The sequence below is a fragment of the Bos taurus genome, chromosome 26 (assembly GCF_002263795.3).
Source record: "Bos taurus isolate L1 Dominette 01449 registration number 42190680 breed Hereford chromosome 26, ARS-UCD2.0, whole genome shotgun sequence".
Classification (NCBI taxonomy): Eukaryota; Metazoa; Chordata; class Mammalia; order Artiodactyla; family Bovidae; genus Bos; species Bos taurus.
Genome location: NC_037353.1, coordinates 38,579,522 through 38,651,610, shown reverse-complemented (window position 1 = coordinate 38,651,610; position 72,089 = coordinate 38,579,522). Strand labels below are relative to the sequence as shown.

Below are 72,089 nucleotides of genomic sequence, written 5' to 3'. Positions count from 1 at the left end.
CAAATAGATTCAAGGGATTAGATCTGATAGACAGAATGCCTGAACTATGGATGGAGGTTTGTGACATTGTAAAGGAGGCAGTGATCAAGACCATCCCAAAGAAAAAGAAATGCAAAAAGGCAAAATGGTTGTCTGAGGAGGCCTTACAAATAGCTGTGAAAAGAAAAGAAGTGAAAGGCAAAGGAGAAAAGGAAAGATATACCCATTTGAATGCAAAGTTCCAAAGAATAACAAGGAGAGATAAAGAAAGGCTTCCTCAGTGGTCAGTGCAAAGAAATAGAGGAAAACAACAGAATGGGAAAGACTAGAGATCTCTTCAAGAAAATTAGAGATACCAAAGGAACATTTCATACAAAGATGGGCTCGATAAAGGACAGAAATGGTATGGACCTAACAGAAGCAGAAGATATTAAGAAGAGGTGGCAAGAATACACAGAAGAACTGTACAAAAAGATCTTCATGACCCAGATAACCTTGATGGTGTGATCACTCACCTAGAGCCAGACATCCTTGAATGTGAAGTCAAGTGGGCCTTAGGAAGCATCACTATGAACAAAGCTAGTGGAGGTGATGGGATTCCAGTTGAGCTATTTCAAATCCTAAAAGATGATGCTGTTAAAGTGCTGCACTCAATACGCCAGCAAATTTGGAAAACTCAGCAGTGGCCACAGGACTGGAAAAGGTCAGTTTTCATTCCAATCCCAAAGAAAGGCAATGCCAAAGAATGCTCAAACTACCGCACAATTGCACTCATCTCACATGCTGATAAAGTAATGCTTAAAATTCTCCAAGCCAGACTTTAACAGTATGTGAACCGTGAACTTCCAGATGTTCAAGCTGTATTTAGAAAAGACAGAGGAACCAGAGATCAAATTGCCAACATCCATTGGATCATGGAAAAAGCAAGAGAGTTCCAGAAAAACATCTGCTTACGCTTTATTGACTATGCCAAAGCCTTTGACTCTGTGGGTCACAATAAACTGTGGAAAATTCTTCAAGAGATGGGAATACCAGACCATCTGTATGCAGGTCAGGAAGCAGAAGTTAGAACTGGACGTGGAAAAACAGACTGGTTCCAAATAGGGAAAGGAGTACGTCAAGGCTGTATATTGTCACTCTGCTTGTTTAACTTATATGCAGAGTACATCATGAGAAACGCTGGGCTGGAGGAAGCCCAAGCTGGAATCAAGATTTCCAGGAGAAATATCAATAACCTTAGATACGCAGATGACACCACACTTATGGTAGAAAGCGAAAAAGAACTTAAGAGCCTCTTGATGAAAGAGGAGAGTGAAAAAGTTGGCTTAAAACGCAACATTCAGAAAACTAAGATCATGGCATCTGGTCCCACCACTTCATGGCAAATAGATGGGGAAACAGTGGAAATAGTGACATACTTTATTTTTTGGGGCTCCAAAATCACTGCAGATGGTGATTGCAGCCATGAAATTAAAAGACGCTTGCTCCTTGGAAGAAAAGTTATGACCAACCTAGACAGCATATTAAAAAACAGAGACATTACTTTGCCAACAAAGATCTATCTAGTCAAAGTTATGGTTTTACCAATAGTCATGTATGGATGTGAGAGCTGGACTATAAAGAAAGCTGAGCACTGAGGAACTGATGCTTTTGAACTGTGGTATTGGAGAAGACTCTTGAGAGTCCATTGGACTGCAAGGAGATCAAATCAGTCCATCCTAATGGAAATCAGTCCTGAATATTCATTGGAAGGACTTAATGCTGAAGCTGAGATTCCAATACTTTGGCCACCTGATGCGAAGAACTTACTCATTGGAAAAGACCCTGATGCTGGGAAGGATTTGAAGGCAGGAGGAGAAGGGGATGACAGAGATGAGATGGTTGGATGGCATCACCGACTCAATGGACATGAGTTTGAGTAAACTCCAGGAATTGGTGATGGAAGAGAGGCCTGCCGTGCTGCAGTCCATGGGGGTCACAAAGAGTCGGACACGACTGAGTGACTGAACTGAAATTGCTTCAGTCATGTCTGACTCTTTGCTACCCCATGGACTGTAGCCTGCCAGTCTCCTCTATCCATGGGATTCTCCAGGCAAGAATACTAGAATGGGTTGCCATTTCCTCCTCCTGGGGATCTTCCCAACCCAGCGGTTGAACCCCTGTCTTTTATGTCTCCTATATTGCAAGTGGGTGGTTTTACCACTACTGCCACCTGGGAAGACCTCTGAATCTTCTAGTAAGTTGTTTATTCAAGAGAAAACTAAGCTAATGGTAGAAATCAACAAGAAAGCTTTGTTTCTTTTTTTTAGATATATTGCTGGAACACACTTATTTTATGATGAACTCATGGTTGTTATTGAAATATTTTACAATACTCTTCAAAAAAAACTAGAAAGGATGTATGCCTTGAATATTAAGAATGGCCAGATTCCTATGATTCTATTGGAAAATTAAAAGACTTCAAGTATATGAATTTAATGTGACCACAATCCACGTTTACAACTGAACACTTAGAAATGAGACCAAATTTTCACCTCCTGTGTTTCCTCTGGCTATAATCTTCCCAACTATACCAAGAAGCTCCTGGGAAGTATGCCTATCATGAAAATTGCTCAATTTTCAAAAATGATCTATGAATCATAATGGGAGTCTTGGTAGTTAAGTGTCTACAATAACATAAAAATGCCTCCTAGCCCCTCAACAGGTGGTAGAAAGAAGTCAGATGACTCTAACAATGGTCTTTTTTTACTTCATTTAAATCCTAGCATATCAGACAATATTAGAAGAAAAACAAAACAAAACAAAAACCTAGAGCATGGGTATAACAATATATATAAGCTTATAGGAAAATAACATGATACAAGAGATAGGCCTAGTGCAGTGGTTCCAAACTGCCTGGGTTAGAGTCCTGGATCCGTCACTTAGCCTCTGTGCAATCTTGGGCAAGTTATTTAACCTCTCTCTGTGTTAGTGCCTGCTATAAAAACTCATGCACCAATGTCGTCTACTACCCAGGATTATTATAAATGTTCTGAGTATCTTTACCTCCCCAAAGTCTCCTCCAAGCTGTCTCCATTCTGCTTCTGGACCCTGGAGGCTGGCCCAGAAAAGTGGCAACAATGAGCTCTTCACCCTGCAGCTCTCTATCCTGTTTGGCTGATGGGAGGGACAGTCAAGAGAGCTCGAGGCAGGGGGAATTCCCTGGTGGTCCAGTGGTTAAGACTCTGAGCTTCCAGTGCAAGGGGGTGCGGATTCGATCCCGGTTCAGGGAACTGAGATCCCACATGCAATGCAGTGTAGCCAAAAAAATAAAAATCTTAAAAAAAAAAAATGATGGGAGAGAGCTGGAGGCAGGAGGAAGAGTGAGGGCCGGATGTTTATTCTCCTTGTTCCTCTCTGGCAGGTTGCCATGGTTGTCTGCAACCCACTCTTTCTGGGTACATATAACTACTCTCTTTCCTCACCCCTTCAGGCAGGCCAAGGGGAGGTAAAGGCTCCCTACTGCTGTCAGCCACAGGGCTGTGCAATCTTTTATTGCATTTTCTTAAATCCCACTCACACCTTTGTAAATATTCTTTTTATTCTCTTCACTTCAATTTATCCAATTTGAGTGTGCCATCTGTTTCCTGCCAGCATCCTGACTAATAGAATGAGTTCCGCTTTGTAAAGCACTTAGAATAATAGCTGGGCCAGGATAAGCACTGTATAAGTATTTGATAGATACAAGAAATAAATGAGATTTAGAAACTTTTTTGTCGTTGATTTAAACATATCTTTCTGCATCCTGTCATACAATGCAAAATCGTCAGAAACATTTTCCCAAATAAAAGTGTTTTCTTCAGCAGAATTTCTGTATATAAAACAGCCATCATTCTATCCTAATGTTTTTAGTGCTTTGGTTAAAAAAATTTTTATGTAATTCAATAGGATCCTATGGGGAATTTACATAACTCTATTCATTGTAATCATATAATAAACATATAATTATTTCCTCCTTTTTTCTACTTTGTTGATCTTCTCCATATACCTTTCATCACATTTATAATACTGTCTTTTTTTTGATACTTTAAAACAATCTGCAATATAAACATATATATCTTTTAATCAATTGGTCAAATATAACAGTATTTATAGTTTCTAAAACTATAAATGTATGATAAAAATCAACAGGCTTGTTACTTCTTTGCATGAAAGACAAGAGATTTTGCATATTGGATTCTACCTTTCCCATCAATTCTTTTTTGTTTGGTTGGTTGTTTTAGATTGATTTATTTATTTTTGACTGTATGTGGGTCTTTGTTGCTGCATGCAAGCTTTCTCTAGCTGCAGCAAATGGGGGCTACTCTTTGTTGTGATGCACAGGCTTCTTATCGTCGTGGTTTCTCTTGCGGAGCATAGGCTCCAGGTGCATGGGCTTCAGTGGTTGTGGTTCACGGGCTTAGATGCCCCACAGCATATGAAATCTTCCCAGACCAGGGATTGAACCGGTGTTCCTTGCATTGCAAGGCAGATTCTTAACCACTGGACCAACAGGGAAGCCTCCGATCATTCATTCTTAAATCTGAGGTTCTAAAACCCCTGTCCTTCCCTATTTTATATCATAAAGTTTACCTACTTTGTTTGTTACTTTTTTTTTTTTATATATATATCTCTTAAACCAGACAACTGGAGAAGGAAATGGCAACCCACTCCAGGGTTCTTGCTTGGGAAATCCCATGGACAGAGAAGCCTGGCAGGCTACAGTCCATGGGGTGGCAAGAGAGTTAGACATGACTTCTTGACTAAACCACCACCACCACCAAAACAGACAGTGGCAGCAGCTTTCTAGTTTGAGCCCTTCTTTACTTATTTCTGTAATGACTGGTGGTTCATCTTAGCCTAGCATCTCCACTCAGTATTTTTTTGTTCTAGTTCATATCTTAACACCCTAGAGTGTGGGCTCCCAGCAAGTGGCCAAAAAAGAAAGTCTGAAACATTGTAGATCTTAGAGTATCCTTTCTTTTGCTTTTCTATATCAGTGACAATTTTGACTAAGAGATATACTCTCAGGTCTTAAGGGGCATATAGATGTTATTCCAGTTTCTTGCAATAACTGCTAGAGTAGAGATATATGAAGACAGTCTGGTTTTTACCAGTCTGAAATTAAGCAAAGTTGCTTGCTAAAAGACCATCATATAAAAATCAATTGTGTTTTCCTACTCCAGCAGCCAACATTTAGAAAAACATAATTTAAAAAATATATGTGCTATTCACAAAACAACTAAATGTATAAAATATCTAGGAATAAATTTGCCAAAAATGATGAAACTTCGTGGGCATATGTTAAAGAAGAACTAAATAAATGGAGAGGTATACTGTAACCCATGAACGGGAAGACTCAGTCTTATAAAGACATCAATTTCCTTATCAAAAGTTATACATTCAATGCAACTGGGACAATTGTCTGTCTATATGTGAAAAAACGGATTTCTACTTTGCATCATACAAAATACCGTCAGTATGGGTTCAAAACCTAAATATGAAAGCAAAATATTAAGTTTTTTTAGAAGAAAAAAAGAGAAAGTCTTTATTATTTCATGGTAGGGAAGCATTTCTTAGATACAAAACCCACAAGCCACATGGAATCAATCTGACAACATTGAAATGAAAAACTTCTACTTATCAAAAACTACCATTTAGGAGTGCAAAGAAAATCCACAGACTGGGAAAGACATTTGCAAAACATTTTAACAAGGATGAGTATACAACTCAATGAGAAAAAAGGCAATCTAATAGAAAAATGGGCATAAGACAGGCACAGAAGAAAATATGAATGTCTAATAAATGAATAAAAAGCATCAACCTAATTAGATTCAAAGAAGACTTACGATCACAGGATATACCATTTTGTACCAACTGTATTGGCTAAAAAGTTAAAAATTTTGAGACTATAAAGTGTCGTTAATGATGTTAAACAGTAGAAACTTATTTATTAATGAGTAGGAGTGTAAGGATACAGTCACTTTAGACACGTTTGATGTTATTCAATCAAGGTGCATGTACGCTCCTAAGACCAGTTTTTGGGCAGTGGGTCTCAAAATTGTGCTTCAGAATCTCCTGGAGAGCTCATTAAAACACAGATTGCTGTCCCTGTGCCCAGAGTTTCTGACCCAGTAACTCGTGATGGGATCCAAATATTTGTCTTGCTAACAAGATGGCAGGTGACACTGAGGCTTCTGGTACAGGATCACACTGTGAGAACCACTGTTGTGGAGAAACTCTTAAACATGTAAATATGGCCTTGTGTACAAGAGTGTTCATAGAAACATGTTTTTGGTAACAACAAAAAACTAACAACCCAAATATTCGTGGAAGAAAGAATGAAAAAGTAAGCTACAATATGTTCATAAAATATTGTAGAGTAATACAGTGACTAGTGAATAACCAGCAGCCAAATTCATCAACCTGAAGGAATATCAGAAAACAACACTGAGTAAAAATATATGTTGCAAAAGAAAGAATATGGGATAATGCAATTTAATTAGCTTTCAAAAGCTTGCAAAATTAAACTATAATTGCTTAACAATAAGTGCACTTATATTAAAAAGCCAAGGTAATGATAAAACTCAACGTAGTGGTTACTCTTGGGAGTGTGTATAGACAAATACAGTCAAAGAAGGACAAGTGGTGGAGCTTAACAGTACTTGGTAAGGCTTTATTTCTTAAACTAGAGAGCACACAAATGTTTGCCATGTTATACTTAAATTTTTCTTGATATGTACAATATTTCAAAATAATGTAAAAATAGCAACTATGTTTTAAAAGGTATTTAAACTTTCTCTTTCAAAGTTCAGAACTCTCATATCCTAATTTTAAGTAGATATAAGGTGGGTATTTGTTTCTTTATGGCATTAGTTTTCTGTTCTGAAGAGTTTTACCCATGTACGACTTTACCTTTTGAGCCTTTACTGTTGTTTGATCTCCAGAATGTCTATTTTATCACAATTTGGATCTCTCTGTATCAGTCATCTTTTCTTGAATTTTTCATTTCTATCACATCCTAGGGCTTCCCACATAGCTCAGTTGGTAAAGAATCCGCCTGCAATGCAGGAGACCCCAGGAGATTCCTGAATTGGGAAGATCCACTGGAGAAGGGATAGGCTACCCACTCCAGCATTCTTGGGCTTCCCTTGTGGCTCAGCTGGTAAAGAGTCCGCCTGCAATGTGGGAGACCTGGGTTTGATCCCTGGGTTGGGAAGATGCCCTGGAGAGGGGAAAGGCTACCCACTCCAGTATTCTGGCCTGGAGAATTCCATGGACTGTATAGTCCATGGGGTCACAAAGAGCTGGACACGACTGAGTGACTTTCACTTCACTTTAGTTCACCTGGTTTATTTCTAAAGCTTATCTTCTATTTTCTTATTGTACTTTCCAGCCTCATCCATGGGCTTCCCAGGTGGCGCTAGCGGTAAAGAGCCCCCTTACCAAGGCAGGAGACCCAGGTTTGATCCCCAGATTGGGCAGATCCCCTGGTGGAGGAAATGGCAACCACTCCAGTATTTTTGCCTGGAGAACCCCATGGACAGAGGAGCCTGTGGCTGGCTACAGTCTATACAGTTGCAAAAAGTTGGACACAACTGTAACAACTTAGCATGCAGGATCATCCATAAGAATTTTGAACTGATTTACAACTAGATTCCTGCCATTTAAATTTTGCTTTTCCATGAAAAAAAAAAAAAAAAAAAAAAACTATGGAAGACACTAGGTTTACTTCCAAGTGAGGGATTCTTAACTGAAATTGGTGAAATACCTGAAACCATGTGTAAAATTTATGTTTGTGATTTTTATCTGGGGAGGAAATTTATAATTTTATCAGATTTCATTAGGTGGTCTATTACTGGAAAATGTTTACTTCTAAGAACTATTCTGTTCTTCTTATGTTGGAGAAAAATTTGCTCCAAATCATATTTCTGTTAATTTATAAGTTTTCCTTACTGATAAGAATCTTGTTTTACTTTATAGTTATGCTAACAAAATATCACAGATCAATTTCTTAGTTTAGATTTTGGTTAATATCCAACCTAGACAGCATATTAAAAAATAGAGGCATTACTTTGCCAACAAAGGACCATCTAGTCAAGGCTATGGTTTTTCCAGTAGTAATGTATGGATGTGAGAGTTGGACAATAAAGAAAGCTGAGCACTGAAGAATTGATGCTTTTGAACTGTGGTGTTGGAGAAGACACTTGAGATCCCTTGGACTGCAAGGAGATCCAACCAGTCCATCCTAAAGGAGATCAGTCCTGAATGTTCATTGGAAGGACTGATGTTGAAGCTGAAACTCCAATATTTTGGCCACCTTATGCAAAGAGCTGACTCAATTGAAAAGACCCTGATGCTGGAAAAGATGGAGGGCAGGTAGAGAAGGGGATGACAGAGGATGAGATGGCTGGATGGCATCACTGACTCAATGGGCGTGAGATTGAGTAAACTCCGGGAGTTGGTGATGGACAGGGAGGCCTGGCATGCTGTGGTCCATGGGGTCACAAAGAGTCAGACATGACTGAGCGACTGAACTGAATATCCAAATATTTTTGTTCAGCTGAGCAAAAATATTAAAGGCTAAATTTTTAATTTCTGACCACGGTACCACTTATTCTATCAAACTGGGCTTTCAGGTTCATGATAAGATATCAAATGTTCTCCTTTTTTATCATACAAAAAGCCATGAAAGTGAATACTAAAATATTTGTTTGAAAGGAAAAGATTATTTCCAGTTGGCAAAATTTTGGAAAATGTACTGGAGAAATTGACATTTGCCCTGAGATGGGTGGGGACAGGAGGGGAAAGTGCTGTTGGGTTAAAACAAAACCAACCAACCAGCCAAACAAACAAAAATAGGCAGCATAGAAAAGACAAGGTAATGGGAAAGTTCATGAGTATTGATCTTTTCAAGGAATCGACTTTTGGCTTTGTTAACGGTCTGTATTTTTTGTATGGTTTTTTACTTAACTATTTTCTGCTCTTTAGTTTTTCCTTTCTACTAATTCCTTTGGGCTTACTGTCTCTTATTTTATAGGTCAAGCATAGTGTTAGTCGCTCAGTCATGGCTCAGTCCTTGCAACCCCATGGACTGCAGCCTACCAGGCTCCCCTGTCTATGAGATTTTCCAGACAAAGATACTGGAGTGGGTTGCCATTTTAATTTTATTTCATTTTTTCTCTAATAAAAACATTTTAGGCTAGAATTCTCCTTGTAAGCACTGCTTTAGCAGCATCCTTAACTATCATTCAGTTTAGAGTATTTTCAGTTCAAAATCTATGAGTTGCTATTGTTCCATTTCTCAGTTGTGTCCAGCTTTTTTTGACCTCATGGATTGCAGCACGCCAGGCTCCCCTGTCCTTTACTATCTCCCACAATGTGGTCAAATTCATGTCCATTGGGTTGGTGATACTATCTAACCGTCTCATCCTTTGCTGTACTTTTCTCCTTTTGTCTTCAACCTTTCTCAGCATCAGGGTCTTTTCTAATGAGTCAGTTCTTCGCATCAGGTGGCCAAAGTATTGGAGCTTCAGCTTCAGCATCAGCCCTTCCAGTGAATATTCAGGGCTGATTTCCTTTAGGATGGACTGACTGATTTGATCTCCTTGAAGTCCAACTCGAGTCTTCTCTGGCACCACAATTCGAAGGCATCAATTTTTCAGCTCACAGCCTTCTTTATGGTCCAGCTTCCATACCCACACATGACTACTGGAAAAAACATAGCTTTGACTAGACAGATCTTGGGTAGCAAAATGATGCCTCTGCTTTTTAATATGCTGTCTAAGTTTGTCATAGTTTTCCTTCCAAGGAGCAAGTGTCTTTTGATTTCAAGGCTGCAGTTACCATCCACAATGATTTTGGAGCCCAAGAAAATACAATCTGTCACTGCTTCCACTTATTCCCCTTCTATTTGTCATGAAGTAATGGGAATGGCAACCCACTCTGGTACTCTTGCCTGGAAAATCCCATGGATGGAGGAGCCTGGTAGGCTGCAGTCCATGGGGTCGCTAAGAGTCAGACATGACTGAGTGAATTCACTTTCACTTTTCACTTTCATGCATTGGAGAAGGAAATGGCAACCCACTCCAGTGTTCTTGCCTGGAGAATCCCAGGGGCAGCGGAGTCTGGTGGGCTGCCGTCTAAGGGGTCCCACAGAGTCGGACATGACTGTAGTGACTTAGCAGCAGCAGCAGCAATGGGAATAGATACCATGATCTTAGCTTTTTGCATGTTGAGTTTTAAGCTAGCTTTTTCACTCTCCTCTTTCATCAAGAGGCTCTTTAGTTCCTCTTTACTTTCTGCCATTATGTGGTATTATCTGCATATCTGAGGTTGATATTTCTCCTGGGACTCTTGATTCCAGCTTGTGACTCATCCAGCCCAGCATTTCTCCTAATGTACTTTGCATATAAGTTAAATAAGCAGGGTAACAATATACAGCCTTAACATACTCCTTTCCCAATCTGGAATCAGCCCATTCCGTGTCCTGTTCTAGCTATTGCTTCTTGACCCACATACAGGTTTCTCAGGAGACAGGTAAGGTGGTCTGGTATTCACATCTCTTTAAGAATTTTCTACAGTTTGTTGTGATCCACACAGTCAAAGGTTTTCATGTAGTCAATGAAGTAGGAGTAGAAGTTTTTCCAGAATTTCTTTGCTTTCTGTATGATCCAATGGATGTTGGCAATTTGATCTCTGGTTCCTCTGCCTTTTCTAAACCCAGCTTGTACATCTGGAAGTTATTGGGTGTCAGTTCTAGTATGTCCATTTGGTTCTTTCTTATAGGTTCTAATTCTCCATTAAGATTTCAGATTTGTTGATTCTTTATATATTTTCTTTAACATTCATGAGTGTGGTTTATAATGGCTGATTTAAAATTCTTACCTGCTAATTCCAGTCACTAAATTCTTTCAAGGTAAGTCTCCATTGACTGCTTTTTGGCTCACATTTTTTTTCTTCATGTACTTAGTATTTTGCGTAGTATCCATTCATGAATGATATATATTGTAGAGCCCCCGGATTTTGTTGTGTTCCTCTGAAGAAACTGATTTTTTTTTAAAAAAAGTGGGCAGTTAACTAACGTCAGGCTCCAAACCGTGTCCCTTGTAGTGAACAGCCACGGAAACCTTTGTCTAGTCCGTTTAGCCTTAGGTGGACTACTTGCACAGAAGATTGGGGGTCAGCAACGATTTGTGCAGACTTTATGCACAGAATGCATTGCCCGTCCCCCCTCGTTTTGACTCTCTTCTTTCCAAGATTTCCCCCTCACTTTCCAGTTCAATCACCTTGAACTCTTTCTCCTGGCTCTTCATGTCAATAAGACTTCAGGTTTTCTATCCAAGTTTTGAGTGACTCCTGTTTGGCAAGGACTGGGTCCTGCTTTCTGGCAAAAAGCAGTAATCATGGGAAACTGGCCCGTTGTCATTCCCTTCTTCCAAAGGCAGACTCCTCTCCAGCATTTGCCAGCTTGGTTACTCTTTACTGCCTTTGGACAGCTGCTTTTTATATTTTGTTCAAAATTTATAGCTGTTATGTGCACAAGGATTACCAGAAGCCCATTCCATTTCTTTTTTGAGCTTGTTTGTATCTCATATTTTTTCTTTTCTTCTTCAGTATTTATCACCTTTTTTCCCTCCCGGGCCCCCTGAGGGCAGTTCTTTTGGTTCCCAGAGTTTCACAGCCTCTTCTGAAAGTAACCCCCATCCTCATCGTTCTAATCAAGTCCAAGGAGACAGAGAGAGGATGAGAATAAATTATTAATGACCTTGTCTTAATGACCACAATGGAGCATTTTCTTCAAAGCAGCAATGTCTCTAGACCTCCAGCCATTCATTCAACTCAGAAAATATTTACTGAGTGTCCACAAGGTATCAGGCTCTGTCAAAGGCCTTTCAGATACAGTGACAAGCAAAACAGTTAAATATCCCTGCCCTTAGGGAAGTAACATCAATAAACAATAGACATAATAAATAAGCGTTACAGTCTGTTAGAAGATGGTAGCTGGCCCCCTTCATTCTTATTTCTAGAGCAGTCCTGGCTCTTTGGAATCATTCCAACATCCTCATTTCCCTTAACTTTACCAACTCTTGAGTTGTTGTCTCAGAACAAATAAAAAGGCAGTGAGCCCTGAAGGAAAAGCATTTGGTTTCAGCTGCTGCAGTGACTCAATTTCGCCACTGGGTGGGCAAAAATAAAAGGAGCTAAAGAGTAATTGCAAAGGGTTAGATGGCAAAGGAAAAGCCATGACTCAGCTATTGCAAAATTCCACCTAATCTCAGCTCTTGATGTGCCCTCTCTTCTACCTTTAGTGCAAAAACCACACAATCAGATACAGTAATTTCATCACAGAGTAGTTTTTCTGCACCTGAAAATGGGAAAGTGCTTTTTTCTAGCACAGGATTTTGTGTGTGTGTATGTGTGTGTGGTGTCTGTGTCTGTGTTACCCAGGTATGTGTGTGTGTGTGTGTGTGTGTGTGTGTGTGTGTGTTGTGTCTGTGTTACCCAGGTATATGTGTGTGTGTGTGTCTATGTGTGTGTGTGTGTCTGTGTTACCCAGGTATGTGCCTGTTTGGGGCTTCCCAGGTGGTGCTAGTGGTAAAGAATCTGCCTGCAATGCAGGAGACCTGGGTTTGGTCCCTGTGTTGGGATGATCCCCTGTAGAAGGGAATGGCAACCCACTCCAGTATTCTTGCCTGGGAAATTCCATGGACAGAGGAACCTAGAGAGCAACAGTCCATGGGGTCACAAAGAGTTGGACACAACCAAAGTGGCTTAGCATAGCACAGCACAGTCTCTGTGTTAGTTGCTCAGCCATCTGTGTTAGTCATGTATGTGTAGTCTATCATTATTAACACTTATTTTTTCTCTTTTCAATACATATGTGCACTATAAGTATTTGTGTATGTATATATGTGTATATGTGTGTATTCTACTAGCACTAATACACACATATATATATATACATATATCTTTGTTATATATTTTACATGAATGTATAAGTAGGTAGGATTTCCCATGTGGCACAGTGGTAAAGAACCCACCTGCCAGTGTAAGAGGCACAAGAGACACAGGGTTCGGAGGATCCCCTGCAGAAGGAAATGGCAACCGACTCTAGTATTCTTGCCTGGGAGATTCTATGGACAGAGGACCCTGGCAGCCTACAGTCCATGGGTCACAAAAAGTTGATTGAGCACACACACACACGTGCGTGCATGCGCTCAGTGAATATTAGTAAACATTAGGCACAATGCCAGGCTCTTGACAAGGCTTGTTTCATTCACAATACCCCTCTGTGGGTAGCAGCTGCCTTTGAGAATGGAGGAGGAAAATTGATAAAATATCAATATTCAGAGTGTGGCAGGCAAAGGCCTCTTAAACTAATACCTCATCTGGGAACGTGGCAGGTCTAGCAACAAAATATCGTTAGTATGTTCACTGATGACAAACTCAACTGCGAAGTAAATAGGTCATATATATATATATTCATACTCTGGCCAGAGTATCAATTTATTCATTTATCAGGGAGTATTCACACTTCTTATAAAAATAATATCCATCTATTTATTTAGTTACCTCAGGTCTTAGTTGTCACACGTGGGATTTTCATCGCATCATTTGGGCTCTCTAGTTGTGATGGCAGGGATCAGTAGTTGCAACATACAGACTTAGTTGCCGCACAGTATGTGGGATCTTAATTCCCTGCTCAGGAATTGAGCCCGTGTCCCCTACACCGCAGATTCTTAACCACTGGACCATCAGGGAAGTCCTGGAGTGATCACACTTATGGAGCAGGATTTTTAGTTCAATAAGCATTCCTGAAATACCCAACATGTACTAAGGACTCGAGAACAAAGACAGGGAAGAAGACGTGGCATTTGCATGAGGGAACTTTCAGACTAGCCTCTGCGGGCCTGAGGGATAGGAGGTGTGTTGGGTAGAAATGGTCCAGGGACCACCTGATAGTGGGCTGCACCCTAATACAGGGCGATCTATTGGCGAGCACTCTGCTGGAGCCCACATATGGGTTAGGAAGAAGGACACCAAACTGGCTTCCCAGGAGACCATTAGGCCTTGCTCTGCCAGTCTTCTGCTGAGACCCTGGACAGTTACGTTAATGCCTCACACATACTGAGCACTCACAGTGCATCCAGGTCTGTGTGCTAAGTGCCTTAACATGCATGGCCTCTCAAACCGAATCTGAATTACCAAGTGTGACAGTGTAGGTTTACCATGATTCAGCTCCAACATAGCCCATTCTAATTTCTCCTCTTCTACAGGCACCCTAATCTGTAGCCATATTGCACTGCTTTCCATTACATTTATTTCCAGCTTTAGGTGACACACTCTCTACTCCCTGGGTCCTCTTTTCTGACTCAGTCCATCATAATGCTGACCATTCTTCCAGGTCCAACTCACATGCTAACCCTCTCAAAATTTTTTCGTCACAGGATCTTTGAATATCATACAGTTTTTCCACTCATTCATTAGCACTCAGTTCAGTTCAGTTCAGTCACTCAGTCGTGTCCGACTCTTTGCAACCCCAGGAATCCATCAGCAACTCCCAGAGTTCACTCAAATTCATGTCCATTGAGTTGGTGATGCCATCCAGCCATCTCATCCTCTGTCGTCCCCTTCTCCTCCTGCCCCCAATCCCTCCCAGCATCAGGGTCTTTTCCAATGAGTCAGCTGTTAGTATGAGGTGGCCATGGTATTGGAGTTTCAGCTTCAGCATCAGTCCTTCCAATGAACACCCAGGACAGATGCCCTTTAGGATGGACTGGTTGGATTTCCTTGCAGTCCAAGGGACTCTCAAGAGTATTCTCCACACCACAGTTCAAAAGCATCAATTCTTCAGCACTCAGCTTTCTTCACAGTCCAACTCTCACATCCATACGTGACCACTGGAAAAACCATAGCCTTGACTAGATGGACCTTTGTTGGCAAAGTAATGTCTCTGCTTTTGAATATGCTCTCTAGGTTGGTCATAACTTTCCTTCCAAGGAGTAGGCGTCTTTTAATTTCATGGCTGTAATCACCATCTGCAGTGATTTTGGAGCCCCAAAAAATAAAGTCTGACACTGTTCCCCTGTTTCCCTGTCTATTTGCCATGAAGTGATGGGACCAGATGCCATGATCTTAGCTCTCTGAATGTTGAGCTTTAAGCCAACTTTTTCACTCTCCTCTTTCACTTTCATCAAGAGGCTTTTTAGTTCCTCTTCACTTTCTGCCATAAGGGTGGTGTCATCTGCATATCTGAGGTTATTGATATTTCTCTCGGCAGTCTTGATTCCAGCTTGTGCTTCTTCCAGCCCAGCGTTTCTCATGATGTACTCTGCACAGAAGTTAAATAAGCAGGGTGACAGTATACAGCCTTGACCTACTCCTTTTCCTATTTGGAACCAGTCTGTTGTTTCAGGTCCAGTTCTAGCTGTTGCTTCTTGACCTGCATACAGGTTTCTCAAGAGGCAGAGCAGGTGGTCTAGTATTCCCATCTCTTTCAGAATTTTCCACAGTTTATTGTGATCCACACAGTCAAAGGCTTTGACATAGTCAATAAAGCAGAAGCAGATGTTTTTCTGGAACTCTCTTGCTTTTTCAATGATCCAGCAGATGTTGGCAATTTGATCTCTGGTTCCTGTGCCTTTTCTAAAACCAGCTTGAACATCTAGAAGTTCACGGTTCACATATTGCTGGTGATGGAATTCCAGTTGAGCTATTTCAAGTCCTGAAAGATGATGCTGTGAAAGTGCTGCACTCAATATGCCGGCAAATTTGGAAAACTCAGCACTGGCCACAGGACTGGAAAAGGTCAGTTTTCACTCCAATCCCAAAGAAAGGCAATGCCAAAGAATGCTCAAACTACCACACAATTGCACTCTTCTTGAAGAGATCTCTAGTCTTTCCCATTCTGTTGTTTTCCTCTATTTCTTTGCATTGATCACTGAGGAAGGCTTTCTTATCTCTCCTTGCTATTCTTTGGAACTCTGCATTCAGATGCTAAGTGCCTTTTAAAAAGTCATTTTAATGTTCTCAGTTCTGATTACAAAAATAAATAAAATATTGTTTATTGTAAATAAGTCAAATAATAATGGCAACATTTTGGCAAATATGTCACACTCCTCTCATGGTCTTAAGTTCGATAGGGACAAAGACTGTGTTGCATTCATCTTTCTATCTCCTCCAGAATCTATCCACTATAGCTCCAATATGTCTACTCCAAGCTTGGTTTATAGTGAGAACTAAATAGATCTTTATCTGAATGAAGGAATTATGCTTAGAACTTTTATAGCTAAACCTAGAGCTGATTTTGTTTATTGTTTAAATTATTTTTATTGGATATAGTTGATTTACAATCTTGTATTAGTTTCTGCTGTACAACAAAGTGAATCAATTATACATATAGGCATACATATATCTAGGGGTTCTTGATGAAAGTGAAAGAGGGGAGTGAAAAATCTGGCTTAAAATTCAACATTCAAAAAACTAAGATCATGCCATCTGGTCCCATCACTTCATGGCAAATAGATAGGGAAACAATGGAAACAGTGACAGACTTTATTTTCTTGGGCTCCAAAATCACTGCAGATGGTGATGGCAGTCATGAAATTAAAACATGCTTGCTCCTTGGAAGAAAAGCTATGACAAACCTAGACAGCATATTAAAAAGCAGAGACATTACTTTGCCAACAAAGGTCCATTTAGTCAGGGCTATGAGGAGATCCAACCAGTCCATTCTGAAGGAGATCAGCCCCGGGATTTCTTTGGAAGGAATGATGCTAAAGCTGAAACTCTAGTACTTTGGCCACCTAATGCGAAGAGTTGACTCATTGGAAAAGACTCTGATGCTGGGAGGGATTGGGGGCAAAGAGGAGAAGGGGACGACAGAGGATGAGATGGCTGGATGGCATCACTGACTCGATGGACGTGAGTCTGAGTGAACTCTGGGAGTTGGTGATGGACAGGGAGGCCTGGCGTGCTGCGATTCATGGGGTCGCAAAGAGTCGGGCACGACTGAGCGACTGATCTGATCTGATCTGATGGTTTTTCCGGCAGTCAAGTATGAATGTGAGAGTTGGACCATAAAGAAAGCTGAGCACTGAAGTATTGATGCTTCTGAACTTTTGAAGACTCTTGAGAGTCCCTTGGACTGCAAGGAGATCAGTCAGTCAGTCCTAAAGGAAATCAGTTCTGAATGTTCATTGGAAGGACTGATGCTGAGCTGAAGCTCCAATACTTTGGCCATCTGATGTGAAGACCTGACTCATTGGAAAAGACCCTGGTGATGGGAAAGATTGAAGGCAGGGGAGAAGGGGACGGCAGAGGATGAGATGGTTGGATGGTATCACTAACTTGATTGACATGAGTTTGAACAAGCTCTGGGAGTTGGTGATAGACAGGGAAGCCTGGCAGGCTGCAGTCCATGGGGTCGCAAAGAGTCAGACACAACTGAGCAACTGAACTGAACTAAACTGAATACATATACATATCTATATAATACATATATCTTTTTTAGATTCTTTTCCCATATAGTTCAGCAACTGAACTGAACTAAACTGAATACATATACTTATCTATATAATACATATATCTTTTTTAGATTCTTTTCCCATATAGATCACTACAGAGTATTGAGTAGAGTTCTCTGTGCTATGCAACAGATTCTTATTAACTATTTATTTTATATATAGCAGTGTGTACATGTCCATCCCAAACTCCCTAACTATCCCTTCCTCCTGTTTCTCACCCCCAGCAACCAGAAATTCATCTTCCAAGTCTGTGAGTTTCTTTCTGTTTTGTAAGTTCATTTGCATCATTCTTTTTTAGATTTCACCTAAAAGGCATGTCATATGATATTTCTCCTCTGACTCCTCCAGAACACTCCTCCTCAGTATTACAATCTCTTCAATCTCAGTGTTGCTGTAAATAGCACTATTTCATTCTTTTTTATGGCTGAGAAATATTCCATCGTCTATTTGTATCACATCTTCTTTATCCATTCCTCTGTTGATGGACATTTAGGTTGCTTTCATGTCTTGTCTGTTGCAAATAGTGCTTCAGTGAACACTGGAACGTATCTCAGTGAACGCATCTTTTCAAATTATGGTTTTCTCTGGATATACGCCAAGAACTGGGATTGCTGGATCATACCATGGCTCTAGTTTTAGCTTTTTAAGGTACCTCTGTACTGTTTAGAGCTGATTTTTTTTAAAAAATTTTATGTGGGATTTATGGTCAATGATGTTATTAACATGTCTTTATTTCTAATATTATATACTTCTCTAAAAAACTACTAAGAAAATCATTTTGTTACTAGATTAAAGGAAATGCCTGTGCTTTCTTGGAGTGTGGGCCAAATCCATTCCTGATCATCTGTTATTGCTAGAAATCCTATTGCCTTTATCTCCAGACCACTTTGGAGATGAATTATTTAATTCATGCTGAGAACATTTCAGTACTTGAGGTTGTTCACCTTTCCGAGTTCCTCAGGTATCTGCAAGAATTTGTGAGTTAAAATATTCCTGGGTTATAGGTCTTTACTTCATTGGAAATTGACTGCACATTTTTATCATTAAATCATGAGCATCACAGATGACTTTATCCTTTCTGCTGAAGGCATGTTTCTTATTAGACTCAAGCTTTTCAACCTACAATTAATGGTTCATAGCACACTAGGGAACATTTATTAATTTTCATTTTACTTGTTCTTTGAAGGTTATGGGGGTTAAGGGTTCTGAGTTGGAGTTATTGAAATTTTAAAAGGTGTAAATAGGTAAATATTATAGCTCTTGGAAAAGTGAGACATTTTTCCCTTTAAGCAAGTGATTAATATTACTAATAAAAATGTCGTCAGTCTTCCCTGCCAAGGTTATGCAGTGAGAAAGATATTTTGTATGTGTGTGGTTTGCTTTCCCTATCAAATACGGCATTTTTGAGAGAATACTTTATATAAGAAAATTACTTTTAAAAATAGATTCTTGATGCTTTGTTGACCAAACAAAGTAATTCTAAATGAAAAATAGTACCTTCCTATGTATTTACTAAAGATTTTTCTTGACTATTCTTGATGGCTTGTATCAGTGTTTGAGATGCAGGGAATTTTTTTTCCTCTTATCAGATCACCTAACATGAATACTATTCTTGCTGAAGGCTGGATTTCTGAAGGGTAGGCCTATTTCCTATCCTTTTATGGATAGATTACTTACTTTATATTTCATTCAAGTTTCATTTGCAGGCAAGTTTCATAAATAGTTATTTCCTTAAGCTACTATTTATAGTACATGATGTTGGGTATATATATAATAAAATATGTAATTTTGGCATCTGTCAAGTAGTATGTTGTTGAGATATAACTCACATACCACACAGTTTACACATTTAAATGGTTTTTAGTCTATTCACAGAATTGTGTATCCATCACAACAATCTAATTTTAAAACGTATTTGTCACCCCCAAAAGAAATACTGTGCCTACGAACAGTCGTACTTGCCATTTTCTGCACTTCACCAGCCCTAGACAACTACGAACCTAATTTGTGTCCATAGATTAAGCAGTATTAAAAAAAATACATTATCTTATTCAAAAAAGATAATTTTAATTATCTAAAAAGTTTGGTGATTTTATGACATTATTAAAACCAATACAGTCAATAAGGGCATTTTTCTTTATCTTCTCACTGATTTTATCCTCAAAATAAAGCATCTTATTTGCAATAATTTCAAATCCATTGTTAAGTTACAGTAGCATTATGTCCGCCTGTGCTGCCCTTCTGTTTGGTTAGTACCAGAAAGTTCTGTATCTATACCTACTCCAGTGCAGAAGTGTTAGAAAAATGGTGAATATGTCAATGGTTAGCATGAAGCATACTCAGAGCAGAATGTCTCAAGCAACTCCCCTGTCCCTCTGTTTCATTCTCCAGTTCCTTCTACTTCACCAACACGTACACATACGTATGTGCACACACACGCTCACACACACATATTCACACCCACACACATGTATGCACACAGAGTAGCCATGGTCACATACAGTGGAAGATGCTAGAGAGCAAACTTTATGCAATGACAACCAGAAGTGTCAATACAGGTCCAGTATAGAACTGACACATTTTTGCTGCTTCTGCTAAGTCGCTTCAGTCGTGTCTGACTCTGTGCGACCCCATAGATGGCAGCCCACCAGGCTCCCCCGTCCCTGGGATTCTCCAGGCAAGAACACTGGAGTGGGTTGCCATTTCCTTCTCCAACGCATGAAAGTGAAAAGTGAAAGTGAAGTCACTCTTAGGCACCCTATAAAAATAACATGTGTTGTATATTTTTATTGCATGTATATATGGTTGATTTCTGAATCCTAGCGGGGTCACAGAACATTCTCGAGAGGTCAGAAATGCGAATGCTTATTTCTACTGATTTTGCTCATGGCATCATCAGAAAGGCTGGAGGTCATTCATTTTTTCCTTCATTCATACAACATGTACTGGCTAAAGATAATGTGAAGGGCACAGTGCAAGGTCCCAGGGAAAAATGAACACCTAAAAGCCAGCTTCCTTGGGAACTGTTACTCAACTTCAGCACACAGAAGGAAAGAGTTCAATGAATCATGCATCTCTTCCTTTTTCTTGAAAAATTGCAGCCGATATTTTTCAGGAAAATTCAACATAATTGGTATATACCCATCTTTTTAGGTGAATTAGGTCTTAACTGACAGCTAGCCCATTTTGTTCTAAAATTCAACAAACTCTTGGAAAATCTTATTCCATACAATCTTTTGAATATGTCATTTGCTATTTATATTTGATGGCCTTAAGCAAAAAAAAGTTATAAAAGGTATTAATGCAAGTAGATAATAAAGCTGCATTCTGTAAATCTATAGCGGCTTACAGTAATCATTAAAGCATGCAAAAGTCTTTCATCTATTCAAAAATATGCAGTGCACAGAATGTCTGCTAAGGTGCATGACAAGTCAGAGTTAAATATATATTAATAAATGAATTAGCTTCATAAATAATAGCCATAATGACATTTTAGGAGACAATAAGTCTGAGGATTGTCAGAAAACGGTTGATGTATGAGCTTCACGTCTCAGTGATTCTTCAAAATGAATAGGCTTTGCGAGATAGTTCAGACCCGCGACCAGCCTATTTCCTTGAATAATTTACTTGTTGTCAATTTGTACAGCCACATTACACATGCAAATTGTGCTGCCTGTGCAAACACCACTTGGAGATGATAAAAACAAATTTACGAAGGCTATAGAAGAAGGATTTATTTCACTTTCTCACCCAGGTCAAGCAATACATGTATCTGACGATTGTGTGTACCCAATTTTGTTGTAATTATATCAGCAAATTATTCCTTATAATCTTATTATTTTTAGCAGTCTCCTTGTGCTTGGGATAATTAGCTTTCTTCACTCAGTGTAAAAACAATTCAACTTGCCAGCCAGGCAGGGCATAGCTCCATTATCTGTTTTGGGTTTAAATTTATTCCCTATATTCTTGGACACTTTGTGTAAATTAAAAATTTCATAGTCCCTAATACTGTACACGCTGTTCATTCAGTGATGAATTAAGGCCCCTAAACCTCTCCGTTTGCTATTAGATATCTCACCCACTTTATATGTTAATCTGTGCTAATGAATTCCACAACCCCTAGCCACAGCGAGATGACTAAAATTATTACCACTTACAGAGATAGGCCTTTTTCATTTAAAGTTCAATTCAAATTGCTCCCATAAACAGTCTGCCACACAAAGATACCTCCTATAAAGGAGAGTTACTTACCTATAAGTAGAGTTCTCTGAAGGTAGTATTATCTTGGGATGCACATTCCTAGGTCACGTGCCCTCAGGTGTCTGGTGTGGGGGGAGAGAACTCATAGCTGACGGGTAAGACTTTCTTTCCTTGGGGCACTTCATTAGCTCTGTGGCCTGTATTCCTAAGGGTTATTGGTGCCACACCCCTTCATGCGACCAATCCCTTCTTGGCAGACCAGTCCCCAAGTGCAGTAGGAGGCCAATGTAGCCTTCCAAATGAGAAGTGAAGGACTGGTTACCATAAACAATGGCTGATGATCAAGAAACACATTTTCCATTTTAAAAGAAGTTACCTATAAAGTAATATGCCTAATAATTTTTTTAAAAATGAGTCTTTGCCTATAGTATGAAATGTTAAATGTTTGTCTACTTTTTACAGAAATAGCATTTTTATTGCAGAAGAAATGAAAGTGACGGTGTTAGTCACTCAGTTGTGTCCAGCTCTTCGTGACGCCGACTGTAGCCCACCAGGCTCCTCTGTCCATGCGATTCTCCGGGCAAGAATACTGGAGCGGGTTGCCATTTCCTTCTCAGGGGATCTTCCTGACCCAGGGATCAAACCCTGGGTCTCCTGCACTGCACGCAGATTCTTTACCATCTGAGCCACCAAGGAAGCAGAAGGAATACATTGTCACTATGGAAGAGCTAGAGAATATAGATCAACAAAAAGAGTAAAAATCACACATATTCTCACAAAAAATCCTGTCACCTAGCGATAGTCACTGATAACGTCTGGTATCTATTTTTACAAACTAGCTTTCTACACACTTTTACATAAGCTCTTAAGATGGCAGCAAAATCACTAGTCTTACTAGGTCCCTCTTCACCCCATTTCTAGGACAAGGAGCATCTGCCCTGTTTGCTCCTAAGTCTCCAAATGAACCCATTTTAAGATGCGATTTGCTGTCTTCCTCTAAAGTGGAGAGATTCCCAGAGTTTCAAGGGCTGAGCCCTTGGTTCCTTCCATCCCTGTTTCCTCAACAGAATATTCAAGCCGGTTCTCCTCCTGCTTCAGCTCGAAAATACTCTCAGCGTGTACCATCTTCCTGAATAATCTTTCACAAACAGTACAGCAAGTCACAGGCATGTCAGGCACGGTCTGAAGGCTGGGTCCCTGCGCCAGACTTCACCAGACCTTACATACACTGTGTTCTATTGGTATGGGTGCTGCTTCATGCTAACTGCTGTCTCTGCCCTTGATTTCCACAACCCCCTGTGAGAACAGGCGGGGCAGGTGCAGTCACTCCTGCTTCACATATGAAAGCATCTCAGGTACCAGAGTTTAAGCGGCCTTCCCGGGAGAAAAGAATTAGTTTCCGAGTCTTTGTGACTTCTAGACCCAAGAAGAGGTCTTGGGTCTAGAAGAGGTCTTCATTTCAATCCTTGTCCTGTATGGCTTTGGAACTTAGGGCATTTGGGATCTTTTCAGTATTTCTCCTTAAGGGCAGATCCCTCCAAAGGTAAAGCTTTGGAAACCTTTTTGGTTAGAAACTCAGAGCTTTGTACATTATTTTATATTGAGTTTTCCTTAATTATTTATAGCTGTAAGAAGGCTATTTACCTAAAGCACATATTTTGCTTCAGGAGAGTTTATAATAGTCTATCTTTTATAGTATCCTCTGCTGAAAAGTCAAAACAACTTCTTGGAAAAGGAGATTTTTTTTTTTCAGTCCACAGGTCAGAAAATGCGCACAGGTGAACTTAATTCATTATGACGCCTGGATGTAGTATGAGTGAGATGCTGCTGAGCCCTTCCCGACTGTTTGTGCTTCTCTTTTGGCCTCAGGGTCACTCACAGTGGTAAACACATGGGGAGTGAGGATGGCACGTCACATGTGACTTACACAATGAGAGGAACATCAACCTAGAGAAACCATTTAATCTATCACTTGAAAGTTTGAAACATCATGCCCATGATAGATTGGGCAGCCTGCAATTAACCCGAGTTAATATTTGGCAGAACCATACGTACAGCTCTTAACATCTCATCTCACAGAAGGTGCTATATGTTCTGTTAATAAAAACAAGATGTAGTTTGAGCGTCTTCTCTGGATCACAGTATGTTCACCTCATTGTCTCATCTCCATTCATGAATCTCAAGTGCAGGCGTGGTTCTATAGTGACCAAGCTCTGAGAAGCATGAAGTGGGCAGGGTTGGGATTCTACGCCTCAACCATCCCCAGAAGTGTCTTCCCCCTTCCTCCTTCCAGTCGACCCTGCCTGTATGCCCTGTGACCTCCTCATCTCCCCTCCCCTTGTTAAATTCCTCCTGTCTGGAGATCAGCTGGTAGTTTAGTCAAAATGCAGGGCAGTGGCTAATAGCACTTCCTAGGTTTTCTCTCCCAGGATCATCTTCATTTTGATTGGAATGGATCCTAGTAAGAAAATATTTAGGCACCAGGCAAACATTTCCAGTGACCGTATAACGATGTGACTTGGATCCAGGTTCTTGGGGATTAGGGATATTTTACTTGTAGAACTGTTGAATGCCACGAGGATGTTGAATGCCAGTTCAATTGTTGAATGTCAGTTCTTTTTTTGGTCTGTGTGACAACTTAGAATTCTCTTTTTTTTTTGTGGGGCGGAGGGTGGTGGTGGTAATTTACTCTTATACAGAATGAGGATAAAAATGAACTCCCTCATGACTGTGGTGATGATATGATTGGTTAATATGTGTAAAAGCAATTGGAATGGTACTGGCCTTTAGGAAGTACTCAGGGCGGTTTGTAGATCTTCCTCTTCTTCCTGGGGTAGGCAAGGTGGCATAGGAAAAACCCGTGGGTTTGGGAAGCAGGTGATCTTGGCAGATGGCAGATCTAGATTCTGCCACTCGCTAGCTATGTGATCCAGGACACAAAGTCTTTCTGAACTTTTATTTCCTTTAGTATAAAATAAGGATGATAAAAATATCTTATCTTACTGTCATGAAAATTGAGATTGTGCGTATGCTATGGTTAGCAAAGCATTTTGTGCCTGGCAAGTGCACGTTAATGAACTGTTATTTTTGGTGCCAATAAAGGCAAAAGGGCTTCCCAGGTTGTGCTAGTGGTAAAGAATCCTCCTGCCAATGCAAGAGACACAAGAGACTCGGGTTTGATTTTTAGGTCCTTTATGTACTTTGTGTCCCTTCAGACACAGCTGAGCGACTGCACTCACTCACTCAAAGGCAAAAGACATACATGTATTTGAGGTCGCAGCACAGTTTTCTAAATATTAAATTGCCTCTTACAGTCACTTAGCTAAATATGAATGTCAGCTTGTTTGCATTTAAATACTGAGAGTTTCCAGGTTTATGAATCATAAATCCCGTTTTCTTTACGTAAATATTTTTCCACTATCCAAGACAAATAAACAATAACAGCAAACCACAACAGTATTATTTGGCAAACATTTTAATGAAATGCTATGGAGGTGCTAGTAAGAGGGTTGTTACTAAAAAGAAAAATTTAGTATATCTGAAAGTATGAAGTATATGCTAATAAGACTTCAATGAACCAGAGAGTAGAGAAAAGAACAAGTAGAAATTCTATTATTAAGCAAAATTATGAAGAAAGTTCCTTAAGTTTCTTTTTAATTAAAAAACTGGAAAACTTTGAAAATTATTCTTTCAATCTCTTTAAAGTCCCATTTAAAAATAGTTTACATATTATATTAATATATCCATCAGATAATTGCCTCTATATTTCAAAAAGGAGCCCTACGTATATATCATACTAACAAAATTACTGTAAACTACAGTCTGGTTTCCATTAAATTCCCTGAGTTTCCACTAAATTCCCTGAGTTTTCACTTTTTCTTTCCTTCATAGTCTATTGCCAAGTTGTTTATATTTATATCCTCCAAAGTCTATGGCTGAAATAGAAAATAGTCTTTTTTTTTTCAGGTTTGGTCTTGCAAGCATCTTTTACCTAGATTATTGTTATAGTTTCCTAAAAGACTTCCCCAACTTCAGTCTACATGCTTCTATCAACCTCTTTTAAGCCTCTCCATAATTTGATCTCTACTTGATACCCCCCTCCTTTTTTTTTTTTCTGGTGGTGAAACTGAGGCGCAGGGAAATTTAAGGAGTTGAGCAGAGTCATGCTATATTTAGGCTTTCCACGTGGTGCTACTGTAAAGAGCCTCCCTGCAGTACAGATGTAAGAGACACAGGTTCGATCCCTGGGTCAAGAAGATCTCCTGAAGGAGGAAATGGCAATCCACTCCTGTATCCTTGCCTGGAGAATCCCATGGACAGCGGAGCCTGGTCGGCTACAGTTTATAGGGTTTCAAAGAGTCGGACACTAATGAGCAACTTAGTATATGTGACTTTGTGACTTCAAAGTCCAAGATCTTATCACTAAACCATGCTACTTTTCCCCAAACAAGACCTATAATTTCCCAGACTTTCCTAGAATGAAATTTCCCTACCAGATATGCCTATTAAATTCTTTTTATCCTTCTACTTCCCTTTTTTTTTCAAGGCCAGTGTATATACTATCTCTACCAAGAAACTGTCCTGAAATTTCAATCTGATTTCACTGCTTCCTACTTACTGCAATCATAACACTTTATTCTGTTTTTGAAATAGCACTCATTGTTGTCTGCTTTATATGTTAGGGTTATTTATATCTGTCTGTCTCTCCAACAAGATTTTAGATTTTTGAGTGGCAGGGACCATGTTCTTATCTTTCTCATTTAATCGTCCTTCCCTTTCATCCTAAAATAGTCAATGTCTCCCATGGTGCCTTGTATCTAGTAGAAATTAAATCAATATTGAATAAATTGCATTAAATCTTCATTTTAAAAATGTAAGAAAGTAGGTTCCTGTATTTTTGAAAGAATTGTAAGGTTTTTTTTTTTTTTCTAATAGCATTTTTAATGAAAAATGCCTGTGATTAACTAAGTATTCTTGTATAGAAAAAATTTTCTCAACAAGAAGTTATTCTATATAGGTAAGGAAAAGTTTATGCTACATTAACTCATTTTTCATCATGTAATTATTGACTGAATGTCCAGTATATAGGACAAGAGAGCAGGCAGACATTCAGTTCAGTTCAGTTCAGTTGCTCAGTCTTGTCCGACTCTTTGTGACCCCATGAATCACAGCACGCTAGGCCTCCCTGTCCATCACCAACTTCCGGAGTTTACCCAAACTCATGTCATCGAGTCTGTGATGCCATCCAGCCATCTCATCCTCTGTCATCCCCTTCTCCTCCTGCCCCCAATCCCTCCCAGCATCAGGGTCTTTTCCAGTGAGTCAACTCTTTGCATGAGGTGGCCAAAGTATTGGAGTTTCAGCTTCAGCATCAGTCCTTCCAATAAACACCCAGGACTGATCTCCTTTAGGATGGACTGGTTGGATCTCCTTGAAGTCCAAGGGACTCTCAAGAGTCTTCTCCAACTCCACAGTTCAAAAGCATCAGTTCTTCAGTGCTCAGCTTTCTTCACAGTCCAACTCTCACATCCATACATGACCACAGGAAAAACCATAGCCTTGACTAGACGGACCTTTGTTGGCAAAGTAATGTCTCTGCTTTTGAATATGCTCTCTAGGTTGGTCATAACTTTCCTTCCAAGGAGTAGGCGTCTTTTAATTTCATGGCTGCAGTCACCAACTGCAGTGATTTTGGAGTGGTGCTTAATATAAAAAGTAGTAAAGTGAAAGTGCTAGTCGCTCAGTCGTGTCCAACTCTTTGTGACCCAGTGAACTGTGGCCCACCAGGCTCCTCTATCCATGGAATTCTCCAGGCAAGAATACTGGAGTGGGTAGCCATTCCCTTCTCCAGGGAATCTTTCCGATTCAGGTTATCAAACTTGAGTCTCCTGCATTGCAGGTGGATTCTTTACCGTCTGAGTCACCAGGGAAGCCCCCAAATCTTTATCTTAAAAACTGTAACCCAAAATGAATAAACTCTAACAACAACCAACAGCAATAAGATTCCATGAAAAACATAAGAGTGTTTAAGAAGATATACACCCATCTGAATTAGAAATGCTTGCATTTCCAGTCATGGCCAAGTAAGCTCCTCTGTGGCCCACCATTCTACTGATGGCAACTCCAGACTCTGGAAGAAGCAAAATTATTTCTTGAAGACATTGGAGAGTGAAAGAAAGCAGTCAGACACTGGAGAGTTCAGATACCCAGAAGAAGTGGACTCAAAAGGATGAGTTTATCATTGTTTTCCAGTTAGCCTGAGAGAAGGTCATAGCTAGCTTTATGCCTAAAGGCTAGAAATAGATTGGAAATACAATCTTACTAGGAAAAGAGTTTGGATCAATCACAGCTGCTAAAAAGTAAAAAGGTGTCTCAAAAAGAAGAGAGAGAGGGTAAGCCCTCTTTATTCTATTTATAAACTATGCCTTAATCTTTGGACAGGGCTTCACTGGTGGCTCAGTGGCAAAGAACTTGCCTGCCAATGCAGGAGACACGGGATGGATCCCTGGATTGGGAAGATCCCTCAGAAAAGAAAATGGCAACCCACGCCAGTATTCTTGCCTGGGAAATCCCATGGACAGAGGAGCCTGGTGGCTGCAGTCCATGGGTTGCAAAAAAGAGTCAGACGTGACTTAGCAACTAAGCAGCAACAACAACAAGACTCTTTGGATGATCCTTGAACTATGCAAGTTAAGGACAGAGTCCTAGCAGCCCAGCTAACACTAAAATAACTGAATTTAGATTTTAACTGCCACCTGTCACAGGGAGACAGAGCTTGTGCTTTGAGCTTAGCCAGTTAACTGCCTGCTTGGAAACAAAGCAAAAGCAGCAACAACAAGAACAAAACAATGTTCTTTAGAGAAACATAAGAGAATCTAGTGTTTCTACAATGTGTCCTTCACAGTTTCCAGGATGAAATCCAAAATTTTTCATTGTCTATAGATACGGGAAAATATGAAACATTAAAAAAAAAAAGAAAGTCAATGGAGACTAACCTGGAATGCCCCCAATGTTGGAATTGAAAAATAAAAAATTTTAAATAGTTATGCTAAGACCTGAAAGGAGAATACTATACTATAATGAGTGAGGAGACTAGGAAATCTCAGTCAAGATATATAAATTACATAAAAAGAACTGAATAGAAATGATGGAACTGAGAAATAAAATACATATAATGAAAAATTTACTACGTAGCTTAATAGCAGTATAAGTATGACAAAAAAAAAAGAGATTCAGAGAACTTGAAGATACATCATTATAAGTCATACAATCTGAAGAACAGAGGAAAACATTTGTAATAAATGATCAGAGCCTCAGGGTGTTGTAGATCAATATCAGAACGTCAAATATTTGAGAAATGGAATGACAGAGGGGAATAAAAAGTGTTTGAAGAAATAATGGCTGAAAATTATCCAAATTTGTTTAAAGACATAAATTTTCTAGTTCAAGAAGTTCAGTGAGCACTTAGCAAAACATATAAAATCTAAAATGTGCATCTAGAAACATTATAATCCAACTGCTGAAAACCAAAGGTAAAGAGGCAATCTTAGAAGCATGTGAGGAAATTTCTGTGCTTCGAAAGACACTTAAGAAAATAAAGACACAACCACAGACCTCATTAGTCATTAGGGAAATTAAAATTAATACCACAAAGAGATAACACTAGACATTTATTTGAGTGGCTAAAATTCTTTTTTGTGTCTCTGGCAAGAATTTGGAGCAACTGAAGCTTTCACCCATGGCTGATGAGAATAAACAGTGGTACAACCACTTTGGAAAACAGTTGGTGCTATTTATATAGTTAAACACAAATTCCATATAACCCAGCAATCCCACTCCTAAGCATTGACTCAAGGGGAATGGAAACTTTATTCACACAAAACCTACATCAGTGCTTTCAGTATTCTTTGCTCATAATTCAGAATTGGTAAAGATGAAAACCATTTTAAATATCCTTCATCTGGTGAATGGATAAATAAACTGTGTTTTAGCTACGTAACTGAATACTACCCAGCAATAAAAACGAACAAACTGCTGATGGATTCAACATGAATGATCCTCAAATGCATTACATTACATGAGAAAGGCCAGACTCAAAAGACTACACACAACTAGATTTTACTTGTATAACTTAATTCTGGAAAGGGCAAAACCATGAGGACAGAAAGCATCTCAGTGGTGTCCAGGAGCTGTGGGTGGAGGAAATAACTTACTTCAGAGAGGCATGAGGGAACTTGAGTCGATGGCAAAATTTCATGTATCGATTGCAGTGGTGGTTACATGAGTATATGCATTTGTCAGATTTCATAGAATGTACACTATCAGGGGTAATAGAAATATAAATCTTTTTTCCTTTCTTTTTTTATTTTTTTAAATTATGACAGTATGATAACACATTTACAGGAGACTTGGAAAATACAGAACAAAATTACATATACTGGTAGCTCCACTGTATATTGCAATTATTTTTAAGTAGATAAAGTATGGTTTTTAGTTGCAGTTTCAATATCAAACTCTCAAAAATTAATAGAATGAATAGACAAAAAGAGGAAGGATATACTAGGCCTGAAAAGTACTATGATCCAATTCTACGTAATTAAGATTTATACAATTTTCACACAACAGTCGGACACAAATTCAAGTTCCCATAGACATAAACCAGGAGACAGTGGAACACATCCAGGAACATAAACAAGATGCAAAAACATCACAGTCTAAAGATATTGAAACCATACAGCATCTGTTCTCTCCTCACTATAGAGTTATGTTTAAAATCAATATCAAAAGATATTTGAAAATAACCCACATATTTTCAAGTGCAATGGGGCATTTACCAAGAGAGATCTTTGACAAAGCCATTGAAAGCCTCAGTAAAGTTAAAAGACTGAAAAAACTCAGAGGGTGATTGCAGAGAAGAAAGCATTCAGATGAATAATAAAAGAAATTAATATCAAAATGAGAAATTAATATCAAAGATACTTTAAAAACCTACAGTAAGGAGTAAATTTGATTGTACTTAAACTCTACCTCAATGAACTTGACTTAGAAAAAGAATGATATTTTCAGGTAAAAGAAAATTAAAATCCATTGCTAGCAAACGTACGCTAACAAAACATGGTAAGGGAAATTCTTCAGAATGAAAGTAAATAAAAGCAGATATAAATTCACATCCATAAGATGGAGTGAAGAGCATCAGAAATACTAAATGTGTAGGTAGATGTAAAAAACAAATTCCACCTCTTTATTCCTTTAAAATACATTTATGGTTTAAAGCAAACACTGGATTGTGGGATTCACAATGTGTGTAGCTCTAGCATCTGTGACAATATCGAGGTTGTGTCCAGAACAGCAGATGTACCTGTACAGCTCCAAGGTTTCTACATTTTTCATGAACTGTTAAAATACGAAATTTAAGTCATCTGTGAATAGTTAAGGATGAATACTGTAACCCCTAGAGTGACCACCAAAATATAAGATGAAGAGGTAAAAATAAAAAGCCAATATATAAGTTTAAATGAAATTCTAGAAAGGACCTAGGAAATGCACTTGGAAAGAGGGAAGACACTGCTCTGGGGATGGTCAGGCTCAGAGCTGGGAAGCAGGATGGCAGAGTCTGTGTGACTCAGTTACTGATTTGGTTGGATGGGCTGAGAACATAACCATGGAGTAAAATGTGCTTTCCTTTCTTTTCGATTCAAGTATAGTCGATTTATAGTGTTCTGTCAGTTTCAGGTATACAGCACAGTGATTCAGAGATTACATCTATCTCCATCTGTTTCGGGACCCGGGTTTGATCCCTGGATTGGGAAGATCCCCTGGAGAAGGAAATGGCAACCCACTCCGGTATTCTTGCCTGGAGAATCCCATGGACAGAGGAGCCTGGTGGGCTACAGTCCACGGGGTCGCAAAGAGTCGGACACGACTGAGCGACTTCTCTCTCTCTCTCTTTCTCTATCTCTTTCAATGTATTCTTTTTTCTGATTCTCTTCCCTTACAGGTTATTACAAAATATTTTTTTAATGTGTTTATTTTTGGCTGTGCTGGGTCTTCATTGCTCTGCACCTGCTTTCTCTAGCTGCAGGGAACAGGGGTTACTCTTCACTGCAGTGCTCGGGCTTCTCATTGTGGTGGCTTCTTTTGTTGCAGAGCACGGGCTCTAGGCACACAAGCTTCAGGAACTGCAGCACTTGGGCTCAGTAGTTGCGGTGTGCAGGCTCTAGAGTGCTGGCTCAGTGGTTGTGGCACATGGGCTTTAGTTGCTCTGTGGCATGTGGAGTCTTCTCGGTCCAGGGATTGAACCCGTGTCCCCTGCATTGGCAGGCGGATTTCTATCCACCGTGCCACCAGAGAAGTCCACCAAATATTTTGAGTAGAGTTCTCTGTGCTATACAGTAGGTCCTTGTTGAAAATGAGCTTTTCTTAACTGGAATTAAATAAGTAAATTTACCCACAGTTTAATGGTAGAAAGCAATTCAAAAAAATGTCCAGGTTAAAACCTAACAAGGGTAAAGTTGTATGAGACAGATCACTCAGGATGGCCTCAATTTAGCAAATACATGGTTTCAAGTGTCTGTTTCCAAATAGTTACAAGAAATTCAGAAAAGCCATTTTACTAGAGACAGACAATATCCTAAATGCCAATGCAGTTCCCAGGCCATAGAAAATAATGCCACATGGCAATAAAAACCAAACAAAATAAATTATAATACTGAATAAGAAATGACTCTTGCTTACTCTGCATGATGGAAGCTCTGGAAAGCTTTCTGAAAGGCTCTTTTCGACACATTCAAGGTGAGATGCTAGTTCTGTAATTAGTTACTTCACTTTAAACTTTCAGCTTTCTTTTTTCTCACCAGCACATCATCACTTTGTGCTTGGCAGTCAGGATGAGTGTGGTGGGTCGTGCTGTTTTATGCATCACAAAAAAGATGATGGAGAATAAGACACCAATATGGCTGGGTTAAAACTGGAAAAGAAGTTTCCAAATGAGGTACCTGTGTCTATGAGTAAGAGATTAACTGGAATTTCCATCTTGTGAACAGAGCATCCTTTTCCATTATCTGCACCAGAGGATATGTGTTGGCCAGCCTCCAAGCAGGCCACCTACATGACCACTGCTTACCTGGAACAGTTTTGCTATTTCTTGGAATAAATTGAGGATGTGGTACTGAAGATGGAAGGGAGGTGAGAGGTGGCATACAACAAGTATGTTTGCTTGAGCAGGTTATTTCAAAGTCAGATTTGACTAAGGGAGTTCCTTAATGAAAGGGATCCTCAAAGACTGTTGAATTCATAAAACTGAATGCAGAATATGAATGGGTAGAAAGGAGGGAGCAGTTAAAGAGCAAAAGCATAAAAGCAAAAATGAAAGGGAATAAATGAATGAGGAAAATATTACCCTTGACGATCAGATTTCTTTATCCTCATTACCATTACTTTTATCCAGATGCTTATCATTTATCCCACGATGGTCTTCTAGCTAGACATCTTTCATGTTGGCTCACCTACTTCCAAATCCATCTTTCTTATTCACAAGACTATAATATTAATCTCATTGGAGTACCTGCTTCTTCTAATTATTCCCTTGATCAGAATCCATTGTATCGAGGTAGAAATTGTGTGTTTGCCTTAGGGAAGTGCCCTAAGACGCTGACCCAAGTTGGTTTCTTATGTCTGACCTAAACCACAGCATTCTTGCCACTCTACATTGGTTCCTAAACACCTTCCCTGTTTCTCTTCATCTCATGCCTTGACATCTCCACTTCCATCATTCATCTGTCTTCTCCACAAACACTTACTGGATATCAGGTGCCAGGACAAGTGCTTTGCTTTCAAAGGAGCGCACAGTCCACCAAGGTTGGACTCAGCTATGACCACTGGTTGCATTTCAGTGTGATGAAGCCCTAGCTGTGCTGTGCATCAGCTATTATAAAGGCACAGAGAAGAAAGCCATGAACTGTGTGTCAGAAAAGATTTAACTGAGGAGATAATATTTTGATCTAGATTCTGAGCTCAACAACTATAAAGAGACAAGCATTCCAGGAAAAAGAGATAGCACATGCCAAATTCCATTCTGGGGGTCTTCCCTATGGTCCTATGGTTCAAACTCTGTGCTTCCACTCCAGGGGTCCCGGGTTTGATCCCTGGCCAAGGAACTAGGATCCCACACATTGTACAGAGCAGTCAAAAAAATTCTTCTCTGGGACTTGTGTGATTTCTACTCGTATCATGGACCTCATAATTTTAGTAATTATGGTACAAAATGTGTCATTTAAAACTACATTACATTTCTTGCACTAAAGACTTCTTGACAGGACAGTTTACATACTTCATTTGTATTCTCTTCAAGTCTTAGCAAAATGCTAAGCATTAGGTCCAAAGTAAGGACCACAAAGATGCTGACAGATTAATCTGGCAAATATGTCAACATTTATATAGTTGGTTTTCTCGTGTATGTGTTCCCGTAGAACTTTATGGACACTAAAATTTGGATTTCATGTAGTTTTCACAAGTAATATTATTCTCCGATGATTTTTAAACAGTATTTTCAGAGCAGTTTTAAGTTCACAGCAAAACTGAAGCAAGGTACAGAGATTCTTCTATATGTGAATCGCCCTCCCCCAACGTCATGACAGATACTCCCCACCAGCGTGTTGCATCTGTTACCACTGATGAGCCCACAGTGATACATCATAATCACCGAAGTCCATGCTTTACATTACCGTTTGCTGTTGGTGTGGTACACTCTACGAGTTTGGACAAATGCTTATGGTATCATTATGGCATCATATAGAGTGTTTTCTCTGCCCTAAAAATCCTCTGTGCTCTGCCTATTCACTTCCCCTCCCCTCAAACATGCACACTCACACTACCTAGTTTTTACATGTAAAGGGAGGAAACTGGTGTTTACTGACTATTAAGTACATTCCAAGATGAATGTTAAAAGCTTTACATGTGTTTCTTCCTTTAGAGAGATTAAGCAGACAATGGGCTGTTTTGGAAGATGAAAGTATTAGGAAAAGGGAGAGTAACACATATTTCAATGCAGCAATCAATGAATTGTTGAATAGGATGGGATTTGATAATAGGATGGGATTTGATCACTCACTACATACTGAGAAAGATGTAGAGAGAAGACACATTTTGCTCCTGAAGCCTCTCTTTCCATGAGTTCCCCCCCCACACTGGGTAGTGATGATGTCTACACTTTATTGACTGCACTGTGTTGGGATTTACCAGGAACTTCACTGTAAAAGGGGCAGTGTATGACAGTGGAAAGAGCAGAAACTTCAGAGTCCAGTGAAACTTTCCGATCTTAGTTTTGCATGTTATTATTGTGCCTCTTGAGAAACCTGTATGCAGGTCAGGAAGCAACAGTTAGAACTGGACATGGAACAACAGACTGGTTCCAAATAGGAAAAGGAGTACGTCAAGGCTCTATATTGTCACCCTACTTATTTAACTTATATGCAGAGTACATCATGAGAAACGGTGGACTGGAAGAAACACAAGCTGGAATCAAGATTGCTGGGAGAAATATTAAAACCTCAGATATGCAGATGACACCACCCTTATGGCAGAAAGCAAAGAAGAACTAAAGAGCCTCTTGAAAGTGGAAAAGGAGAGTGAAAAAGTTGACTTAAAGCTCAACATTTAGAAAACTAAGATCATGGCATCTAGTCCCATCACTTCATGGCAAATAGATGGGGAAACAGTGGAAACAGTGGCTGACTTTATTTTTTGGGGCTCCAAAATCACTGCAGATGGTGACTGCAGCCATGAAATTAAAAGACGCTTACTCCTTGGAAGGAAAGTTATGACCAACCTAGACAGCATATTAAAAAGCAGAGACGTTATTTGTCAACAAAAGTCCATCTAGTCATGGTACGTAGTGAGTGATTAAATCCCATATCCAGTATGGGATCAAATCCCAAATCCAGTAGTCATGTATGGATGTGAGAGTTGGACTATAAAGAAAGCTGAGTGCTGAAGAATTGATGCTTTTGAACTGTGGTGTTGGAGAAGACTCCTGAGAGTCCCTTGGACTGCAAAGAGAACCAACTAGTCCATTCTAAAGCAGATCAGCCCTGGGTGTTCATTGGAAGGACTGATGCTGAAGCTGAAACTCCAATACTTTGGCCACCTGATGCGAAGAGCTGACTCATTTGAAAAGACCCTGATGCTGGGAAAGATTGAGGGCAGGTGGAGAAGGGGACGACAGAGGATGGGATGGTTGGATGGCATCACCGACTCAATGGACATGGGTTTGGGTAGACTCCAGGAGTTGGTAATGGACAGGGAAGCCTGGCGTGCTGTAATTCATGGGGTTGCAAAGGGTCGGACTTTCTAAGCAACTGAACTGAACTGAACTGAACTGAACTGATTGTGACCTTTGACTATATTTGTGACATTAGGTCAGTTTCTTAAACTCTTGGAGAAGGAAATGGCAGCCCACTCCAGTATCCTTGCCTGAAAAATCTCATGGACAGAGGAGCCTGGTGGGCTGCAGTCTCTGGGGTCGCACAGAGTCAGACAGGACTGAAGTGACTTAGCAGTTAGCAAACTCTTGAAGCCTTAATTTCTTTTGTCTGTCAAATGGATACAATAATAACCACCTCTTGGGTTTATATGACATTAGTTACATAATAGCAAGCACCTCTCCTATCTTCCTATGTACAACCCAGTTGGACCAGAAGAATCTAAAAGTAAGGCAGGATGAATAAAGAAACAGTACTTTTCTTTGGCAACATCCTATATTACAGAAATTTCCTTTCCTCAAATGTCAACTGTTGCTAATGTCATAGTGTTAGTTGTTTGATATATTCTTGGAAGATTAACATTACCTAGAGATGCTTCAATTTGCAAGTTTAAAAAATCCAGACAGAGAAATTGTCATGCAATATCGAAGTTCAGAACTCCCTTGATTCTATTTTTTTGCATAAGTCATTAGCCTAATTTTTCTTCAATGCAGAAAGTAAGGCATTTTATACAGATGGAAAGAACTGTTCTCTTTCTCAGTTTCAGCAAGAAGTACATTTATCATGTGTTCAACAAAGTTGCATTTACTTTTTCCAACTGAGACATATTTAAGGGACTTCAATATATTTGGGGAAATTTTCATCAGAGATTTAGCAGCTACCAAAAAAAGACCTCCACAATTAATCTTTTATAATATGAGTGTGACTTGTAATCTCTACGCTTAGGATAAGTAAGTAAGTGTTAGTTGCTCAGTTGTGCCCGACTCTTTGCGACCCCATGGACTGCAGCCCACCAGGCTCCTCTGTCCATGAGATTTTTCAGGCAAGGATACTGGAGTGGGTTGCCATTTCCTTCTCCAAATATTACTAAATATAAGGAAAAACAATTCATAAACTATAATATTTCTTAGCAAAGAAAAACTGCTTTATGATTTTTAAGATGTTTGAAAATTTAAATGAAACTTACATGTTTGAAATTAGTGCCAGATGTAACACAATTCAAGCACAATTGTCTAGCTGAATCACATTTAATATGATTTAGTAAAAGGAATTCAATAATTCTGTATTTCATAGAAATCTCACAAAAACAAGTATTTCATTCACAAAATGCATGATTTGGCAGGTTTCCAAAGCAGGAATTTGCTGGAGGGAAGGTAAATTTATTGATTAAAATAAATCAAATGACTGACATCTCCTTTAGAAAACTGGCAAAATAATAATATTCAGAGACTGAAAGTCTTACCACCAAAACCAGAAGAAAAGTCTGACCTATTTACATGTATTATAGAAATCCAATTATGTCACAAGAGTAAGTTAATCAGATATTTGAGCATTCTCAAATTAACACTGAGAACATTTTAAACTATGTATTTTGGGAGTAGGACTTTCCAAAAATCTTTGGTATGAAATCTGGTGGTTGTAAGTCTTTGGAGTACTTATATTCCCCATTTATCCATTGCAGATTTATATGCAGTAAATAATGAGTATTCTATGATAGAATTTATATAGAAACAATCTAGACAGTTCTTAAATAGGCCGACAATACTTCCTTCCTATCCTTTGTCTCAGTTCTTCCCTCTCAGCATTTGTTATGGACTGAAAATTTAAACACTAAAATTCTAAACCCAGGGTGGCTGTATTTGGAGATGGGGTGGTTAAAGAACTGATTAAGGTCAAATGCGGTCATAAGGGTAGGGCCCTGATCCAATAGGATTAGTGTCTTCTTAAGAAGAAACACCAGAGAGCTTTTTCTCTCCCTTTTCCTCTCCTTACATAGCGCACAGAGATTTTATGAGCACTCAGCAAGATGACTGCTGCCTCCAAGCCAAGAGAAGAGGTCTCAGAATGAAATCTACTTTGCTGGCCCCTTGATCTTAGATGGTCCAACGTCCAGAACTATGAGATATAAATTTTTGTTGTGTAAGCTGTATAGGCTTCCCTGGTGGTTCAGTTGTAAAGAATCCACCTGCCGATGCAGGAGATGAGGGTTCCATCTCTGGGTCAGGAAGATCCCCTGGAGAAGGAAATGGCAATCCACTCCAGTATTCTTGCCTGGAACATCCCATGGACAGAGGAGTCTGGCAGGCTACAATCCATGGGGTCACAAAAGAGTCAGACAGGACTTAGTGACTAAATAACAACAACAAAATTACTTAATCTGTGATATTTTATTATGGCAACCCCAGCAGACTAAGATAGCAGTTAGGAAGCTTAATGTAACAGCCACAACAGAATTTTCCGACACACTCTCTCTTTAACTGCTTAACTTGTTTACGTGTCTGGATGCAGGGAAAACATTATTGAGAGGCTGGACACACTTGCCCCAGAGAGTTTCATACAGATGCTTAAATCATTCAGCCCTGCTTCTGTTTTAGAATCAGAGAATGTGAATGTAAGAAAGGGTCTTTGTGACCCAAGCTTGTCAATTCAGATTTTGCTATCATTCTGGGGGCATAGAAAACTACTTCATACACCTAGCACATCTTCTGGAAAACAAAGGGGGTTAGGTAGTGTATAGTTAAGTATTAAACACCTGTTTATACTAAATTATGACATGTTATTGAGTGCCATATGCAATTTTTACACATTTTTGGAATGCTTCAAAGGCATTATTGATAAGGTTAGTGACAATAACAACAAATAGCTGAAAGACTGGAAATGAATGGGGGCCAGGTAATGCCTTAAGGGGTTTATACGTATTTTGTTACATGATCGTTACAACACTAGAAAACAGAAAATTTTTTTTATTATTACAGAACATTATTTCAGAGTATGAAAGCATTTCTAAAATAGTCCCACTCCCATCATGGTCATATCCTGTTTTATTTTCCTCATAGTTTTTTTGGTTATTTCTTTCCCCCTTGCTTATTTTTTATGTTCCTCCCAACCCCCTTCGCAGACCCTAAGTCAGTGGCTGCCAGGGAAAAGGAACTCAATGAGCTTTTGGCCAAGGCCACACAGCCAGTCTGTAGCAGCTGCCACCATCAGCAGCAGCTGCCACCATCAGCAGATGCTAAGCGCCACGAGAGCAGGGGTAGAGACCATTTTGCTCTCAACAGAGGCTGGCACGGTTCCTGCTCAAAAAAATACGTACGGGGAGGGGGTGGGAAAGTAAGGAAGCGAGCTGGGGGGCGGGGGGTGGGGGGAGTTTGAATGAATGGAAACGTTCCCAGAAGGGTCTAAGAGCTTCTGCAGCGAGTCCCGGTCTTTGGGGAATGAACTCAGTGCCAGGCTCTTTCCTCACCACAGAGCACTAGAGTACGGCAGGGGATGGAAAAAGAAAAAAGTCTTTAAGACGTCTAGAAGAAAGGAGAAAATGGCGAGAGAAAAGCAGAGGGAAAAAAAGAAGTAGAAAGAAACGAATCGCCCTTTTTCGTTTATTTAAAAGGCGAGCCAAGCGCGACCGGTTACCATGGCGACCCCAGACCAGAACGGCCCCAGCCCATTGGTCGAGATGTCGGAGCCAATGAGAAGGCGCGATGTTGGCAGGCCTTAAGATGGCTGCCGGGCGGCACCGTCCGGACTGGTGAGTACGGCTGATTGCTAGGCTGGTTCTTGTGCTCCAGGGAGACGGACCCAGGGAAGACAGGGTGCCTGGAACAAGGGAGCAAGCGCGGGAGGCCTCACAGCCTCTCGGCCGAGCCGTAAAACCTTTGGTCAGGCCCGCAAAGCCTTTGACCGGGCCCGTGGGAGCGTCGGCTGAACCGGCCTCCGCCTTGCTCTGACGCGGCGTCGCGGCGGAGTCCCCGTCCTGTTGGTGGGAGAGGAGTTCTCCGTCCCACCCCGGCCGGAGTGAGACGGGATTAGGCTTTCGACCCGGGAAATGGGCTCTTGTTTACAGTTGCCGTACCCGGAAACGAGCTGCAGTTGATGGGAGAGTCAGCAAGGTAAACATCCTACATCAGAATCTGTGGCGCTTAGTTCTGTGCCGGGATGGGATTCTTCCCATTTGGGCATCGGAGTGTGGCCCAGCTGCAGGAGAGCCTGCAGAGTTCCGGGTGGTTCAGCCCTGCAGCGAAAGGTGTACGTTTCTAGAGCCACCCCTCTTGCATTCTTGCACCCTGTAAATATTCTTAAGGAGACATCCAATTTTAAAATGGGCCTCGAAATATTATTGGCTACCTGTAAATCTTTCTTGCAGGGTCTTGAATCTCGGGGAGTGTTTTCTAGCCCTAGGCTGAACAAGACACTCACTTTGACATATGCATACGGGCAAAATCCTGCTAAATAGTTTATCTGGTTAATCGGATTGGTAACTTAAATCCGAAGTCAGGCCTGAGATTCAGTTGTACTTTCTGTACCTTTTTGAGAAAACGGAGCACATTTATTTCATAAACGTAAACAGGGCATTAATGTTGATGATAACATGCTTAGAAGTATTTCAGTTAAGTAATTAACGTCCAGTCAGAAAAACTGATTATTGTGTAAGTTATTTAACAGGATCTTCAGATTGGTAGGTGGTGGTTCACGATTTCTGTAAGATTTAAGTTCAGATCAGACAAGATTTTCAGTTTTCCGTGATTATTTTTATTTATTTATTTTTTTGTCTTCCTTCTTTTTTTTAAATTTAATTTTATTTTTAAACTTTACAATATTGTATTAGTTTTGCCAAATATTGAATACAAAATTTGGGAAATAAGGCAACTTCATTCAGTAAAAATGGAATTGAGAGTCTAGAATATGAGCATCAGGGGACATTTACCTATAAAGTGCTTAGATTGAGTTTTGATTATAAGCAGTTACCTGGACTTTAGAGAATGTGGTATTATTACCCAGGCCTGTATTCAATTTGGTATAACATTTTTATATAGCTTTCTTCCCTTAAAAAGTGAGAAAAAAATTTCTTCTTGATCAAATTTTAACATTATTACAGGCTGGGGACATTCTTCAGACCCACTCTCAAATCTCTGTCACCAAGAATATAACATTACTAAACGATGCACTCTATAGAGTTTTGAGTTACAGAGTTCTATTTTTCTAAGATTAGTGGATCGCCAACCATTGGATGAGTCTGTTACCGCATCTGTAAAAGGGGTTTGGATAATAATTCCTAGTGGTAGGGTCATTGTGAGGGTTAAGGTAGAACAGTGCCTGTCACATTGATTGTATGCCACTTAGAGCGAAGACATGGTTTGTTTTTCCTCTTGGTTCTGTTTCTTTGGTCACAGTGGAGTTTCTTTCTCTTTCTCCAGAGCGTCTTTTAGGTGTTTTCTCTGAAGTGCAGGGTCTTACTGAAAACTAGCAAGCGTGGCTGTGGTGGTTGGGTTAGGAGAGAAACCTTATCTTCTGGGGTGTTGGGGTTTAATTAGTATTGTTCTGACTGAGAGGGAATGGAGTGTTATATCAAAGAATGAGGTGATTCTGGGCATTTGGGCACACATAATATTGAGATCCATAAAAAGGCATATTAGAGCCTCAAGACGTCTCAGAGATTTGATCAAACCGTTCATGTTTTAGGTTAAGGGTGAAGACCCAGACAGATGCAGTGGCTTTTCTACAGTTATGTTGTTCAGGACTAGAAACCCATCTTCTGACTTCTGAAACTGTTTTTTTTCCTCTGCCTTACCACTGGCTCCCAATCCTTTCACAACCTAGAATCCCATTTATTGTAATTTGATGTCTCCATGGATGCTGTATTTTGAAATATTGCTTCTATTAAACTATACCCATTAATTTGTGTTTTTTCCTTTTTAGTAAAACTCAGGCCTTTAGCTACCAATCAGATGAATGAAAATGTGGTGAAGAATAATGTTTCATTGAATTTAAGTTTCCTAACCTAAAAGTGCATGATATTGTTTGAGGGAAAATGAAATATGTTGAGCTTTTTGAGTATTGAAATTAGCTTAGAAATCTCCATTACTGTCTTCATAAAACTTTGAAACGCTTAGCTGAGGAACTGCTGAGCTGTGCCATGTTCTTCTAGATACAATGATATCTGCCCAGGTGTGCTAAGTAGTAGCTGTGCTTAGTTTCCAAGGGCAAAAGAAAGCCTAGCCATTCAGGCTAGGATGTGATATAAATATTTTTGTTCATCATAAATCATGTCAACCCTGGACTGCATAGCACACACTGAATTTTTCTTTGTAGAATAACTGTGGATTAGGAAGAATCTTCACTCCAGCAGTACAGAGTATGTGAAATGGAGAAGTTGATATTCAAAATCACAGAGAATAGGGGGATTCACAACACATGGACTGTTATATAGACTTGACTATAATCTACACTAAAAAACTTGTTTCTTAGTCTCTGGTATGTGATGTTTCTTGAGAATGGCTGAGTAATGCCCACATTTGAAGGGTTACCTGCTTTAAAATGAAAGAATGCACCCTGAAAGGTATAAGATGAGAGATGCTTCAAAGAACTAGAGAATCAGAATCCAGAGCAACCCAAACAGAAGTAACAGGAGGCCTAATGGGACTAACCGGTACTGTAGTACAACTGGAAATGTAGAAATAACATGCATATGCTTTGACTAGAAAGACACTGATTTTGAACCTAAGCCCAAAACAAGTCACAAAGCAGCCACTCCGTATTGCCTGATTTGCAGTTAGAGCTGCTGCTCAGGTGGGCAGCTTCACTTTGCAGGCTGCTTGGTTAACTATCTGTGTTTGTCAGCGGCCACCAATTTGTCCTGCTGTTTGTGTATGTGTATATGTTACTGTCATAGGAGAATGGCACATCGCTTTAAAGATAATTAGGGATTAAGTTCAGAAACACATCTTACTTGATCTTCGCCGCCTTTTATGGATTTGGACATAGAGTCCACTTTTAAAAAATTATTTTAGTTTTTCCCCCACCATGGGCACACACAGGAAGTTACCATACTAGCCAATAGCCTGCTGAGGACAGTTCTTAATGCCACATCAGCAAGAACTTATTAAACATAGATGAAGTTGAGGAAGTCCAAAAGTCATCAGAAATTATTAAGGGCTGATGAAGAAAGGCATGCCCTCTCCACAGCTACTAGCCCTGCTTCCCAAGGTGAAGCCCCTTGGGGTGCCCAGAGCATAGACTCACCGTGTGAAGATACTGCAGCAGTGGCCCAGTGGAAGAACTGTGCCCATCTGAGCTGCCACAGCTGAAGTCTGGGCTGAGTGGTACTTGGCTGCTGATGGACAGAAGCTTGCCATTTGTATAAGAATGTTGGTTCCATGAGGTTAGGCATTTTTGCCCGTTCTGTATACTGCTGTTTCTATGTCTTGCTAGTGCCTGGCACACACTGGACATGCAGAAGATGCTGTGGACAGGGAGGAGAAACAGTGGCTCCAAAATAGTGCTAAGAAAGCTAACTCTGAAACTTGTTACCATCCTAAAGTCCTGAAATGGATAGTGAGTCTGAAGGTGTATTATATGCCAGTGGCAAAGTCATGGTAGAGCGGATTATCACAGCCTTCCTGCTCCTTCGCGGGACAGTAGAAATGTTTTTGTTAATAGCTCCACACCTGTTTTCTATATTGGCATGTTATACGTCATATCTTTTGTGCTAACTGTATCTCAGTACTACCTCTACTTCCAACTTTTAAAATCCTCAGTCCAGATTAGGGATGGATTCAGGTTTCCCCAGTGGCTCAGTGGTAAAGAATCTGCCTACAGTGAAGGAGAGGTGGGTTCCATCCCCGGGTGGAGAAGATTCCCCTGGAGGAGGAAATGGCAACCCACTCCAGAAAAGTCTGAACTTCAGGCAGTCCAACTGCCTGACAAGTCACATGGACAGAGGAGCCTGGTGGGCTACAGTCCGTGGGGTTGCAGAGTTGGACATGACTGAGCAACTAAGCGTGCAGACACGTAGCCGGTTTTATAGGGCTTGGAATTTATGTAATTTGAGTCCTCGTCTTTAAAAAAAGGAATACAGATTCAAAATACAAAATCAGGTATAGTGCTTTGGAAGATCTTATGCAAAAGATGAGCCTTAAAGCTTAGGTTCTGTTATCTGCCTGGTAATTTGCTTCTGATTTTATTGCTCCATTCAGAAAACCAGACATCAGCATTTTTAATTGAAAGTTCATGTCAGACTGTGGAAATCAGGGAGTTAAATGACTTGTATCAATTACTAAATGAATGCACCTCAAACATTAGAAATTTCAAAACTACCTTATATAGATGCTGCCACCCATAATAGAAATGATAAAAATGCAGTACATGGCCACAGAAATAAATGATAATGGCAAAAAGAACCAGTCATTGATCAAGTCCCCAGAACCTCCTGAACACCATGTAGAGTGTTTCAGTAGCTTACTTCATTTCATTCTGAGAATAACCCTGTGTGCTGGGTAATTAGCCCCGTATTACAGATGAAAAAACAGGGTCAGAGGTGTTTAAAATGACTTCCTCAAAATTACAGTTAGATGTTAGAAATCTTCTTCTGAAAAAGCCATGACAGTGTTTTGGTGAGGATGTTTTTCAGAGAGCCAGCAGCTAATGAGACTGGACCCAAACTGTGAAAAGTGAGAGCTGATTCTTTGGACTTGGGAGGAGGTCCTTAAAAGTTATCAGGAATCCATTCTTCAGAGTATGCAAAATGCCATGATACTTTGTCTCGGAGACAGTGCTGGTGGTTTTCTTATACTCGATTAACACAATAGAGGGCAGAAAGCGAAAAATTTCCACCTTTCCGTTTTATTCCTTCAGTTGATGGTAAATCCTGAGCAGAACAACCAACTTCTCTATTCTAGGCATCTTTTAAATGAACTGGTTTTGGCTTATTATGTATGCTAAACTAGACTGTGCCATGGAGATTAAGAGTGAAATGTACTCAATTATAATTTTAGAAAATGATTACAACTTGAATTTTTTAAAATTATTTTTATTAGACTTAACAATAGTTAATGATTCTCTCTACCAATGGGCTATATAACTAATGATAAAAGTAACTCTGAACTTGTTTTCCAAATACAATATATTTACTTTAAAAAGCTATACATTTTTGTTAATTTGTAAAGATTATACTCTATTTAGTATTACTTTAACAAGCAGTGTAAAAGGTAAAACTGGGGACATCCTTTTTACCACCATACTCTTCTCAAACTGCTTGCACAGCTCAAACATTTTCCTTTGTGTAATTGTTTTCCTCCTCCATAGATAGTCCTCTGAAGTTTTATATGTTCAAACACAGATGAGAAATCCAATTTTATTTTCTTTTCTAATTGTTACAGCTTGAAATGTAGTGTTACAATTCTTAAATTACGTGCAGTGTATATTGTTAGGCTTTTAACATTCTTGAACTATGAATGCTTTTACTGAATTTCCTCTTTTTTTTGGACAAAATTATTCATGTATTACAGGATCAAGATTTTGTTGTCATTAAGTCATTCAGCTGTAGGTGTGTCTTATAACAGACTTACTTAAGCTACCTTACACTTCTAAAAATTTATATAAGCAAAATATTTAAATTATTTTGATATGGAGAGTATATTCTGCTTTATACCAATTTTTTTAAAAGTGTAAATGGACTTTTCCCCAACCATTGATATAATTATTAGATTCTTGGTATATCTTTTAATGGTCTTAAAATTCATTCCATGTCTACTTTATATATCTTAATTCATTTTTTTTCCCTCGAGCAGAAAAGATGTGGAGTGGGCTGTTACCTCCTGGCCTAAATGAAAGTGATGTTGAATTGAATTCTGACGATGATACCACATTAGAGAGCTCTGAACTTAACTTACAAGAGGGTAAAGAAGATGGGACCTTTGAAAAGACAGAGATGGTAGATATTCCTACAGATGGACCAAGCACTGAAGCAGAGGCAAATATAAATGCATATGAAGAGTGTCCCTCTGGAATTCCCTTAAATATGTGGAATGTAGGTTTTCTCTCATGTGTTCTTATTGAGGTCTGTGCCTGTGTGTCTCTGCCAGGGTCAGAATGTATGTGTTCTTGGTGGGTAACGGGTAGGGAAGATTGATTCTGAATGGTTTTATTACTCTCTGGGTCTGTGGCCAACTCATTGGTCACTCAGGTACTTGCGTTCATTTTTGTTTTGTTTTTCATAAAAAGAGGAAGAAAAAAAAAACATTTAGTAGGATTAACTTACTTAACACAGTACACAAGGAGTTTCAGTCTTAATCTCTTTGTTACAAAGTCTATGAGTCATTGACTTTTACCCCTAAATTATCAGATTGACGTGTTTGGAAATAAATGAAGATCATTCAGGTTGTAAAAGTCTCAGACAATAGAGTACCTTAAGAACTAAACTACTTTCATTATATTTGTATTTTTGTAGATGTTAAGAATATAGTTTTTATTGACATGTTATTTTTCAGATGTATACTTTGCCTCAAAACATATTTGCTCTTTTTTTCTTTTTTTTGCTTTTATGTAGAAATTTCAAGAATTGCATAAAAAGCATTCTGAACAGAAAACTTCAGCTTCTAGATCCGAAAAGAAAAAAAGAAAACGCTCCAGAAAAGGTGTTTTAATTCAGGTTAATTGTCAATAGTGTTAAATTGTGACCAGTTGGACTTAACAATTTTTAATAACCATCATTTGAAATAACCAAATGCTTAGGTATTGACACTTTGTGAATTCTTTTCAGGTAAATTGAAGAATGAAGAAGAATCTCATAGGTAGGTGGAATTTAAAATATCTGTCTGTCCTAGTATTGCAGAACTTGTACACATAGTTGAATTACCTCTGAAACCTAAGAAGTAGTTGATGTAATATAATTGTGGTAATGAATTAAAAATGGTAAATGTAATAATGAGTACATTTTGTATGAAACATAAGTTATTGTCTATCTTTTTACAGTGAACAATCTTCAAGTGAAACCCAGTGGAAGGAGCTTACCCAGTATTTTGGAGTCAATGAGAGGTTTGACCCCCCTGTTAAAAGGAAAAAAGTTGAAAAGGTAAGATCTTTGTTAGTGCATCTTCTGTTCGCCAGTAGGAACTGTTTATAATTAATTAGTCTTGCCTAAGGTATTTCTCCTCGTTAATTCATTCAGTGAAGAAGTTAATGTGTGCAGGATGCTAGATAAACAAGTAAATATATAGTTACAAATCATTTTTTAAAACTGTTAAAAAAGAAACAGGGTATTGTGAAGAAATTAATATGGAGGCCCCACATTAGCTGAGTGGTCTGGGAAGGCCTGTCTCATTAAGACTGAAGGACAGCAAGGAACCATCTATGTAAGGCCCACTAGTGTAGAGGTGATAACCTGAGTAAAGATCCTGCTGGGGAGGAAGAGCCATCATGGGACATGTGAGTAGCAGTGAGAAGGTCAGCCTGGCTGGATGGAGTCGGTGAGGAGGAAGGTGGGTAAATGGCCCAAGATAAGACTGCAGAAGCAGGCAGGCAGGGCCCAAACTGTGCAGTACCTTAAAGGATGCATTAAGGAACTGGGTTTTCATCACAATGCAGTTGAGAACCATTCAAGGGATTCATGTGCAGGGAGTGGTGATCACAGTTACGTTTGAAAAGATTGCATTTTACATCGAAGATGGACCTTGGAGCAGCAAAAGCAGATGAGAACAGTTAAGAGACTCAGCCAGACATGAGATGGTGGGAGCTTGAGTGAGAATGGTGCTGCTGAAGGTAGACGAGAGGATGGATCTGAGGTGCGCTGTAGAAGTAGAATGGACAGTATTTACCTCTGGATCGCTTGTGGGGTGGTGGGGAGATTGGAATTAGGAGGACGGGAGAGAACCATGCAGGGTTTTACTTAAGCAGTGGTGTGAATAGTCACATTGATTACAACGACGAGAAAGCTTTGGAGGGGAGAAGATTTAGAGCGAGGCCTATCCAAAGTTCATTTCGGGGCATGGGTGGTATCAGTAAGAGAATAGAGTAGACCATTGGTAAAATGAGGCAGGAGCTTGGAGGAGAGTCTGAGTCTCGAGACGCATGCTTGGCAGTTGCCAGTCTATAGATGGTGTTAATATTTGATAGAGGCTAGAATGAATGAGTCGGAGAAGGCAGTGGCACCCCACTCCAGTACTCTTGCCTGGAAAATCCCATGGACGGAGGAGCCTGGTAGGCTGCAGTCCATGGGGTCGCTAGAGTTGGACACGACTGAGTGACTTCACTTTCACTTTTCACTTTCATACATTGGAGAAGGAAATGGCAACCCACTCCAGTGTTCTTGCCTGCAGAATCCCAGGGATGGCGGAGCCTGGTGGGCTGCCATCTATGGGGTCGCACAGAGTTGGACACGACTGAAGCGACTTAGCAGCAGCAGCAGCAGCAGAATGAATGAGTAACTTACACATTTATCTAGGAGAATGTTGACAGACTTCAGGAGCATGGAAATTGAGCTCTGAGCTGGAATGGAGGTACAGAGGCCTCTTGGTTAAAGCCCAAGGATATTGTGTCTTGCATATACGGACAGGATCACTGCTGTATACTATTGTTATGTACGTAGAGATCGTTACTGTTTTCTGGTTCATCAGTATTTCTTGGGAAAAACTGCTTGATTTTTAAACCCATCATTGGGGTTTAAAATTGGGTGCCTCACTGAGGGCACATGCATTAAAGAACTGACACAACAGAGTTTTTACATGTGAACCATTGATTCGAACTTTGCCAAGAATTCTTGTCACTTAGTCTGTGGAACACTGGGGAAGTGGTACCAGGATCACCTTGTACTGCAACTAGTTAGAGATGTTGAGCCAATCTCCTTTTCCCAAATGTTCAAGCAGGTACAGAAATGCTGAATTTCTTACTGAAATCACTGGTTAGAGCTGAAGCTAAAACCCAGACTTTAAAACCCATTCTCAGTTCTCCAGCTTCACCATCCAAGAGGCTGATAAGCATTTTAACGTGATTGCTGTGCTCTTGACCACTGTGATTCTGGTGGGCTGGGAGGAGGGATTTTGTGGGGAGGATGCTCTTGACTGCAGCAAACCTGTTCCAAAGCATGAGGTAGGAGGCTCATGCTGACAGCAGTGGTCCCCAGGCCATCTCTGGCCCACCTGCTTTAGAGTCCTAACTGCTGACTAGATTGTTATTTTGAGGGAAAAAATGGTTAATTCAAAAAAAAATTTTTTTTATATTTTACGGGCACGCTGTGTGCACGCAGGCTCTTAGTTCCCTAACCAGGGATCAGACCTGGGCCCCTGCAGTGAAAGTGCCGAGTCCTAATCTCTGGATCACCAGGGAATTCCCAGAAATGGTGAAATACTGGTTCTCATCGGAAATATCTTTTAAAGCTGTGCTTGTGAATTAGGTGGTCTTTGATCTTCAGTTGTTTATAATATTTGTTATGTTTTCTCATAACTATATTGTAAGTCACTCAGTCATGTCTGATTCTTTGCAACTCCATGGACTGTAGCCTGCTAGGCTCCTCTGTCCATGGGATTTTCCAGGCAAGAAAGGGTTGTCATTCCCTTCTCCAGGGGATCTTCCTGACCTAGGGATTGAACCTGGGTCTCCTGCATTGCAGGCAGATTCTTTACCGTCTGAGCCACCAGGGAATCCTGTATTTACTTTAGAATATCTAAATTGTTTCTTAGTGAAGTTAAAGCTATAAAATTCAGTCTTTTAGCCTTTTCAAAACGTAGAAATTATGAGAGTATTTTTTACAGCCTATCTGTATTAGAGTATTATTTCCCTACGTGTATGAAATTGTACCTTCTTGATAATTGGCAAGATATGGCTAAGTTATCCTTTGTCTAAAGTTTGGAATTTGTGAAGAGTAACTTTAATAAAGGATACTAGGATTCCTTGTGCAAAGACTTTTGTACAGCTCAATTTTAAGAGCTAGTGTTCTGTTTCACATTGTATATTAGATGTATTCTAGAAAAAAAAGATAAGTCAAGCTCCATTTTAAAAAGAAATTTCTGTTTAAGGGAAGACTGCTATAAATCCTTTTATGTATGCTCACTGATCTGTTTTAGAAGTTTGGATTTTCTTTTTTTTTTTTTAATTTTATTTTATTTTTAAACTTTACAAATTGTATTAGTTTTGCCAAATATCAAAATGAATCCGCCACAGGTATACATGTGTTCCCCATCCTGAACCCTCCTCCCTCCTCCCTCCCCATACCATCCCTCTGGGTCGTCCCAGTGCACTAGCCCCAAGCATCCAGTATCGTGCATCGAACCTGGACTGGCAACTCGTTTCATACATGATATTATACATGTTTCAATGCCATTCTCCCAAATCTTCCCACCCTCTCCCTCTCCCACAGAGTCCATAAGACTGTTCTATACATCAGTGTCTCTTTTGCTGTCTCGTACACAGGGTTATTGTTAGCATCTTTCTAAATTCCATATATATGCGATTTTCTTAACAGCAGTGTTCTTCTGTATGAGTGACATCTGACTAAGAAAGTCATGGCATCTCCTGAACAAGGAAACCGATGCTGGCCAGGCTAGTATCGCCCAGGATGTTGCCAGCACTTATTATTCTATTAGTAAGTGTGAGCATAAGAGGAAAGGAAGGATTCGGTGAAGCCAGATGATTTCATATTCTCTTGGTAGTTCAGCTTAATTGCATGCCAGCAGGTTCACCCTTGTTCTTTGGGATCACTGTTTTCCATGCCCCCTTGGGCTATCATGCCAGAGTCTCTACTGTGAAGCCAACAGAGTAAATAGATAGTAAAAGATGTCCACATTGGAGCCATCAAGATAAAGGCTAGGAATAAATGTCAGTCCACCAGAAAATAGCCACTGCCGGAGAAATCTAGAGAGGATCATGAAAATCCGTGATGCAGTTTGGACAAAACCAGCATGGATTTCTGCTCTATTATTTTACTTCTCAACCCTTTTAGTCTCCTTTTCACTCAGTCACTCAACTCTCAAGAATGGTAAAACAAGACGAACTTTTTAAGTCTATTGTGTGATCCATCTTTTTTATTCTTTTCTTCCCCCCTCTTTTTTTTGGAACACTGCCAGATTATTGAAACTTGCTCAACCAAGGATGTGCATTTATAACACTGCTGTCACCTGCGTCCCTGGCAATGCAGAGAGGCCTGTATTTTAAAATATAATCTTCCTAATATATAGAGCTGTTTTAAAGTGTTCTTGTATTAAATACAGCTATAATTGTGTTTCTGGCAGTAGTTCTGGGTCTTAAAAAACTTCTATAATCATAACATAGTTAATGTTGAATCTATTTGGGAATTTCTTTAGAATAAATTTTACTCATTAATTTCATTATAAATGCCTTAAGTATTCTTCAGTTGCATCAATTTGATTAGTCAGCCATCATATTTGGGAGTAGTTTTATGTCTACTTAATGGGTACTTTTTGGCAAGAAAAACCAAAGGTACATTTAATAATTTATAGAGTAACTGCACAAGGTCTTTGATAATTTTTGTTTATGAGAGGAAGCTGCTATTGTACTGTGTGGCTATTTTCAAACTTGTTTTTTTAGAAGAATACTTTTTCTTACGAGGCTCTCACATGGAGATCAGGTACACAGATGACAGGCTGGCTGCCTGGAGTGGGAGGGAGTCGGGTGGCTGGTGATGGGAATGTAGAGGTACCCGATGTTCCCTTGGTATCAGGTACCGAGTTTTCTCTCTTGGTCTTTATGTGATCCCTGTTGGTGAGTTAATACCCACCAGCTATTATTCTCTTAATACAGATGAAGCAACTGAAGCCCAGCATGATTTGTCTAAGAAAACAGAGCAGGTTGAAAAGGAAAATGGTCCCAAATCTAGATTCTTCTGAAGTAATAGTCCAACTTAGTTTTACTTTGTTGTTTATTTGCTAAGTTGTGTCCATCTTTTTTTTTTTTTGCGACCCCATGGACTGTAACCCACCAGGCTTCTTTGTCCATGGGATTTTCCAGGCAAGAAGACTGGTGTACGGGTTGCCATTTCCTTCTCCTGGGGGTCTTTCTGACTTGATTCAAGTCGTTTAAGTGGGTGTGATTTATATGTAAAAGTAACAACACTTAATTCTTTTTTTCCTTCCTCGTTTATGGAGAGATTACCTAATTTTTTCCCTAGATATTTAGATCTGATCATAGAACAGCAGACTTGAGTGAACAGTTCATTTGTATTGTTTAAAAGTTGAATGTATTATCTGATTGAATATTCAGTAGCAAAATGTCTGTAGAAATGCATTATGTTACAGTTTGACCTAAACAGTTTTAATTGGTATATTAAAAGAGATTTTACTACACACATACATATGATTAATCCTTAATGTTAAGCCTAGTACTCATAAGTTTCTTAGATACTTACAGTACTACTGCCTTGACATCTGCAACAAAACTGTTAGTTAGCGGTCACTTATTGCCTCATGGGAACCTGTCAGATACTGGCCTTAGATAATTTTCCACCTGTGACCAAATTGCCATCAGTAAGTTTGTACTGAGATATATCTTAAGCTAAATTCTGAGTCCTGCCAGAGGTATCTTAGGAGCATACTGAGGCCTTATCATCAGTCCTGTCCCCATCAGTTCTAATATTCATTGGAAGGACTGATGTTTCAACTGAATTTGAAATTCCTATACTTTGGCCACCTGATGCAAAGAGCTGATTGATTTGAAAAGACCCTGATGCTGGGAAAGATTGAAGGCGGGAGGAGAAGGGGACGACAGAGATGGTTGGATGGCATCACCGACTCAGTGGACACGAGTTTGAGTAAACTCCGTGAGTTGGTGATGGACAGGGAGGCCTGGCGTGCTGCAGTCCATGGGGTCACAAAGAGTCGGACATGACTGAGTGACTGAACTGACTGACGGACGGACTGAGGCCTTGCAGAGGATCAGCAGTGCTTCTGTGCCTCCTGCCACTCCTGTGGTGTGAAAGATGCCCTAGATATTTCCGGTAAAGGTTACTCTGGGGTCCAACTTACGACCTGTAGAAAGCATTACTACTCAAATCTTAGTTCGTGAGATGACTGACTGACTCAAAGTTGAAATTTTGGGTCTTACACTGTGTCTGAGCCCTTGACTAATTGTAACGAAGTCTGTAGTTACATAGACCTTCTCTTTGTTTTAATGGTATCCTGATAGATATAATGTGAATACCTTATTTATTGAGTGACTACTATGTTCTAAAACTTTGCTAGGTATTCTTTGCCTTTACTGTAGCTCTGCAAAGAATGTGGTAGTATTCTCATTTTACAGGTGAGAGAACTGCAGCCTGTAGAGGTTTGGAAACAAAACTCAGGGTTTCTTGGCCAGTAGGTAGAGGAGCTGGAATTTGAATCCAGGTTTGACCTCAGCAACTGTGTTCTTTGTAAACTGTTGTTAGCTTTTGGTCTTAAGGTGATAGAAATGTTTAACCTCAGGGTTATTATTATTATTATTTAAGCATTTTAAAAATATTTGGAATGTTACTATCTTCTTATAGAAGCAGAGTCTGGGTGTGTGTATGGAAGCAGAAATTTTTCAAAGCCAAAAGGAGCTATTATATTTTACTTAAATAAATTGCTTAAAAAGAAAAAGGAAAGGAGAAAAGGGGGAGAAGAAAGCAAAGTCATATCTAGTGAAACTTTTATTGATATTAAAAAAAAAACTTCTAAAAGAGCTAAAAACAAAGTTGAACATGTAAGGGGAATTCTAGAATTTTATTTCTAGGGGAGAATTTTGGTCGTCCATGCCGATTCTCTGATTTTCTCTAAGGAAACTGAAGCTTATGGGTTAAGTACCTCCTTTGCCTGGTGCTGTGATCACCTTCTCTGACTTCTGGCCCAGTGCTCTTCCCACTATATTAGAGGCTGGTTGGAATGGCTCGGGGAATGGGAGTTCGTCGATAGTAGAGAGATTTGTAATTTTAGCTCATTTATTTTTCAGTGAAAATTACACCAATCAGCTCAGCAGTTCATATGTTTCCAGAAAAGGGGAATGTTCTTGTTTTCCATTTTGGGGACTTTCACTGTAAGCTGTGTCTCCATGGTAACCAAAGGGAGTTAAGTTGATGGATTTCTAGGCCTCACCCCCAGAGTTTTCTGATTCAAATTTGAATTTTTAACAAGTTCTCAAATAGTGCCGATGCTGCTGGTTCAGACTCGAACTTTGAGAACTTCAGGCTTAGAGTCTAGTTTGAAAAGTTATTCATGAGTTGCAGGCCCGAAGGGAGGAGGGGAGACTCAGGAAGGGGCTGAAGGACTGTGAGAATAAATATGATGGTGCTAGAGTATGGGGTCCAAATGAAGCCCCGACAGGTTCACTTTCTCTGAGGACTTGAGGTAAGTGGAAAGGCAGAATCTTGTGTTTGGAGAGAATTCTAGATTGTGAAGCTCTTATGTGGCCTAGAGCAAGAGTATTCAAAGGTTTCGGGAGATAATGAACTGTGCCTGAGTGTAACCCAGTATACGCCTTCTTTCTTTGAAGAAGTCTGTATACGCCTTCTTTCTTTGAAGAAGTCTGATTGTCCTCATCATCCCTTACCCATCCTCTTCTAATAAAAAATCACCTAGGCAAACCTATACATAGTCATGTAGTTGATTTGCATTCTGGCACAAGCTCAGTTCACAGACTGGCATCATTTGCAGACTTGACCTGGAACATAGACCACACTTGTAGAGTCCCTGGCTTTGAGTGTAGGTTTGGGGTGGGGGTGGGGGCTGTTATTTAGTGGCCCCTGAAGATGAAGGATGTTGGAAGAGTGAGTCCAAGGATGTTGTTTGGATCATCAAGAGAGGAATTCTGCAGCAATACAAAAAAGAGAAATTTCTGGAGACTGGTGGATGATCACAAGACCAGGGTGGAAAAAGGACAGTCGAGCAGCATGGCCTGGGCTCAGAGCCTCTGAGAGGCTACTGAATGACACTCTGAAGCTCCAGTCCAGAGCAAGGGAAAAACCACATCGTCCCCCAGGCCTGGGTGGGGTGAAGGATTGTGAGAAGGAACAGTCTTCACTTAACACAGATGTCATCAGTGATAGCCTCCTGGGTCTTTGCTTCTGTAATCTTTTTAGGCACATTGTGCGTGGGCATTCTTAAAGTCTTGTTTCAACAAAGGCTCCATGGGAGTGAAGTTTCTCTTAAAATCAAGCAGTACTCTGATGGAAGAGACATTGCTTGGACTTCTTTTATTAGGTTAAGTAGGGAGAAGTCTATTAACCAAAAATGAGGAAGATACACTAGATAAGCCATTGGGATAAACTTTTCTTCTAAGAAACATATATTAGACTATCTCTTTAAAAAATTTGTATTTTCTTTGGTAATTATTTCTACAAACTAAAACTCAGTTATTTAAGTCTAACAAGTATCTTTTCATAGGATAGGATATATCCTACCTAGTCTGTTGGTAATCCCATGAACATTTTAATTATAACTTCATGAAGTAGCTTCAGCTAATAAATAGCATTTCCATAGGAAAGTAAAATATAACTTTCCTCCTGTGTTTAATATCCAACTTAGTACCCATAGAGACTAGGCGGGGCTGGTGAATGAAAGTATGGGCAGTAGAGAAAGGCAGAGGAAAAGGGTGGTTTAGAATATGGGCTCTGGGCAAATCTGTTAATAGATTCATGTGATAGCTTAACACTTAACAGACTTTGACTTGGATAAATTGATGAGTCCAAGCTTCTGTTTCTTTGTGTTCAAAACAGGATAACAGTTTTATTTCATCAAATTGTTACATGGATTAAATGAGCTTTCTTATAGTGAGAAAGGATGTGCTATATAATAAGTATGCCATAATTTCTAACTTACTATTATTAACATTGTTATCAAGGGAAAGTATAGTCGTTAGAATCACAGAAATGTGGATTTGCATCTCCTCCTTCTTAATTCAATTAATCTGACCCTGGCTAAGTCATTTAATATTGCTGATTCACTTTCTTATCAGTAAATAGGAGTGGTGGTCGTTGTGAGAACGCAGTAGTCTAAGTACATAATGTGTTTGGTGTGGTCCTGTGACATAGTCTTTGCTAGCAAGGGTTTGCCTTTCTTTCCTGCCTCTGAGTTTGAGATTTCTTTTCTTTCTAGTCGGGACTTGAAAAGAGGATAGACCAAGCTGTGGAAGAGTGGAACATTGAGAAGGCCGAGGAACTCAGCAACCAGCTAGCTACTCGTGAGGTAAGTCGGCCCCACCATGATGCTCTGCTGCGCTTTCAGATCTTCTGAAATGAGTGTACGTTCTTTGCATGATCACGAGTAAGTGCAGTGTTCAAATATTTGATCTAAGATTTTTTCTGTCCATTTTCTTCCCTCTTAATCTCCCACTTATTTTGAAATACTGGGTTTTATTTTTGTCTTTAATGATAATAAATTATTCTTATATAAATCTTAATGCTGGAAATAACCCACGGTTGATCTTCAGCCTCTAGATTTGATCTAGTTCAGAGCTCTGTCTGCCAGTTGTGCTGAAAAGGCTAGCTTTCTTTTTCCATTTTCATCTTTAACTCAGTTTAACTCTCCCTGAGGGCGGCTGCGTGTTCTGGGGTCACATCTCTCTGCGTGTTCCTAACCCTTTCTCCCCAGAATGCTTTCTTACTGCATATTCTAAATAGTTCCCTCAGCTCTAAAGAAGTCTCAGCCTTTTTTTTAACCTAAAGTCTGTAGTATAAAGCTAATAGGTATATTGAATATTCTTTTCCCAAGTACCAAGGCATCCAGAAGATTCTCACTTGCACCCTCTGGGAGAAAGTTGCAAAATTTGTAAAACAGTTTCTGTTTGCCCTTCACTCAGATACCTGAAATGTTAACAGTCAACATTTGCTTGATCATTCTTTTCTGATTTATGTGTGCCTTATTTAGATTTGCCAAATATGTCAGTGATCGCCTTTATAATAAAAGAAAATTATTCTTTTTTCCGGTCTTGGACGCTGAGTTTTGTTGTTGTCTTTTTAGTCTTCTTTAATCTGGAATGTTTCCTCCGTCTGTCTGTGTTCCTCAGGACCGCAGTAGTTTTGAAGAGTAGCTGATGGTTTTGTAGGATGTCTGTCAAGTTTGCTTTGGCGCTTCCTCATGATTAGATTCATGTCGTGCATGTATTGGTGGGAAAATCACAGAAGTATCCTCAGTGCAGGATATCAGAATGCATGTGGCATCTATTTGTCTACTTTATTGATGATGTTCCTTTGATTATTTGCTTAAGGTGGTGTCTCCAGGTTTATTCTAACATCATTCTTCCCTGTGTAAATTAATAAGTATCTCGCAGAGAGGTGAGAGATGATTTGAGACTCTGTGAATATTCTTTTTCTCACTATTCTTTACCTACTAATTTTAGCAGTCATTGCTGATTGTTTTCCAGCTTGAGACAATTACTATTATAATTAAGATCTTGAAAACATTTGAGTGTACTTCTCATCTTTACCTGGCAACTCATATCTAAAATTTGTCTTCAGTGAGATACTGGATTCTAGAATCTCTTATGTATCTATGTTAAGTCTCCCAGTAACCTGGACAGTTGGCATATAGTTTCCCTCTGTGATGGGTATATTTTCCCTAAGGTATGCTGGGAGGGCTGGGGTCGTGGGCCCTCGTGTCCACCAGGGTTGCTTGTTCAGTCCCTCCTTGTCTGTCTCATCAGTGGTCACCTGTGAGCAGGAGGCTGCGTGTCAGAGAGAGCAGAGGTAGAGCCTCTGAGGCCTCAGACCTGTGTGTTTCCTTTGAGGGTATTGAATTTCTGTTTCTGTGTTTTTATTTGTCATACTGCTATTTTTGAAATGGGAATTGCATACTACTGACTAGGTATTTTCCATTTTAATAATAGTAATAAATAATTATAATAATATTATATGATAATATATAATATAATAGTAACAATAACATTTATATAAATAATAATACCCATTTAGGTTATTCTTTCCTGTCACGCTTTATGACAAATGAGATTGCTTTAAAAATATACCCCATTTTCAGCATTTGTAAAGATAGTAAGTATTTTCTCAGGAGTTCTTTTTACTTCCATACCAGCATAACGCTTTGTTCTAGTGAAAGAAAATTTATCTAGTGTGGGGTTAACGACTTCTGGTTAAAAGGAAAAAGAGTTATCGGGGCCCTCCTCTTTTCCTTGTATAAGTGGAAAGACATCTGGAAAGTGTTTACTGGCCACAGACACTGGAGAGATACTGATTACATGTTAATTAAACACCTATGGAAGAATAACTAAAGTAATCGAGACGTAATTCTTGAATAAATAGTTTAGTTTGAGGTTTAAGTTTTTCGTGTTTATCTCCATTGTGCCAATCACTGTGGATATGAAAGACGAGATTTTGAGAAGTAAGTAATCGTAAGTTTGGGGCAGAAACCCTTTATGAATTAAAGGTGTATATGCATGGTGGGTGTCCTTTTGGAAATCAGGTATACTGGTTTTGAATCAGTACCGTTTTCTTTTTTCAAGAAGCAGTGAGTGGGATGTGCTGATAAAGCCTTTGCTCAGAGGCACAGATCTCAAGAGTTCTTAAAGCCTTTTCCAACTGTAATAAGTGAAACTAATTTTTGATGTTTAACATTTGTAAGCCTGTGAAACCAACAGGGCAGTATCAGTATTGGGAAGAGTGAAGCCAAAAGTAGAAGCCATGTCTGAGAATGGGCCTTGAAAACGGTTCCTCAGAACAGAACAAAACAAAATAAACTGGTATGTCAAAATAAAGCCGTCAGTGCACTAGCATGACACAGCAAGCACGTGTTTTTCCAGAATCACATACCCTTAGGTTAATGATGACATTAAAGATGGGTGTAATCTGGCGTGGGGGATGGCTTAAGTTCACATGTTGGAAACCGAGATTGTGCTGTCAAATTTGGCTTTGCCATGTAGTAATGTGGTTGCTTTGGGAAAGTCCATCCTATCGATTAAATCCTTCTTTGTTGTTAACAATCTTGGAGGAGAGATAAAAGTGGAAAAATACACTTGGGTTTGTGTCATACCGATGAAAATGTTCTACTTTGAAAAAAAAAAGCTCTTAAAAAATGACTATATATGTATGTATACATACACATGCACATTCACACACACGTTTGAGCACATTTATAGCTTCTTAACCTCAGGCCTGAACTGGAAGAACATTCCATTTATTGATAGTGATCCTCAAAAATGCCATCCTTTGGTTCTTATCTTTTCTGACACACTTTGTTACAGTCCAGATCATACCAATTTGTAGACACAAGTATTTAAAATGAAGTGCTAAGCCTAGATTTAATAAAGTAAGCGGCATTTCAGTTGAATCTCACATTTTGAAAACAGACTTTGTCTCTAGGCATCTTCATGTTAGGCTGCTGTACATAAAAACCAACTTGGTTTGGCAGCAGACAGTGAATTTCTACCATTGAATGAGTCACACCTACATTAACTAGAAAATATATTGCTTTCAATTATAGCTGTGCCATGTTAGGGCAAAAATGAGTGGGGAGGAGAGGCTGCCAGTGAATTTTGTTTGAGCTTTGTATATAGCTCATGCCCCTGAAGGTTACCTTTTCTGTAAGTGATTCAAATAGGATGATCTTTGACAGCACCAGCTAAACTTAATTCCTTGAAAACATCAGTACATACTTTATGTTGTAATGTTACAACTATTTTATGTAACTTATAGTAATTAAAAAAAATAATTTGCAAGGTATTAATATTCATATCTGAAATATTTTGGTTATAATCTGCTGTCTTTGCTAAGGTCAATAACCTTCAGTTGGAGTAATGATATAAAATGTTTCATATCTTAAAGCTTTTTGCACCAACTTATAACTTCAGCCTTTTGTACTATTAAACACAGTATTTATTTAGAATCTAACCAAGGTGTCACAAGTACAAATGATAAAAAACAGTGTCTCACTTTGATAGTGTTCTTCTTATAGGTAATGATAAATATTTCACTGGCAGTATGAATTAAACTGAAGATCTAATTTTAGCTTTATTAAATTTCTTAAATAGGCTACTTAGATTTTTGGATTCCAAAACATAGGTGAAGTTAATAGTGTTGAAATAGTAATAGTTTGTTAATATTTAAATAGGGCAAGGTAGGAATGGTCTTTTTAAAAAACCAATGTTTGAATTGATTGAGTTGTATTCTTTCCTAGCTAAATACATTAAATACTCTCTAAATTTGGGGCAGATTAGTAATTTGTTGGTGAAGTTCTATTTTTAGAGCCATTTCCTAGAAAAATCTTAAGGCGTTCTTGTTGGAGAGGGGTATATATACACATTTGAGGCATTAGTTTTTGTATTTTATGTTAATGTGTAGGAAGAACTATTTCTCAGAAATATTTCCTATGCTACAGCACCTGTTCTGGCACTCAGAATTTTTCCATTACAATTCATTGTTGGGCTGTAGTTTCCTTGAGAGGATTCTGGCTGTAATTCACCCTTTGATTTTGATTATTAATTTCATGTCGATGTACACACTGCATTGTCTTGATGGAATAAGAGCTTCAGTTCACCCGCCTCCCCCCAACATAACCTCCCCTAATAGAACAGTTTTGACAGATGTAGCTATCAAAGTACCTGGAGCATTTGCATATCCAGAGTTCAGAACTGACACATTTGTTTCAATTTTTGAGATAGAGATGCTGCCAAACCTGGTTAAGTTTGAAGTTGCTTCTCATCAGTGCTGTTTCCAGAGCTCTGATATTTTAGGAAAGTTGTTTGCTTGCATCACATTAAAAAAAAAAAAAAAGAGCTGAGTTGATGGATATTATAGTGAAGAAGGTCTTGTGGTTCTAAACTCTTGATTCTCTAATCCAGAGGGCAAAATTATTTTCTTCCTGTTTTTGTGACTACTTTTAGAACTCTCTTAACAACCATGATTCCAGAGGTAAGGCTATTGTTCAGATATGAAGCTGAACATATATTCCAATTAGCTGTTACCAGAATTGATCACTAGAACCTGTGACTCTAAGAAGGCCAGCAGGTGCTTTCTGTTTTCTTAATTATTACGATTTCTAGCCACTGAAGATAGGGTAAACAAAGCACAAATACATTAAGTGGTACCTGTTGGTACACAGTAAGAATTTAAAATTGAATATCTCCATTTAACATCTTGATTTTACAGAAAGGAGATTTCCTGTGTTGTGAATTCCAGGGGTGTGTATGAAGAATACATTGTTTCAGAGTCATCTAATGCCTGCCAACTGTCTGGCAAAATTTATTTTATGTCCCTCTTTGAAATTTTACTCCCCTACCTCCCACCCCTTACTTTTACTTTCTTTTGGTCTTTCCATTAGACAGGAGAGTGTAGGACCATTTTCTTTGCAGTATATTTCACTGATTAGCTCTGGGAGGGAATCTGGGACACTGGGGCAAAGAAGTCCTCACTGAACAGGCTCTTGCTGGTCGGCGGTGATCAGCCACCTGGGGAGGCTGCCTGCCATGGAGGGAGGGGTGTGTGCCTCCGTTAAGGATCATGTAGAAATGACTCACTTTCATTAACTTTGGTCATTTCTCAGTGGTTTTTTAATTTAAACGTTCCTCTTTGTGTCATTTTGTAGTCTGTGCATAGTCCGGGGGGCTTTTCAATGGTGATTTTAATTCTTTGAAGCCTTGTTCTCCTTAGTTCTTAAAAGTAATTCAGTTATTTCATATAGATGAACAGGTAGCACAATGTATGGAAAATAAGCTCTGCCTGTCCAGGTGAGGGAAGGCCTAGTTGAATTCCTTTACGTGAAGCTGAAAGATACGTTCTTTGCTATAAAAAATGGTGTACATCCTTGAAGTTGGAGCATTTTAATATGAGAAAAATAAAAATGGTACTGAGTGATGGGGTTTCCTCTCAGGCTTTTAGGTGTGCTTTTTAGATCTCATTGCACTGAGGACGTTTTCTTTCAACCTTTGGGGAATGATTGGGTGATCACCTAGAGTGGTGTTCCTTATGCTCTCTTTTAATTATGTTTATGGTGCTTTTAACAAACCTTAAAAAAAGATTTCAGATGTTACAAGTCTAATTAAAGAGACAGACAAAGCACAGTTTATACTGTAGATTTTTTCTGCAGTTCAATTAATCAGCATGTTTTCTCTTTTAATTAAAACCATTTTAGTAAATTAAAGCCCACAGCAAAACACATATATAATTTGTTTGTAATTAGCTCTTAATTGGTGGTAGTTGAAGCTTAGCACCCTTGGTTTCTTTCTTCATGATTGCCATTTTATTAGCAGCCAGTCATTAATTAATCTTTTTCTAATTAGCTTATAAAACTGTTGATGGCACATTATTGTAAATGTGATTTTAAGTTCAAAGCTTGTTAATAAGCTTTCTTACTTAGAAGAACAGAGATAAAGAAATTGCTGAAAACAGTACTACAGTTCTTTAAAAAAAAGAAAAACTGTCTTTCTGATGGGGACTGTGTAAAGCATCTAACAGCTTATGGTTAATTTTTTTCCCTTATGAATGGAATAAGTTGCTTGATTATAAATGTCTCTATCCAGGAGTAATTTCAACAGTATAACGTCTTTTCTCCCCCCTTTGGACTACTGTAATCTACATATAATTTGAAGCCTTAATAGTCATCATTAAACCAGGTGTTACATAAACTATTTCACTATGAAATCAGAGTTGAGGAAAGGTGAATCATACATATTTATACATGTAAATATACAATATATGTAATATGTCTATACAAATATATCTTCTATTTTAAAAACAGGGTTTGTTGGGTTATGCCTTGAAGTAAAAACCATTTGGCTTTAACTGATTTGTAGTTAAATAGGTGTTAAATAACAGGTGTTTGTGCAGTTGTGCACACAACATAGATATATGTAGTACACAAACATGGAAACCTGTGCATGCACGTTTTAAGGTGACAGTGAAATTAGGCTGTTCTTTCTAACAGAGGGAAGAAGACTTGATTTAAAGTCAGTATTTAAATGACTGGATATGCCGTAGCTTATTTGCTGTCCTCAGAGCTTCGGCATCTCAGGTATGTCCGTGGAAATGTACCAGTCCCACTGAAGACATCCTGAATTCACTGCAGCACCTGCCATGTTAACCTGTGGTTTGAATAAAACACATTAGCCACGTCATATTGTTTATTGAAATATATTACCGATTTCATAAAACTTAACTTCATGGTATTCTGAGCTGTTCATCAGTAATTTTGCAAAGTTTTGAAAGTTATTAAAAAGAAAAAAATAAAACATCATTGGTCCTTGGAAGTGCTTTTTCTTCTTTGCTGTTTGAACTTTGCATGTTATTTCAACTTTGGCTATTTCTCCGCTTGTTTTTAAGAAGGCATTTTATGATGCCATGCAAGAGACACTAGAAAGGGATAGCTGACAAGGAAAAAATTAAAAATTGGATAAAAAGTAAATGAATAATGTCATATTACCAAAAAGATGAGAGGCTAATTTGTGCCGACTTTTTGCTAATTTTGTTCAAGCCTCAAAATGAGGAGCTGTCAGCGTTCTGTGTAGCACTGATGACAGTGCCAATGATCCATGAAATAAGCTGCCGCTGGCTTTGTTCTGATAAGAATGAACAAATCTGCACAATGTTCGGCTCCCAGAATCTCATTTTCATACTTGCATGCAGGCGAAAAGAAATAAGCTGTTTGCAGGCTTGATTAATCAGACATTGGAGGGGTTTTTGTCTCTTTGATCTCTTTCGTCTCCTAGGTAACTTGCTTGACATTAATGTTGAGCTTGAGTAAAGACAATCAGGAATTGTCGACCAAACTGATATAAAAATTAAAGACCTTAACACTTTAAGTACTCCAGTAATGGTTCCGCTTTACTTCAGAAAACATCTGTTTTCATTTAATTAAAGAACAAAAGAGAATGGCATAAATATTTTTCATAGAGACCTATTATTCCAAAGTTAAAGTATGATAATTGGTATTTTTAAATAAGTGCCTTGAAAGTGTGCAAAAGGGAGGGAAACTTCATAAATCTGTTACAAGCTAGTAATTTGAAGATGAGTAAAATATTTTATGAAATGAATAAGAAGTTTACAGTGATGCTAGATGAAGCTGTTTGAATCAGATTCTTTAAATGATTATCAGCAAACTTTAGCAGGGCAAGGTTTAGCGAGAAAAACTAACTTTATTTTGCAAGTTTGTCTTTTAAAAATCTTGACTATGTTACACGATGTGCCATTATATCTGTTTTACAACCCAATATGATTTACACATGCTCAACCTGTAAAATTGAAAGGAATTAAAAAAGTGTCGCCGTGCATTTGCTTGAGGTTATGCAGACGCTTTTACAAATCTTCCAAGTGGCTGTAGAGATGAACGCCTCAAGGGTCCAGCCGGGGCCCTGCTTTCCCAACCAGCTAAAGCCCTTATCTGAAATCCAAGCAAAGTACCATTAATCTTTCTGAAAGACCTTTTATGGCTTTTAATATATCCCAAATTAGAACATTTTACACCCTTGGTTCCTGAAATATGGTGATAAAAAGCCTTTAGAGCTTAATTTTCCTTACCGCTTGCTCTGACCAATTTGCAGTTCTTTGTGATAATGTTTAGACACCTTAATTAAAATGCAGCAAAATATTGGATGTTCTATATGGAAAATGCTGATACTTTGACGACACACAGAAGAAATTCTGTATATATTTTTATTCTTGAAAAAAATTTCTTCCCACATGGTGTTGCTCTAGTTATCTGATGACCCGAAGCCGTTTTTTAATATAAAAACCATTGACCAGGCTTTTGTGATGTTTACATTGGGCCCGAAGATGCTTTTTTTCTTTTTAGAGAAGCGAAAGGGGGATTCTTGGGGACCTATTCTGTTTGTTTGTAATATTGAAACATAGCGTGGTATTCTTTTTCTTCTGGAGCTTGGCTTAGTCTTCTTGCCTGGGAAAACATGTTTCTTCTCAACTGTCTTTTCTATAGAAGATCTTATGATCCTTTCAGATTTCCAAATATTTCCGTTCTTTTTCTTTTCTCCTTGGGAGTAAGTAAAACACATTCATCTTAAGCATGCAAAGGCCCCAGCCTTGATAGGACTTTTCATCATCCTTACAAGCTAAAAGATCCTTTCAGTTAAATACATAGACCAGGCTTGTTTAATGTTTATCAGTTAAAGAACATTTCATTGAACCTAACCCCAGGCAAAATACAGTTAGAAAACAGACTTTCCTACAAACAAGTCTGTTGGAAAGTATTGCTTACGTACCTATCGCTTACGCTGTTCAGTCTGCAAATCGATGGAGCCCTCCCATGTAAATACATGTTTCTTACGCTGTCATGAAGTATTTGTAAGAAGTTTATTCCGTGTCTTACGTGGTGCGTGTGCTCTCAGTCTTATCTGCGATGCTGATTGTGCTGGGTTTGGCCTTCATGTTGCTAGAAATTCTCCCTTCTAAGAGTTTGTGACTATGCTGAAAGGAGTTCCACGTGAATCAAATGACCACAGTCAGGGTCCAGACATACTGAGATGGTCTTTGGTTTGTCTACTCCGAATCCAGAAAACCCATGTTGGGAAATTTCAGTAAGTTAAAAATATAAGCTGCACCATAATTTACAACAGTTTCAAGAAATAATTTTGTCTCACTGTTAATGGTACATAGCAGCTGTATACTTCAGGTCATTTTTGTTTCATACTCAAAAGTATAGGCTCACTTTAAATAGAAGATAAACTAGCTGAGGTGGGGTGATCTCAGCAAAGCTATTGTATATGAGATTTGTATTTGCTGTCTAATAAATAGGAATATAATTAGACAAATACGGAATTCCGTGTTTTACCTTTTGGAGGTGGGAGACAGAGAAGGAGGCTATCCTGCGCGAATGTGGGGAGACCCGGCGTACCTCTTAAACTGAAGGCGAGCTGTGTGTCCTGATAGTAGGCAGCTCCTTAGGTGCGCTTCCTACTCCCCTCGCGTCCCCCAGCACCCCTTCGCCAGGTGGAATTGTACTCTGACCAGAGGGCTGTGAGCAGAGATGCTGTGTGCGCTTCTGGACTAAAGCACCGAAGAGCCAGTATGAGCCCCTCCAGCCAGCTCTTCTCTGCCACTGAGACTTGAAAGCCGTGTGTTGAGATGCTGGCAGCACCAGATGGAGAGCCTGGCCAGTCCACAGCTGACGTGAAGTGAAACAGAAATAAAAGTTCAACCAGTGAGATTTGGAGATTTGTCGGATACTGCAGTTTTGACTAGCCTAACCCAACAGGCACTAACTTGATTTTTTTTACATTTATGACAAACGGATGGCTTTTAGTCAATAGGAAATCCATCTTCATGATGAATGATGCCACAGTATTCTTCTGAGCTTTGTTTTCTCCTTCGATGAGGAAGCTACAGCCCTTTGATTCTTAGCCTTTTCTTAGTTGACTTAAATAAACTGTTCCGTGGTGAAGAACTGAAAGTGAAAAGAGAGCCAAGAGAACAGGGCAGGGATTGAAGCCATCAGATGTAACTGACAGCCCCTTCTCCCTAGCTCCCTCCACCCCAGCCCTCTTGTTCAAAGCCGTGTCTGCAGCACCCGCAGCAGTGCCTGGCAAAATAATGCATTGGTGCCCTCATGATATTGGTTGCACGAATGTCCTCCTTGTGAGAAAAGATGGTGACGACAGTGGTGGTGATGCTAGTGTTGGCTGAGGTATCAGGAAGACTCTGACTTGGTCTCTTGTCCCAGGTGGGCTCCCAGCCACAAGTCCTCCTTCCTTCAGTGGCTTTCCTTTGGGTTTCGACCACCTCAGCATACTGGCTTGACTGTCACATTGTTTCCATCTGCTTACCTTCTTTATGTGTATTCTTTCCTGGACTGAAAAATCAGATCTGTTTTTGTTCTCGTTTGTAAACCCTGGACAGTGCTTGATGACTGCTTATTTCTTTCATCCTAAAAAGAAGCTGTCCTCCAAGGTGAGCTGAAAGGAGTGGCAGGCAAGCCAAACTTCACTAGGTCAGCTTCTCTCCTTACACGTGAGCCCCTAACTGCCGGCCGTGCCTCACTGTCGGCAAGCAGGTCCCCAAACCTTGGGCTGTGATACTGTGGCCGGAGAGTGGCTTCTGGGCCCTTTCCTCTCGTACACAAGTCTGCCGGCTGCTGAAACGCAGTAGGCTGCGGTCAGAGAGAGAAAAGGAAAGAAACACCAGGAAGACGTTTTTGTAGCCTTTGTTGTTTTAACAGATACTTTTGAGCCTTCCATGTAGGCGGGCATTTTTAAAATTGGAGCCCACTAAAAACAGAAGAGCCCCATGCCTGTCCTGGAGACACTCACTGAGGAACAGCTCTGCGGCCAGAGGGCCATGGAGAGTCCACTGTTGGAACTGTAGGCTGTGGCGTAGAAGCTGAAGGGCTGGAGAAATACAAAAACGAAGATGGTGTTGGGTTGAGTTAGAGGAGTTTTGGGGGGCGGGGCCGTGAGGACGCTTTGTTCTGCTGGGACCTTTAGGACTGGGGCAGATGAGTGGAAGGAGGGTGAAGGGGGCTGCTGGCAGGGAACGCTGTGGTCCTGGGGCCCCGCCTTTTTGCCTCCTGGCACCCCTTATATTCTTTTTTCTGTCAGTGAGTGCAAAGCGATTGCCCATCACACAAAGTGTGTTTATCAAGTAGTAATTAGCTTTCCCGTGTTTTATTAATCACATCTATGACTGCCAATCCGAGCTTCTGATCAGTGTGAGATAACGGATGCGCCCATACCGAGTTGCTATAATTCTAGCCCAAAGCAAAGACACTGGATGTCTCTGTCAGCCTGCGCCGCCTTATCAGGGTAAATTCCTGTCTGTCCTACTGAAATGCTGAAAGCTCTTCAAGATCTTCATCCACAGGCCTGGTGGGCCCTCGAGGGGCCTTGGTGTGGGAAGGAGCTCCATCCGGGAGACTTGCATAGCTAGGGTAAAGGGCTGGCTGAGGGAGCAGAGGAGAAAAGGGACTGCATTTTTGCATTTGTGGTGGTACTTTGGCGGTTTTAGAGGCCCAAGCATTAAGAATTTCCATTCTTAGCATGTGTAAAGTAAGGTTGACCTGGCTTTCTTACCCACAAATTCTCGAGTATCTGTATCATTGTAATTCTTGTATCAGCTAGAATATTTATTTTCACTTTTTCTCGTTTGTAATTCTTAGCTTGGTGTAAAAATTGCCAAAGCTATTGCCTGCCACAACTTCGTGAAAGCCAAAAAGGAGGCTGAAAATTCACAGGTTGCACGAAAAAAGAAGAAACTTGCCTGGGGGTGAGTTTTAAGAATATTTTTAAAATTAGTGATTCTACCAACTTCATAGCAATTACAGAAATCCTGTGATACATTTTGTGAATCCAGTTTGTGCATAATGTTATTCATTTTATTCTTTGGATCTTTGCTGCATGTTTATCAGATTATAAATATAGAGGCATGTCTTCATCCTATTTGATATTTATTTTGTAATTGATGGAGTGTGCGAAAACTTTTTTAAGTTTATTTTACTTTGGCACTTAGTAAACATGTTACTTCAGTAAAGTATTTAGAAATGAATTGAGATTTTCATGTTTTTCATTTTAGATTTGAAGCAAAGAAGAGGTGGGAAACCAAAAGCAACATGGGATATATGTGACTTGCCAGAGTTCTTCAAGACCTTTGAGGCTTCACTCGAGTCTTCAGTTGCTCAATTTACTAAAAAAGATTTTGTCAGAAAATTGATGGAAGTAGAAAAAATAAGCATAAAATTTGGGAGTTGATTATCAAATCGTTTTTCAGTCTTTTTCTAAAGAGTCCATCCCACTGAAGTGAGTGAAGTGGACCATCCCGTTATTTGTGCAAGTAATCTAAGCATATATACAGGGGGAAAAAAAAGATAGGATGTATTTATTTATTTATGTAGACCTCCAGTATAGAATCAGTTTTACTTTTCCTCCATTTGCTGGAGCATAGCCAGTGAGCTCCTTGTACTTCCTTATCTGCACGCAGTGTAACTGCACTCACTCTGGAGCTGTTTTTAAGATGGGCATTTGTGTATAATGGATTAGTCATAAGTGCAAGAAAGATCCTGTGTTTACAAATGCCTTTATCTTAATGTTACAAAAGTAATTATCGGTTCTTTATTGTAGGCAGTAGAGTTGATATTTCATAGTAACATAATACAGGTAATTGATTAATCTTTGTGTACCTTCAGGTTAAATAACACCATTTTAAAAAAGGACAGAATCTAACAGTATTTGGAGAATGATTTAAATTCAGGTTCTCTGCCTGGAAATGTCTTCCTAAATATCTCTCTCAGCCGTGTCACTCTTTAAATTATGAGATGGTTCTTGGAGAAATTGATATAATGGTTCTAGACAGTGATAACTCCAGACATTGAGACCTTGAACCTTCACTCCTCTCCCCCATTGCTCCGGGAACCACTGAATGCTTGCATACGGATAAAGAAGACTGGCGCCCTGCTAAGTGACTTTCACTGCAGGTGTGTTTCAGAGTCCCAACTAGAAAGGGCTTTGAGAAATTGTCTCAAGTTGGTGGACAAGCCCACAGCTGGATGCTGTGATTTTTTTTTTTTGGCAGGCCTGGGTTATTTTGGCAGCTCCCTCTTGGTGCTCAGTCGAGGTAAAGAACTGCTTATTGTGGTTTCCATCTTGTCCCTTCCTGCTACTTCATCAGAAGTTTTCTAACCATCCGATACAAACTTTCTCTCTGTTTAGTATAAATTCAGGAACATAGAAGATGAATCATGGTGATGGTCTTATTTTGTTAATTTTAGACTTACAAATAGTAACCAAATTTTAGTAATTTATGGTGACATATTTAATGTTTTTTTCCTGTTCTGGAAAAAGTGAGCAACTTATTGCTATTTGAAAGAACAAAAATCATATCTTGCTTCCGTTTAGATGGTGAAAACTAGTATAGCAGAGAAAGTGAGATTTTAGGAAATTGTGTCCCTACTTATGGACTTCATTGTGAAAAGATATTCAGACCAAACATTGGAAAATCTTATATTTTAAGACAATATTCCCTGTTGAGTTTTATAGATATAATCATACAGCCTTTACCTGTAACATCTTACTTTAGGCTCTTGGTAGGTGAATGCAAACTTAGAATATAGGAGATTTTCCTCTCAAAAAAAGACTCATCATGGGGGAAATATTCATTGGTTTTGTCTGAAACATGAAAAACCATTCTCTTTGAAAAGCAAGCAGGTAGTGTAACATTCTCACGTACGGGGCTCCAAGACAGTCGTCCCCCTGCATTGTCTGCTCGCCTTTTCCCACTGACCTACTTCCTTAGCACGTTTCCTGACCCCCTCTGGGCATAGTTCCCCTCTCTTCTCATGGTGAGGCCTGGCCAGAGTGGTCACCTTTAGGGTCTGGTTTGGGAGCCCCTGACCCAAAGTCCAGCTGTCTAAACCCTTCTTCCACCTGCCCTGGGGCCAGCAGTTGCTCATTCCTTCCACTCAGGAGTCCCACGGATGAGGACATTGTCCCTGAGTGGATGGGATTATGGTGGAATCAGGTCTCAGGGGATTCACTGGATAAGAGGAGCCATGTTGCAGAAGTCCCTTTCCCTTCGAGTCCTGGCTTGTGAAAGGGTCCAAGATCTCTTTGAGTCCTGGCTTGTAAAAGAGTCCAAGCTCATCCAGCAGAAGAGGAGTGGGAGGGGAAGAGGATTTGAAGAAGAGGAAGGCACTGGTTTTCTTGGGTTAGCCCTGCTGGCATATCATTTGGGACCACTTTATTTTTAATCTGCTTTAATTTGAATTTTCCTCATTAAAGCATTAAAATGGGGACATTATTCTTAGAAAACCCAGATTGCCCCAGAAGTATAGTCATTTGTCCTCTCCGTTTGGTGACAGTGAAATAAGGATTCTCTTTGGATCAGTAATAATTTCAGTTCCTGAAGCTTTAACATGTGCATTTACTACCATCAGAATGCCTGAATTAGATTAGTAATGTAAATGTCAGTTATTGTTAACTGAGATTAATATGTTTCAGGCCATGGGTATGCCATTAATGTAACTATGATTTACTGTTTGAGTACTTCAGGCTAAAACACCTTACTAAAGAACAATAATTTTGGGCTTTGCAGCCCTGGTTCTGAGAAGTAAAGTTGATAGTGCATTCCTCTTTGGAAGCCCTCAGGATGTTTCTGATTTTCCGCAGAACATTCTCATTTCTTTCACCAAAAGGAGAGTTTGAATATATAATCTCAGGTTTGCTATAATTAGTTCTGATGACAGACCTAAATACCTTGGCCCAAACTGTAAATCAGTAGTTAAACAGGTTTCTGCAACTGATCATAAATCTCAAACTCCGTATTTTAAATGTGCTAATTTTTTTTAGAGAGACAGCTAAGGAAGGAGCAGGCCAAGGACAGGAATAAAATGTTACTTGAACTTTAGTTAACAGCTTAAAACTTCATCTTTAAAACGTACCGAGTTCCCTGATGCCTTTTGTCTAAAATGTTATCTTGTAAATATTGTAATAACTTAGCTTATTCTTCACTCTGATAAGACAAGTTTGAACTTCGTTCTTTTTTATATAATTTTATTTATTTATTTGGCAAGCAGGAGCTGCCCCGGCTGCTGTACTCGGGCTTCTCGTTGCGGTGGCTTCTCTTGTTGCAGAGCAGGGGCTCTGGAGCACAGGCTCGGTAGTTGTGACTCACGGGCTTAGGTGCTCCGAGGCACGTGGGATCTTCCTAGCCCAGGATCGGACCTGCGTCTGTTGCATTGGCAGACGGATTCTTTACCACTGAGCCACCAGGGGAGCCCCTGAACTTAAGATGAATATTAATTTTCAGATGCTCAAATTTTCATTTGTTGGGTAAATATGTCACATTTTTAGAAAGGTATGTCCTGCTAAACTATAAAAAACTATCGGGTTGATCCTTAAAAAAATTGCTGACAGTTGGCATCTTACTTCAGAGATCAGCTTTGAGGAAACAAGGTAATAACCTTAACATCAGGCCCCATTTTGGAAAATTAGTGAAACCTGGTTAACTTCAGGACCAACTGAAATAATTCAAGTTTTTCCATGTTGGCAGAAGTTGCTTTATTTTTAGTATCTGGCAGAGCAGCAAATGCTCTGCATGTCAATTTAATGTTTTTTGAAGCCAACTGTTTATTCATTGGCTTAAAATTTACACTCTACTAAAGTCTTTGCCTTGACTTCCATGAAACAAATAGTAATATTTGGACAAAATATGTGCACGAAAATCTTTTTCCAAGACCAAGTGTAGATTAGTATTTGTGGCATCAGTGCCTTCTAT

The 72,089-nt window shown here is 39.4% G+C and overlaps 1 protein-coding gene across 2 annotated transcripts; it reads left to right on the top strand.

The window, feature by feature from the left end:
• The first annotated feature begins 39,680 nt into the window (after positions 1-39,680).
• Positions 39,681-68,577, top strand: FAM204A (family with sequence similarity 204 member A). Of its 2 annotated transcripts, none has more exon segments than NM_001035052.2 (8): positions 39,681-39,728; positions 45,766-46,004; positions 46,524-46,611; positions 46,737-46,767; positions 46,949-47,048; positions 56,032-56,121; positions 67,981-68,087; positions 68,394-68,572. In NM_001035052.2, coding segments are annotated over 7 exon segments (702 nt in total). In that variant the 5' UTR covers positions 39,681-39,728; positions 45,766-45,770; the 3' UTR covers positions 68,446-68,572.
• The last annotated feature ends 3,512 nt before the right edge of the window (positions 68,578-72,089 follow it).

Bases quoted from the DNA above. Each gene is read 5' to 3' on its own strand.
- FAM204A (XM_024985554.2), top strand. From the start codon at position 45,771: ATGTGGAGTGGGCTGTTACCTCCTGGCCTAAATGAAAGTGATGTTGAA. The intron at 56,122-67,980 runs GTAAGTCGGCCC...TGTAATTCTTAG, and splicing joins ACCAGCTAGCTACTCGTGAG to CTTGGTGTAAAAATTGCCAA. The intron at 68,088-68,393 runs GTGAGTTTTAAG...TTTTCATTTTAG, and splicing joins AAGAAGAAACTTGCCTGGGG to ATTTGAAGCAAAGAAGAGGT.